Source organism: Peromyscus californicus, unplaced genomic scaffold (genome assembly GCF_007827085.1).
Source record: "Peromyscus californicus insignis strain IS unplaced genomic scaffold, ASM782708v3 Scaffold_6__1_contigs__length_162567912, whole genome shotgun sequence".
Lineage (NCBI taxonomy): Eukaryota > Metazoa > Chordata > Mammalia > Rodentia > Cricetidae > Peromyscus > Peromyscus californicus.
This window is the reverse complement of record NW_026294584.1, coordinates 62,225,392-62,297,480: the sequence shown is the minus strand read 5'-3', so window position 1 is coordinate 62,297,480 and position 72,089 is coordinate 62,225,392. Positions and strand designations below refer to the sequence as shown.

The 72,089-nt window shown below is 43.8% G+C and overlaps 1 protein-coding gene across 1 annotated transcript; it reads left to right on the top strand.

Moving 5' to 3' along the window:
* Nucleotides 1-17,995: 17,995 nt before the first annotated feature.
* On the top strand, nt 17,996-56,408 carry Xrcc2 (X-ray repair cross complementing 2). Its single transcript, XM_052721206.1, has 3 exons — nt 17,996-18,120; nt 39,415-39,496; nt 43,082-56,408. Exons 1-3 carry the CDS (start codon nt 18,082-18,084, stop codon nt 43,795-43,797), a joined length of 837 nt encoding a protein of 278 aa, XP_052577166.1. The 5' UTR covers nt 17,996-18,081; the 3' UTR covers nt 43,798-56,408.
* Nucleotides 56,409-72,089: the final 15,681 nt, after the last annotated feature.

Genomic DNA, 72,089 nt, shown 5'->3' with positions numbered 1-72,089 from the left:
TGTCTGTTGCTGTGATAAAGCCCTATGACCAAAAGCAACTTATACAATAAAGAACTTAGTTCGCCTTACAGTCCAGAGGGATAAGGGTCCATCACAGCGGGAAGCATGCCAGCAAGTTCCAGGCATGGGGGAAGGGGCGGGGAGCTGAGAGAGCACATCTCACACAGAGTGAGTGAACTGAAGTAGCTTACAAACTCTCGCCCACCTCCAGTGATGCACCTTCCTCCTGCAAGGCCAACCCTCCTAACCATCCCAACCCCCAAATGACAATGCCAGCTGGGGACCAAGTGTTCAAATACGTGAGCCGATGGGGGACATTTCTTACTCAAACCACCAGTGACTTAGCCATGGTCTCAGACCTTCAGAACACCAGATCCTAGATCGTTTATAAAGGAAAGAAGTCCATTTAGTCCTGGTTCTAGGTGCTGGACTACCAAGACAGGACAGCCACGTTGGCAAGGCTGTGCACTGCATCATGGGTAGTGGAAAAGCAGAAGGCCAGGCAGACGTTCTTTTTTTTTTTTTTTTTTTTTTTTTTGGTTTTTCGAGACAGGGTTTCTCTGTGTAGCTTTGCGCCTTTCCTGGGACTCACTTGGTAGTCCAGGCTGGCCTCGAACTCACAGAGATCCGCCTGGCTCTGCCTCCCGAGTGCTGGGATTAAAGGCGTGCGCCACCACCGCCCGGCTGGGCAGACGTTCTTAAACATGACAAAGCTCAGGGAATGACCTTACTTTACAACCCACCTTCTCAGCCCAGCAGGGAGGCACCGGTCCCGGTCCCTCTGAACAAGCCAGCCACCTCCCAACAACTCCATGGTGGCAATCAACTTTCAGCCTGAGTTCCAAGGGAACCAACCCTGTTCAGATCAGAGCAGATGAAAGCTGATCATGGTACATACACTTGTCATCCAGCGCTCTGGAGGCAGAGACAGAAGCACCCGTTTAAGACCGTATTTGACTACCTAGGGAGTCCCAAGTCAGCCTCAACTATGTAAAACCCGCATCAAACAGCCCCTAAGAGCCATAAGTTTATCCGCTTTTTTTGTCAGAAAAGCATAACTTTTCCTTTTCTTCTGTCTCTTTTCCAAGTATGTTTTCCTTAACACTCTGTGCTTTCCCCCCAACATCCCGGGCTCCCTTACTTTCTCTCAAAAGCTCCTCTCCCTGCCATGGAGCTGCTTGTCCACCATGTGTCTGACCTCCCTTGCCAATTTAAATGGCCTGGCTTTTTCCTTCCTCTCCTGCATCATCTTCTTCAGGGTAGCAGCTGAGGTTTTACTGTTTGCCTGCTTGGTGGTTTTCCTTTTAAATGCTAATAAAATTGCCCTTCTGCTTCTGACAACACCAATAAAAACACAGTGAGTACATTAGTTACTTTTTCTGTTGCTGTAGTGAAACAACATGACCAAAAGCAACTTAATTTATTTTGGCTTATGGTTCCGGAGTGGGAATCCATAATGGCGGAAGAGGCATGGCAGCAGATGGCTGGAGTGGGAAGCAGAGAGAGCACACCTTCAACTGCAAACACCAAGCAGGGGGGTGGTGGGGAGAGAAGTGAAGGGGAGGGAAAGCCACAAGCCCTCAAACCTGCCCCGCCCACAGTGACCCCCTTCCTCTAACAGGGACATCTCACCCAAACAGTACCACCAACCAGGGCCCAGGTATTCAAACCGTGAGTCCATGGGGGGACATTGCTCTTTCAAGCCACCACAGCAAGTATTTCCAAGCAGTGAGTGAGACCGCTGAGAGAAATTCCTAAGTACAGCATGGAACTTTCTAGTTAATATTCTTCGAGACTCGGGATGCCACAGGAGATGCTCTCAAATTGTGGAAGGCTTCCGGGCCTCAGACTGAAGGTTTAAATGCATACGAGGACAACGGTGCATCCCTGAGCCTGGCGTATTGAGTGACTGCTTAATAATAAATGCTGGCTATCTGATGACAAGGGCTAGCAGTCAAGTTTTTGTAAGTTAAGCACACCCGCCAAGAGGGACTTTTGTAAAGACCCTGGCCTGGACCGAGGGACTCTAATCATCTCTTCTAAGCAACAGAGAAGAATAAAAACAGCAAATGATGTTAGGCCTCCACAGATACGGTATGACCCATGTTTCTCTAAGGTCCTGGCTTCTGAAACTTTCCAAAGACTGCATCTTCTTTTCTAGGCACAAGGCCACTTTCCCCACTTCATCCCCGAATCTGTGGTTTATGGCCCATCCACACACAGTGACAGAGTAGTAACTTCACAGTGCTGAGAAGCAGCACTGTGTGGGTCCGTCAGCCCTTTGCAGTCTGATTCGGTGCAGAGGTGGAGATCAGAACAAATACAGTTGCTATGGCATCCCTACAAATTACAGAGCAGTTTCAGAGAAGGGGACATGACTCAAGGTGTGGTAGTCACTGTGAGGGAGGAGAGTGATGGAACAGACGTGGACCAGGATGCTGTGTGTGTACCTCAGAGGGCTTCCAGCCTTCCCTAAGCAGAATGCACCCACAGTGCCTGGCTCAGAATACATTGACGTGTCAATTGTTCTTTAGACCCGTGGCTCCCCACATATGCTCCAAGTTACTGAAAGAAAGAAGTTTGTAATCCTGTTCATATCTCCAGGTGGCCAACAAGGTCCTACATGTGATAGGCTAAATATTAGTTGTTACTTGTCTCCTTGGAGTGACAAGAGAAATTTGGTGTTTAAGTTAGATTTACTATTGCTGTGATGAAGCATCATGACCAAAAGCAACTTGGGGAGGAAAGGGTTTATTTGACTTATATATCCCAAGTCTCAGTCCATTGAGGGAAATCAGAGCAGGAACTCAAACCTGGTGGGAACCTGGAGGCAGGAGCTCATGCAGAGGCCCTGCTGCTTATTGGCTTGCTTCTCATGGCTTGCTCAGCCTGCTTTCTTATAGTAGCCGGGACCACCAGCCCAGGACCACCATGGGTTGGGTCCTCCCCCCATCAATTACTAATTAAGAAAATGCCCTTCAGCAAGATCTTAGGGAGGCATTTTCTCAATCCCCTCCTTTTAAGTGACTCTATCTGTGTTGAGTTGACATAAAACAAGCCAGTACACTTAGGAAGGGAGGTTTATTCTGGCTCCAGTTCCAGGGTACAGTCCATCATAGCAGAGAAGGCATGATGATGGCAGGAACTTGAGGCATCTGTTCACACTGCGTGGTCAGGAAACAGAAAGACGTGCAGGCTGGAGGTCAGTTTGCATTCTCCTCTCTGTTCAGTTCAGGCTCCCAGTCTATGGAGTGGTACTGCCCACAGTTAAAGTGGGTCTTCCCACTCTAGCTAAGCTAATGTAAATAAGCCCTCACAGGGGTGCCCAGAAGGTTGTCTTCTAGATGATTCTAGAGCCTGTCAAGTTGACGATTGATGGTAAGCACCCATGCACTTATTGAATTGGCACATGCAGACCACTGGCAAGAGCTAGTCTCCCTCCCCTTGGTATAACCAGAAAAATAAAACTTTGCTTTAGGTGTAACGTGGTCTCTTCCCTCCAAAGCTAGTGCCAGCATGATGGCAAAGGGAGCCTGCTATTTAGTTCAGTTTCTTGCAACCTCCTTGCTACTTAGTACATAGCACATCCTGAGTCCAACCTGGGGTTCACAGCATGAGGGAACTCATCTGGATACTCTCCATGACACCTTATCTGCACAAACTAGTATAACTAGAGGCTTGATCTGTAGGGCTTGTGAGATGCTGAGGGTGGGGCACTTGACTACCTATGAAGAATGGCCAAAAAGGTATCTCCAGCCACTATGGACTGAGAAGGGAGCCCCAAGATAAGAGATGTATGCTCTCATAGGCTTTATAAAACTCTGGCTAAGAAATGTGTAGCCCTAGAAGTTGGTTGACAGACCATTACACAGCGTGGCTGAGATGTTTACCCTGATATCTGTGTGTTGGTTTGAATAAGAATGGCCTGAATAGGCTCATATATTTGAATGCTCAGTCATGAGGGAGTGGCACTATTTGAAAGGATTAAAAGGATTAGAAGGTGTGACCTTGGAGGAAGTATGCCACTGGAGGTGGGCTTTGAGGTATCAGAAACCCATGCCAGGTCCAGAGTCCCTATTTCTTCCTGCTGCCTGCAATCTAGATGTAAAACTCTCAGCTACTTCTCCAGCACCATGTCTGCCTGTGTGCCAACATGTTCCCTGCCAGGATGAAAATGGACTAAACTCTGAAACTGTAAGCAGGCCCAAATTAAATGCTTTCTTTTATGAGAGTTGCTGTGGTCATGGTGTCTCTTCACAACAATAGAACAATGACTAATACAATCTGCACACTTGGCCACAGAGGGTTCAGTGTGGCCTCTTGTGAAGGATACCTAGGCCTAGTCAAACTTGCACCCTCAGCAGGGCACTAGTGGAGAGGCCAAGGTACAATTCCTCAGTAAGGAAGCCGGGCACAGATCTAGCATGGACTCACTGTTATTTATTATGCGACACAATGTTTTTCATTAAGCGGTGCTGTTTACTGTGAGAGAAAAGCCACAAGGCACAACAAAACCCACTATAAGAGTTTATAAGTGTTGGTTTTAATACTAAGTGACGCTGTTACCGTGCGAGAAAGGTCACGAGGCACAACAAAACCCAGTATCAGAGCTTTATTAGGAGGAGGAGGGGGGACAGAAAAGAGTGACCAGGACTGTGAAAGACAGGTGCAGGGAGAGAGAGAGAAGGGGGAGGAGGAGAAAGCAGAAGAGAGGGGAGGAGTCTGTGACCAGCTTTTTAAGGATTTCCCTGCACATGCGCATGTGGGCTTACAGAGCTACACCATACATGTGCAGATTGTGTAATCACGCAGCACACTGATGAGCTAAGACGTAAGACCCCTTGCTTAGCTACTGAACTGTGCATGTGCAGTCATACAGCTGGAGGAGCGGCAGAATCCTAACAAGGAGGACAGAAGGGATGTGCTTAGGCCTATTGAAAGATTGTGCAGGAAGAGAGAGGAGGGGATATGTGGGACCCGCTTTTATGGATTCCCCTGCACATGTGCATATGAGTTTATGTCACACATGTGCATAGATTATATGATCACGCTGCATGCAAATTATGTGATCACACAGCTCATGGTTTACCTCGTAGGACGTAAGGCCCTGAAATGACTAAGCATCTTGCCAGCACAAGTGAGGTCATGGGAGAGTGGCTAGGAATTCTATCATTCATACTGGAAAACCTGTGTGCTAAAACCCTGAGCATACCAGAGGTACCTGTGGAGTGTGCTATGCAAGAAGCTGTATTGCTCTTGGGGAGAGGAGCTGCCTGTAAAGGAGGCTGCATCATCTTGTGAGTAACTGGAAACAAAGACACCTCTGGCTTATGCTGTTCTTAGGTTTGCTCTGGTTCTGCCCTGAGTAGGGGCTGAATAAAACTAACCTTCTGAATGAAACGTTTCACTTATTCTTTCACAAATGCAGTCAGGCATGGACTAACGGAGGGCTATGCTCTGAGGTATCATCAGGTACTTTTGTTGTTACTGTAGCAGAGTACTCACACAGACCTTGACGTGTGGTTTTCCCCCATGTCTAGGCCACACAGTGTGTGCTGCGTGTGCAGTTCATCACTGAAGAATCATTATGCAGTGTGTGCCTTTATGTAGAAATCTGAATGTTACAAAGTAAAGTCTTCGGAAGACATGTGCTGTCAACTGAAAATCTCAATGCCAGGTTGTGGGATACCTCTCTATGAGTTATTGGTTGAGGAGGGACCAGATGCACCCAAAACAACATAGGCTATTGGTGTTGCTTGTGGTTGTCCACCAGAACTACATGCTATTGATGAACTACAGAGCCTATTGATGAAGATGTAACACACTTTGGTTGTAAGATACAAACAAACCAAGCTGGACCTGCCCTGAAAACTTCCTCCCAGCTGGCCAGCTTTCGTGATGTTGGAAGGGGCTATGGAGTGAATGCTAATCCCAACCAACTGCCAGGCAAGATGCACCTATGAGGGGACAGAGTGGCATGGAGGTTATGAGGACAACCAACTGACTTCTGATTGGATTTGAGGCCTGCTCTATTGGCCTCTAGGAATATCAGTGGGGATTATCTAGATTACGGTAAGTCAAGTGTGAAGACCCACCATGAATTTGGGTGGCACCATTCCACGGGCTGGGGTCCTGAACTGACTAAAAGGCACAGTGCACCAAGCACCAGTCTGGAACCATACGTCTAAATAAACACTCCCTTCCTTAAGTTTCTTTTGTGGGGTATTTTCTCACAGCAACAAGTAACTGATAAGATGAGGTATCTAAAACCCTCAAGGAATCAGAGCAGAATAGTGGCTATCAAGGGCTGGACGTAAGTGAAATAGGACATTATTAATTAATAGGTATGAAGTCTCAGTTGTGCAAGGTAAATTCCAAAGAGTGGTTGTGTAATGTTGTCTCAACAGCTAATGTTAAATAGTATATTAATTTTATATTTCATTATGTTTACATTATATATTATATTATCATGTTAAATAATTTTATCCCAATTTGATTTTGCTGTTTTAATTTAATTTTATTTATTTTGGGGGGAGGGGTATAGGGTCTCATGTAACCCAAGCTAGCTTTGAACTCATTGGATAGCCCTGACGTTGATGTTCTTGCTCCCACCTTCAAAATACTGGGATTACAGGCAGCACATCTCCACACCCAGATCACAGTAACATTTCTGTATGTATGATTTATCTTATGTCTGAGTGTAGGTGTGGCACATGCACACGTGCACAGGTTTGTGTGTGGGAGTTTGGTGCCTGTGCTCCTGTGCACGTGTGGAGGCGGTCAGTCAGTGAACAGCCTCTGGTGTCGGGCTTCACCATCCACACTGTTCTGAGACAGGCTCTCTCTTGTCATTCACTGCTGTGTGCACAGTGGCCACTGGGGGTTCTTCTGTCTCAGGCTCCCATCTCTCCATAGAATTACAGATGGGCACTACAGCTCCTGGCTTTATGTGGGTCCTGGGGATTTGAACTCGGGTGCCCCACAACAAAAATTTAAATATTTAAATTATATATATATTTTTTCTTCAACTTATGAATTTCTGAAGTTTCTGTTCCTAGTTGGACTCTGTTGAGATTGGGAAGAGTCTGCCCTCAAAGAGATTATGGTGAGAGACGCATTTACAGGATGTTCAGAAAACACAAGGCAGACCGACTCTTTAGCAGCGGTGAAGCTGACAGCTGTCATGGCTCTCATGGCGTTTCACGTCTCATAATCCTAATGCGGGCCTGTCACTCCTCACTGTCTCCGTGTGCAGCTGACAGCCTTTGGATGAACATTCTGAGCTGATGCCTGAGGACATTTAAAAATAGTAGAGTGCTGAGCAGAAGCTAAATATATTGCCAGGATCCCTGTGTTGATCAATTATTTATCCATCACAAATGCTAAGATCAAACAAGGGGAGAAGTTCTCTATTTCCACTTGACAAGAGGTCGGGGAAGACTAGCAGGAACTACAAACTTTCAAGTCTAAAGTGAGTCACATGGACAAAAACAAGCTTCCTGATTCCGTCATGAGGTGTCGAAACAAGGCGAAGAGTAGACCACGAGTGGCGAAAAATATATAATTATAAGGATTTTATAATTTATATGGAACGCTTGAGTCCTTTAACAGGAGCATCATCAGGATTCGTCAACACATGCATAAACGAGCTGCGGTCTCTGCCACATGTGTGCCCAACTTCTGTCTAATACAGAGGGTGAAAACCACACTAAGTTACCACTATAAATAGCATCCTTTTATCCTTAAGCTTCTTATATTCATATGCATATTTTTGGAGGGGTTGTTTTTGTCTCATTGGGTGTTTTTTTTTTTTTTTTTTTTTTTTTTTTTCCAGAGCTGAGGACCGAACCCAGGGTCTTGTGCTTGCTAGGCAAGCGCTCTACCACTGAGTTAAATCTCCAACCCCACATTGGGTGTTTTTAAAGCTTTTTTTTTTTTTTAAATAAATGAAGCTGGAGTTACAGGCGGTTGTGAGCTGCCCATGTGGGTGCTGGGAACTGAACTTAGTACTACAAAAGCGTATTCAGTGTTAAGCACTGAGTCAACTTTCATTTTTTTTCAGACAGTCTTTCACGTTGTTCAGGCTGGCCACAAAATCACTATGTATCCAGGGATGACCTTGAACTACTGATCCTTTTGTCAGGACCCCTCAAGGACTGGGATTACAGGTGAGTGTCACCACATCCAGATTCTTAGCTTTTATTTTTGGCATTTCAAGACAGGGTATCGTGCAGCGCAGGTTGGCCTACAACTTGCTATGTAGCTGTGGATAACCTAATTCCTCCTTCGTCTGCATCCCTAGCCCTGGAATTATAGTACTGCTTATGTGATTACATTCTAATAGACTTTATGTTTCATATGAGTATGATGTACGTGTGTGCATACATGTTAGCATACGTGTGAGCACACACAGGGGAGTGAGTGCACATGTAGGCCAATGGTTGATGTCGAGAATAATCCTCAAGTGTTCTTCTACCTTATTCCTTGAATTAGGATCTCAATCAAACTCAGAACCTTCTGATAGACTTTAAAAAACAGCCGGATGGCAGTGGCACATGCCTTTAATCCCACCACTCTGGAGGCAGAGCCAAGCGGATCTCTGTGAGTTCAAGGCCAGCCTGGTCTACAGAGTGAGATCCAAGACAGGCACCAAAGCTACTCGGAGAAACCCTGTCTCGAAAAATAAAAAAAAAACAAAACAAACAAAAAATTTTTATGGGTCTGAGGAGATGGTTCAGTGGTTAAGAGTATCTGCTGCTCCTCCAGAGAACCTGGTTTCTATTCCCAGCACTCACATGGCAGCTCACAACCATCTATAACTCCAGTCCTAGGAGATCCAATGCCCTCTTCTGGCCTCATAGTGCACATACATACATAAAGGCAAAACACTCATACATATAAAATAAAAAGAAAGGTTAAAAATTAAAAATAAAGCTGGGCAGTGATGGCATTCACCTTTAGTATCAGCACCTGGGAGGCAAAGGCAGGCAGATCTCTGTGAGTTCAAGGCCAGTCTGGTCTACAGAGTGAGTTTTAGGACAGCCAGAGCTACACAGAGAAACCCTGTCTTGAATCCCCCAAATTAAAAATAAATAAAAATTAAAACAAATTACATTCGCCTGGGTGGTGGTGGTGGCGGCGGCGGCGGCGGCGGCGGCGGCGGCGGCGGCGGCGGCGGCGGCGGGCGGCGGCGGCGGCGGCGGCGGCGGCGGCACACGCCTTTAATCCCAGCACTCCGGAGGCAAAGCCAAGTGGATCTCTGTGAGTTCGAGGCCAACCTGGGCTACAGAGTAAATTCCAGGAAAGGCACAAAGCTACACAGAGAAACCCTGTCTCGAAAAAAAAAAAATTCCGTTCAAAGTAAAACTTAGAAAACACACAAAGCATCCCCATATTATCAGGCACCCTGTTTCATATATTAACATCTTTGTATTGATGGCATTTAATGCACAAATATTAATACTTGTTCTCTGAGACAAAGTCTTACTATGCAGCCCAAGCAGACCAGGCTCCTGCCTCAGGCCCCCGTGTGCCCTGCCACACCTTCCTCACCAGTGTTATCCAAGTCTGTTCTTTCTTCTGATCCCCTTGCTTTTCTCCTCATGTCTGTTGCAGGTTCCTGTCCAGGAAATCATGTCGAGTTGACCTGCTGTCTCCTCAGTTTTCTCTTGCCTGTGATGCATGCAAAGACTTTCCTCATATTTTTGGTTTTGTTTGCTTGTTTTGAGATGGATTTTGTTCAGGCTGGACTGGTACTTGCAATGCAGCTTCAAGTGAAATCCTTGGTGACGCCCCTGTGTCAGCCTCCAGAATGCTGGGGTGATAGGAGTGCAATCCAGATTTCCCTTCACAGAGAGTTTTCATAACACTGTCAGGTGTTTTGTAGGATGGCCCCTCCCTGTAATTTGTCTGAAGTTTTTTCTCATGATTACATGGGGGTCCTAGGTTTGGGGCAGCAGCCCACAGAAGTTAGGCCAAATCCCCATGTCATCCTATCGAGGATCCACACATCAGCATGGCTTACTGCCGTGACACCTGGTCATGAGCACGTACTGCTTTTCAGGTGTGGTGGTTTAAGTGAAACGTGTCCCCCACAGGCTCACGTATTTAAACACTTCATTCCAAGTTGATGGCTCTGTCTGAGGACATTCCAGAGCCTTTGGGAGATGCAACATTTTGCTGGAGGAAGTATATCAATAAAACAGGCTTTGAGGGTTTATAGCCTTGTTCCACTTCCTGTGCCCTCTGCTTCCTGTGTGTGGATGAAAATGTGATCATCCAGCTTCCTGCTCCTGCCACCATGCAATGTCTTCCCCAACATGATGGACTATTACCATAAGCCAAAATAAATCCTATCTTCCATAAACTGCCTTTGGCCATTGTGTTTTTTCAGCAACAAAATGGTAACTAATACACCAGATTTCCTCTGTAATGTTTCTCTTTCTTCTTCATTCATTCTGTACTGAACTCTTTGGAAGGAAGTCATGATGTGTACCACACACAGAAGCAGAAGGGAGCTACTCTCCATGTTGAGAGCAGGGAATCTCCATGAACTGTCTGAAATCCTTCTGCATGAAGATCTATCACCCCAATTGTTCATTTATTCAGTCATTTACATGTATCTGTATGATATCCTATGTATTTATTTTACCCTTTGGGCCATAATATAGCACACTCTGCTGATAAATCATCCCAGCTCTGGCCCTTGGGACCATCAGTTGGCTCCTGTGTGCTGACCTCCATCAATGTGAAGCTTTGGTTGTTGTGGGTTTTGGGTTTTTTTTCTTAGCACTTAATTGCATTTTATCACCCTTCTGGTGATAAAATGATGCTCTGAGCTCCTTTTGCATACTTCCTGGTAAAGTCCATAAATCACACCAGACTGGCTTTTTTCTTTATTATATACATAGATCATAATGTCAAAAAAAAATCTCAAATCACAATTCTGAGTGCCTGCCAGTAAACTATTAAACAGGAAAGGAGACTGTAGCTCCAGAGGGAGCTGGGTCCTTCATCTATCTTCAGTCCCAGTTACAGCATGTGCAAGCAACCAGATAAGGACAGGGACAATGTGGCATGTATATGTGTGTATTGAGGTGGTGGTGGTGTTTGGTTGGTTGGTTGGTTTGATGTTTTGTTTTGTTTTGCAATAGGATCTCACTATGTAGCACTAGCTGGCCTGGAACTCACAAAGATCCACTTGCCTCTGCTTCATGAGTTCGGGGGTTAAAGGTGTACCCTACCCTGCCCAGCCTGAGATTTTTTTCACATTGTATACATTTATTGTCACGTTACCTTGTACCCTATAACATGTATAATGATTATATATAAATTAAGAATAAAACATATATGTGTCTATATGTATTTTGTTTTAAACTACCTTCATCTATTGGTTATGTATGTGTGTGGGGGGGTATATGAGTATGTGTGGACATGGGTGTTGCAGTGGTATTTTGCTTGTGCTCTAACAAATAAAGCTTGCCTGGAGATCAGAGGGCAGAACTAGCCACTACTTAACCATAGAGGGCAGGCAGTGGTGGCTGACACCTTTAATCCCAGCACTTGGGAGGAGGAAACAGGAAGTAATATGGCTGGGGGTAGAGAGGAAGTGATAGGAGCAGGCTAGTCCTGGAATGAGCCATAGGGTAGGATGCTCACTATCAGCTCAGCTCTCCCTCTGTGATCTTGGGCTAGGTGTCAAACTTCTGGGACCCCAAAGCCTTCGTGGTGGTTTGCATGAAAATGTCCCCCATAGGCTCTAGCATTTGAACACCTGGTTCCCAGTTCGGTGGCACTGTTTGGGGAGGTCTAGTGGGTGGAGCTTTGCTGGAAGAAGTACAGCACTGGAGGTGGGCTTTTACATTTAAAGGCATCACATCTCAAGATCACTTGTGGTTCCATCCCCCACATATGGCTCACAAACGTCTGTAACACCAGTTCCAGGGGATCTAACAGGCACACACACAGTGTACATACATGCACACAGGCAGAACATTTATACACATAAAGTAATAAGTAAATCTAAAAAATTTTTAAAAAAAGCCTCACCCTTCCCAGCTTGCTCTCTTGTTCATAGTCAAGACGTGAGCCCTCAGCTCCCTGTTCCTGCTGTCATGCCTTAGTTCCATCATCATGGACTGTAGACCTCTGGAATCGGGAGTCCAAGTGAACTCTTTCTTCTACACGTTTCCTTAGTCACAGTGTTTTATCCTAGCAATAGAAAAGTAACTAAGGTGGCCTTTATTTCTCCTCTGCGAAGTGAGGCATTTGGACTAGATGACAGTCACTATTTTTGAAAGTGAACCATGTGCCGGATGCTCTCCTTTTTGTCTCCAGATAACCCTTGCTGCAGGGTATTCATACTTTCTATTTTTTAATTTAAAAAGTATCCTGTGTGTGATGTGGACATTGCCATACCCTGTGGAGTTGGTTCTCTCCTTCTATCTTTCCGTGGTTTCCGGGGATTGAACTCAGGTCCTCAGGCTTGCACTGCAGGTGGTTTTGTTCCCTAAGCCACCTCAATGGCTTGTTTTTATGATTTATAAAACCCTCATTTTTGAGTGAGTACATACTATGTTTGTCCTTCTAAGTCTGGGTTTCCTCACTCAAGATGGTATTTTCTAGTTCCATCCATTTGCCTGCAAATTTCATGATATTGTTTTTTACATCTGAGTAGTACTCCATTGTGTATATGTGCCACATTTTCTTTTGCTGGTAGTGGTCCAGAGGGTGCCTGGACTGGTCTACTCTGGTGACTGGTCTAGCAAATAACCTAGCGTCATCATAGAGCCTTTGTCCAGTGACTGATGGAGGCAGATGCAGAGATCCACGGCCATGCACCAGGCTGAGCTCTGGGAATCGAATTGATGAGAGACAGGAGGGATTCTGCAGGTGAGGGACATCAAGATCATGATGGGAAGACAGGCAGAGATGACTGGCTACACTAGTGGAAGCCCATGAACAGTGGACTGGTGGCTGTGGAGCCCCCATAGGACTGGACTAGGCCCTCTGGATATGGAAGACGGTTGTTTGGCTCAAACTGATTGGGGGGCACCCAGGCAGGGGGATTGGGATCTGTCCCTGGTGCATGGGCAGATTTCTGGGAATCCGGTGCCTGTGGTGTGATGCCTTGCACAGCCTTGGCGCAGTGGGGAGGGGCTTGGACCTGCCTAGGCTCAGTGTGCCGGGCTCTGCTGACTCCCCATGAGAGACCTTGATTTGGGGGATGTGGGGATGCGGGGTGGTTTGGGAGAGAGGGCTGGGGGTGGGAAGAGGGAGGAGGGGGGATCTGTGGGTGATATGTGGAGTAAGTTGAAAATTTAATAAAGAAAAATGAAAAAAATAAAACCCACATTTTGTGGCAATACTACAGCTCAGAAAGGTTCAGCCCTTGCAGTTTCATCACTGAAGAGAACTCAGATCTCTTCAGTGCTCATAAAAGCCTCCAGTTTCTGCTCTCAGGAGGTGACAGCAGGATCCTAAGTCTGAGGCCATCCTGGCTACAATGTAAGACCCTGTCTCAAAACCAAACAACATAACTTCCATCTACCTCACCATCACCGCTGAGCCCTTGGCCTCCTAACATGTTGACTTGCTTCCAGATAGTTCAAAGGGTCAAAGGCCTTTTGTAAGTCTATATTCTGTGGTTATTTCCATCTTGCTTTGTTTTGTTTTCTGAGTCAAATCTTACTACACAGCCCTGTTTGTCTATCTGAGCTTCTCATTAACTAACTCTAAGTCCGCCTCATTTCTGGACTTCCCTCTAACATGACTCAGCAAGTCCCATTGTTTCAGATTTTTAAGAATGATTTATTTTCATGTGTGTGGGTGTTTTGCCTGCATGTATGTCTGTGCATAGTGCTCCCAGAGCCCAGAGGAGGCTGTTGAGTCCCCTAGAACTGGAGTTACAGTTGTGAGTCACCATGTGGGTACTGGGAAATGGAACTCAGTTTCTCTGAAAGAACAGCCAGTGTTCTTTTTTTTTTTTTTTTTTTTTTTGGTTTGGTTTTTTGAGACAGGGTTTCTCTGTGTAGCTTTGTGCCTTTCCTGGAACTCACTCTGTAGACCAGGCTGGCCTCGAACTCACAGAGATCCGCCTGTCTCTGCCCCCCCGAGTGCTGGGATTAAAGGCAGATGCCATCACAGCCCAGCTGCAGCCAGTGTTCTTAACTGTTGAACCATCTCCCATCCCATTTATTGCTCAAAATAAGTAGAAGCAGCATCTTCTGTAACTTGCAACCAAGCCCACTGTGATTTGTCTATGGAGCAGCTTTAGCACGGCCTATGAAAACTGTAAGCCCATGCTATGCCATAGGCTTCTAATGAAAGCTGAAGGACAGAGGGATGAAAAAATGGGAACTTGGGCTTTTCTAACCCACAAGTTGGTCTGTCATCTTGATGTTGATGGCCAGAGCTACTACAGTCACACATCACTTAGCTCTGGGGACACAGTCTAGGGATGTGTGATATTATTTTGTTGTGTAAACACCAGTGTACTTACACAAGCTTGAGAGAGGAGAAAAGCTGTGCAATGGGGTAGTATGATGAGTATGAACTATTACTGATGGCAGTGTAGTAGGGAGTCTAGTGAAATAACTTCTGCCATGCACTACATTAGCCTAATACTTCAGGTCGTTCTTAATTCCCTCCTCTATATTCTAGAATGGATCAAGAATGTTCTTTGGGGTCTGGAAAGATGGCTTGGTGATTAAGACTGCATGTTGCCTTCCAGAGGATTGGGATTCAATTCCCACCACCCACATGGTGGTTTAGAACCATCTCTAGCTCTAGCTCCAGGGGATCCAATGCCCTTCTCTGATCTCAACCAGCACCAAGCACACATGTGGTACAGAGACATATTTGCAGGCAAACACTCATATAAATAAGATTTAAGATATTTTTAAAAAGAGAATAGTTCTTTTCTTTCCCCCTCCTTCCCTTTTCCCAAATTATTTTTACATTTCTTGTATGCATATATGTATGTATGTAGGCATGCATGTGCTATCACATGCATGTGGAGGTCAGAGGACAACTTGTGAAATTGGTTCTCTCCTTTCACCATGTGAGTCCTGGGATTGCACTCAGGTTATCATCCTCAGCAGCAAGTGCCCTTACTCACTGAACAATCTCATGGGCCACTTGTGTTTTTATTTTTTAGCAAGTATCTGGTAGGATGTTTTTGTTTTTGTTTTGCCTCCAATGCTGGGATTACAGATATGTGCTAACATGTCCATACATGTTCGTGGCGCATGTGTATACACACACACACACACATACACACACACCTCCCCAGATCATTCATATATATGAATGAATCAAATATATATATACAATACATATGTATATGTATATATATATATATTATTTATTTATTTTTTGACACAGGGTTTCTCTGTGTAGCCCTGACTGTCCTGGAACTTGCTTTGTAGACCAGGCTGGCCGCAAACACACAGAGATCCACCTGCCTCTGCCTCCCGAGTGCTGAGATTAAAGATGTGAACCACTAGTGCCTGTCACATTGAGGCTTTTTAAAGGAGTTGTGACAGGATCAGCTCAGGACACCCCAAGACCAAGTTCTTAGCACAAAGAAGATTTATTTACCCCAGAGGGACAAGCAGGGACTAAGAGACAAAGATGGGACAGAGGATGAGGGAGAAGGGGAAAGGAACAAAGGAGAGGGGCAGGGATATTTGTTGGGGGTGGGGGTTCTGCCTCTGGATAGGAGGGAGACAGATAAGGCCCATAGGCAAATGGCAGTTTATAAAGGTAACCAAGGAAACTCCATGTTAGGATGTGTTTAGTTTTAATTGGGCATGTCAATTAGGTGAACCAAAGGGGGCTTTTGATTGCTGGGCTTCAATACTTTGATAGTTGGACCTTGGTGGTCAGCCTCAGGAGGAGGAAGTGGCCAAATAAGGGAATAGACCTTGGTGGCTAGCTTTAGGAACAGTTTTTAGCAAGGCAGAGGGAATGAGGGAGAAGGGCAAGGCCTGTCAGAGCCATGTTTGCCATACTGGGGCTGACTAGAGTTCCTTCAGTTTGTACATGTGGTATTTACTTCCCATTTGGCATTATTCTGTCAATCCATTCCAGTGCCATCATAAAGTAACACGAGCTAAACCTGTGACCATTCTCATCATCTATTGCTTGTGCATGGTAACAGCACCTACCCCCCAGGACTGAGGAGCAGGTTGACTAGTTAGTGTGTCTACAGCACTTACAATGGTGACTGGCATGTACAAAGCACTCTCATGTCTCAGTTAGGGTCGCTATTGCTGTAATGAAACACCGTGACCAAAAATAACCTGGGGAGGAAAGGGTTGATTTCACTCACAGTTCCATATACCAGTTCATCATCAGAAGCTGTGTGGGCAGGAACTCAAGCAGGGCAGGAACCTGGAGGTAGAAGCTGATACAGAGGCCATAGAGGGGTGCTGCTTACTGGCTTGTTTATCATAGCTTGCTTAGCCCGCTTTCTTATATAATCCAGAACCACCGGCCCAAGGATAGTACCACCCACAGTGGTCTGGGCCCTCCCCCTTCAATCACTAATTAAGAAATGCTCTACAGTCAGATCTTACAGAGGCATGTTTTCAGTTGAGGTTCCTTCCTTTCAGATAACTCTAGTTTGTGTCAAGGTGACATAATTAGCCAGCACAGAGCATTAGTTCATAATTATACAGCTTCAAGAGTATGACAAGAGACAGAACATTACACTGTTTTTTCACAAGGAGACAACCTACACACCTATTGGAAAGTGAATTTTCAGAAGAGTTCCAGTAACTGACCTAATAGGTTGTAAACTCCATTCAGGCGTGTCTCCAGTGATGTATTCCTAGTACAGATCTGATGTGTGGTAAATAGTCTGCCTTGTACAGACATTCATTACATTAGCGTGTGCTGTGTATATAAGATGTGTACTTGTAGATATACAAAGTATAAACATTCTATATGTATTTAATCAGTGGGTATTGGACAGCCAATAGGATAAAATTACTCTACTCTCCACTCTTTCCTTGGCCCAAGAACTTAACAAAATGGGCCAGAGAAAATTGCTCAATTGGAAGAATGCAATAAAGGTGTTAATACCCAGAACCACATACAGGAGTGGTGTTAGCCTGTATTTCTAGCACTTTAACAAAACAAAACAAAACAAAACAAAAAAACCTAACCAAACCAAGAGCTTGATAATTCACAGGCTCGGTATATTTCCAGTTTCAATTCAATATACATTTCTGTCCCCTCCCCCCGCCCCCAATTACCTATAAATAACACACCCAGTCAGAGGCTTTGGCTCAAGAACAGACAAAAGAGCCTGCTCGCTCAGTAAAGGTACTAATTTTCTTTCTAGTACGCGTCTGCTGTGCAGCTCAGGCAAGCGACTATCCTGCGTCGGCCTCACGAGCTGTTGGGACCACTGGCGCAAGAACAGACCAGATCACTAAACTTTCGTCCTAGTTTTTTGTTTTTTTTTGAGACACGATCTCACGATATAGCCCAAACTAACCTCGAACTCTCGATGATCCTCTTGCCACAGCCTCCTCAGTGCTGACATCACAGGCGTGCACCACCAGGGCTGGAAGATTTACTTTAATAGTTTAAAAAAACAAAACAACAATAACAACAAAACAAGTAGGTGCCGGGAATGATGGTGCTCAACTTTAATCCCAGCACTCGGGAGGCAGAGGCAGGCGGAGTTTGGGGCCAGCCTGTCTACAGAGCGAGTTCCTGGACAGCGGGGGCTTCATATGGAGACCGTATTGGAAAACACCCAAAATAAAACTTAAAAATCAAGTACATGTTGTTAATTTTGCCTAACAAAGATAAGTCGAGAATAATAACATAAAAGAAAACGTAAGGACTAACAGACTCCAGGTCTCCAAGGAGACCGAAGTGAAAAAGGAGACGCACAACACTGCCGTCACGGAGAGGGCGGCGCGGCTTTACTGCGCATGCTCTCCCCACCCCACCCACCCCCGGGCCCGCACAGCGCGCATGCGCGCCCGGGGCCCGCTGGTCTGACGGGCTGTTGCCAAATGGCATTGCTGGCGGGAAAGTTGAGCCTGAGGCGCTGACGGGGCAATGTGCAGCGATTTTCGCAAGGCCGAATCCGGGACGGAGGTGAGTGCTGCGGGGCGGTGGGGGAGCCGGGCATCACTAGGGGAGGTCGCCTGGCGCCCGGCGCCCAGGGCCACCGTGGGGATGGCGCCTCACCCTCCAGGGAGCCTGTCAGCGATGGCGAGCTGAGCTGCAGGAGCCGGGGAAACGGAGGGCCGCCAGTTGAGGCGTCTACAGACGTTTTCCGGAATAGGTGATTTTTAAGTAGCTTGCTTCACCCCTTTCATCTGCTTGTGGCATCCGGCCCTCGCTATTCCAGAATACATTTGTAGTCTGTCTCTCCAGAGCCACGCAGGCCATTTCATTCAGAAATGGAACCATTAACTATGTGTGTTAATGGCTCAAGGACTGTGTCAGCTAAGAGGAGTAAAAAAAAAACATCAAAAAGTGGACAGGTGTGGTGGTGGTGGTGCACACCTGTAATCCCAGCACTAAAGAAGCAGAGGCAAGCAGATTTCCATGAGTTCGAAGTTAGCCTGGTTTACATAGAAAATTCCAGGCCAGCCAGGGGGCTACATAGTGAGACCTCTTAAACAAACAAACAATAATAATGGAAACTGCCTTAAAACATACAGTAGATGGTAAAAGCATGCCATCCAAAACAGGGTCTGTAAAGCAAATTACAGGAGGAGATACTTAAATGTTTTCATTCTGACCTTGAACTTGCTCTGCAACTAAGGACAACCTTAAACTTCTTTTCTTTATTTATATAAATTATGTATATGCATGTATGTCTATGGGTTGGTATGTGCCCTTGAATGCAGATGCATTTGGAGGCCAGAGGCCGCCAGAAGAAGGTGTCAGATCCTCAGGAGCTGGAGCTACTAGCAATTGAGTCACCTGAAACTGAACTCCTGTTCTCTGTAAGATCAGTATCCATTCTTAACTGCTGAGCCATCTCTCCAGCCCCTAACCTTCAACTTCTGATCCTCCTGCCTCCCAAATGCTGGGATTGCAAGTATGTGCCACCGTGCCTGGTTACGCACTGCCAAGGATGGAACCCAGGATTCCCTGAATAGCAGGCAAAGGCTCTACCACCAGAGCTACAATTTCCAGCCCCTGAACTGGCATTTTAAGGACCATCTGATGTGGTTGTTGAGGATGAGGAGGATGGGGAGGTGACAGTCTAAGAGGGAGCAGCTCAGGCATGGTCTGAATTTAACAAGGGTAACATTTAAGGCAGGGGTTCTTAACCTGTGGGTCTTGACCCCATTAACAAATTTCTGTTTCCAAAAGTATTTACATTAGGATGCATAATAGTAGCAAATTTACAGTTATGAAGTAGCTAGGAAAATAACTTTATGGCTGGGGGTCACCACAGCATGAGGAGCTGTATTAAAGTCGCAGCATTAGGAAGGCTGAGAACCACTGATTTAGGGAACAGCCAGTGGTTCTATAGAGTTAGAACATAGAGAATTCTGGGAAGTGAGCTCTAAGAAATAGATAGAGCATGTGTTTCCCAGTGTAAGTGGAGGGGGGTAACCCACAGACACTGGACAGGACACCGACACTGTTTCCCATTTCCCTCCCAGCTCCCCCTCCAGGCATTTCTGTAAATACAATGAAGATGGCACCTGCATAGGAAATATTGCTATAATTTGTTGCTATAAATATTGATAGCAATCGTTGGTTTTCATAGGAAAAAAAAGCTACAGGGTGGCCCCTTTGCCAGAGACAAATACTAAGTACAAATATTATTTACTTAAAAATAATTAGCTTTGTGTAATCACAGACATAAACTTTTAACTTTTAAAATTGTATGTATTTGAATGTTTTGCCTCGTGCATATGTGTGTACCTCATATGTGCCTGAGCCCACAGAACCCAGAAGGATCATCGGATTCCCTGGAAATGAGTTAGAGGCAGTTCTGTGTTGCCATTTGGATAGTAAGACTTGAACCTGGGCCCTCTACAAAAGCAACAAATACTCTTTTTTTCTTTAATTACATTTATTTATTTATTTATTTATTTATTTTACATCCCTCATCTTCTCCCAGTCCTTACCCCTCCCTGCCCCCATCCATTCCTCCTCTGTTTCTGTTCAGAAAGGGGAAGGCCTCCCATGGGTATCAACAAAACATGGCATATCAAACTGTGGTAAGACTAATAAGCACTTCCTCATGTGTAAAGGCTGGGCAAGGCAATCCAGTTGAGGAACAGGGTACCAAAAGCCAGCCAAAGCATTAGGGACAACCTCTGCTCCCACTGTTAGGAGTCCCACAAGTAGACCAGGCCACACAGCTGTCACATATATGCAGAGGGTTTAGGTTGGTCCTATGCAGGCTCCTTGGTTATTGGTTGAGACTCTGTAAGCTCCTATGAGCCCATGTTAGTTGTTTCTGTAGGTTTTCTTGTGATGTCCTTGACTTCTCTGGCTCGTACAATCCTTCCTCCCTCTCTTTAGCAGGATTTTCTAAGCTCAGCCTAATATTTGGCAGTGGGTCTCTGCATCTGTTTCCATCAGTTACTGGATGAAGGCTCTCTGGTGACAATTAGGGTAGTCACCAATCTGGTCACAGGAGATGACCAGTTCAGGCTATGTAGCCACTGTTGCTAGGAGTCTTAGCTGGGGTCATAAAATGGCCAGTTCAGGCTATGTATTCACTAAAAGTCTTAGCTAGGGTCATTCTTGTAGATTCCCAGGAGTTTCCCTTACACCAGGTTTCTATTTCTCTCTCTCCAACCACCCCACAACCCAATCCCTCATGTTCCCATCCCCACCTGCTCCCAATCTACCATGAGATCTCCTATTTCCCCTTCCCAGGGAGATCCATTCATCTACCCTTGGGCCCTCCTTGTTACCTGGCCTCTCTGAATCTGTGGATTATAGCATGGTTATCCTTTGTTTTACAGCTAATATCCACTTATGAGTGAGTACATACCATATTTGTCTTTCTGGGTCTGAGTCAGCTCATTCAGGATGATTTTTTTTTTCTACTTCCATCCATTTGCTTTCAAATTTCCTGATGTCATCATTTTTTTTACAGCTGAGTAATAAATACTCTGTTGTGTAAGTGTATCACATTTTCTTTATCCATTCTTCAGTTGAGGGACATCTAGATTGTTTACAGGTTCTAGCTATTATGAATAAAGCTGCTATCAACATAGTTGAGCAAGTATCCTTATGGTATGATTGAGCATCCTTTGGGTATATGCTCGAGTGGTATAGCTGGGTCTTGAGGTAGATTGATTCCCAATTTTCTGAGAAACCGTGATATTGATTTTCAAAGTGGCTATACAGGTTTGCACTCCCACCAGCAATGGAAGAGTGTTCCCCTTACTCCACATTCTCTCCAAAATAAGCTGTCATCAGTGTTTTTGATCTTAGCCATTCTGACAGATGTAAGATGGAATCTCAGAGTCATTTTGATTTGCTTTTCCCTGGCAGCTAAGGATGTTGAACATTTCTTTTAAGAGGTTCTTGGCCATTTGAGATTCTTCTGTTGAAAATTCTGTTTAGATCTGTACCCCATTTTTAAATTTTATTGTTTGGTTTTTCGATGTCTAGATTCTTGAATTTTTTTATGTATTTTAGAAATCAGCCCTCTGTTGGATGTGGGGTTGGTGAAGATCTTTTCCCATTCTATATGCTGCCATTTTGTCCTATTGACAGTGTCTTTTGCCTTACAGAAGCTTTCAAGTTTCATGAGGTCCCATTTATTAATTATTGATCTTAGTGTCGGTGCTAACTGTTCTATCAAGGAATTCTTCTCCTATGCCATCAATCAAGGCTGTTTCCCACTTTCTCTTCTATCAGGTTCAGTGTAGCTGGATTTATGTTGAGTTCTTTGATCCACTTGGACTTAAGTTTTGTGCAGGGTGATAGATATGGATCTGTTTGCATTCTTCTACATGCTGACATTCAGTTATGCCAGCACCATTTGTTGAAGATGCTTTCTTTTTTCCATTGTATAATTTTGGCTTCTTTGTCAAAAATCAGCTATCCATAGGTGTGTGGATTTATGTCAGGGTCTTTGATTCAATTCCATTGATCCACCTGTCTGTTTTTATGTCAATACCATGCTGTTTTTATTACTAAAGCTCTGTAGAAGAGCTTGAAATCAGGGATGGTGATACTTCCAGAAGTTCTTTTATTGTACAAGATTGTTTTAACTATTCTGAGTTTTTTGTTTGCTTGTTTTTTTGTATGAAATTGAGGATTGGTCTTTCAGGGTCTGTAAAGAATTGTGTTGGAATTTTGATGAGGATTGCATTGAATCTGTAGATTGCTTTTGGTAGGATGGCCATTTTTACTATGTTAATCCTACTGATCCATGAGAGAGGTCTTCCCATCTTCTGATACCTTCTTCAATTTCTTTCTGAAAAGACTTGAAGTTCTTGACATACAGGCCTTTCACTTGCTTGGTTAGAGTTACCCCCAAGATATTTTATATCATTTTTGGCTATTGTGAAGGGTGTTGTTTCCATGATTTCTTTCTCAGCCCATATAACATTTGTATATAGGAGGGCTACTGATTTTTTTTTTTTGAGTTAATCTCATATCTCGCCACTTTACTGAAGGTGTTTATCAGCTGTAGGAGTTCCCTGGTATAATTTTTGGAGTTACCTATGTATACTATCATATCATCTGCAAATAGCAAAAGTTTGACTTCTTTCTTTCCAATTTATATCCCCTTGATCTCCTTTTGTTGTCTTATTGCTCTAGCTAGAACCTCAAGTGCTATATTGAATAGATATGGAGAAAGTGGACAGCCTTGTCTTATTCCTGATTTTAGTGGAATCGCTTTGAGTTTCTCTCAATTTAGTTTGATGTTGGCTGTCAGCTTGTTGTATATTGTTTTTATTATATTTAGTTACATTTCTTGTATCCCTCATCTCTCCAAGACTTTTATCATGAAGGGGTTTTGGATTTTGTCAAGGGCTTTTTCAGAATCTAGTAAGATGATCATGTGCTTTTTCTCATTGAGTTTGCAACAACTACACTTATCCACTAAACCATCGCTCCAGCCCCTGAAATATACTTTTTTCTTTGTTTTGTTTTTGTTTTGTTTTGTTACAAGACAGGGTTTCTTTGTGTAGCCTTGGCTGTCTTAGAACTCACTCTGTAGACCAGGCTGGCCTCTTATTCAGAGATCTGCCTGCCTCTGCTTCCCGAGTGCTAGGATCAAAGGCGTGCACCACCACCACCTGCTAAAATACACTTTTTTAAAATAAAGAGAAAAGAATTCCATCATGCTACTTCTGTGGCCATTTCCTTTTGCACTTCTTTTGTTGTTGTTGTTGTTGTTGTTTTATTGAGGCAGGGTCTCATATAGTCCAGGGAGGCCTTGAACTGTATAGATAAGATGTCTTTGAACTCATGATGCCTATGCCTCCTGAGTACTGGGATTACAGGCATGTACCACCATGGTTGGTTTCTGAATTTTTTTCTACTGGTCTTTTCTGCCAGAATCCTAACTTAAAACAAGATAAAAGCAAAACCAAGATGTTACCCTGTGATGCCCCCACCTCTAGTCCCATTTCTTTTTTTTGGTTTTTTTTCAAGACAGGGTTTCTCTGTGTAGCTTTGTGCCTGTCCTGGAACTTACTCTGTAGACCAGGCTGGCCTCGAACTCACAGATCCGCCTGCCTCTGCCTCCCGAGTGCTGGGGTTAAAGATGTGTGCCACCACCACCCAGCTCTAGTCCCATTTCTTTGCTTGTTACAGAGTGGTCTGTGCCCTCAGCCTCTGCTTCCTTAGCTCCCAGTCACTGAATTCTGCCTTCAGCATCATCCTCAACTTTATACTGCCGAATGCAGTAGAGTATTACCTGCTCTTAAAATGCCAGTTAGGAGACCTCTATCCAGGCCAGTGCTGCATGCCTGAAACCGCAGCATGGGAGGCCAGCCTATACTACATATGGAGCTCCAGGACACCTAGGGTGTATCGTGTAGAGTAGGGGGCATATGCAAATGAACTTTTCTTCCTTAGGAAAAGTTAGAAGATCAGGATAGTTTATCTCAGTTGTCAGCTTGATGGGCTTTAGGACCACCACGAAAGCAAATCCCTCGTCATGTCTAGAAGGGATTTTCAAGATTGGGTTAATTGAGGTGGGAAAACCCATCCTAAATATGGGCTCTACCCATTGCATAGGCTGGGGTCCCATACTGAGTAAAAGGAGAAAGTGAGCTGAGCACAAGTATTCATCACTGCTTCCTGACTGTAGATGCCATGTGATCAGCCACTCTGCCTCTGCCATGGTGGTCTTGTCTCCTGGAACTGCAAGACAAAATAAACCCTCCCTCCCTCCTTCCCTTATGCTGCCTTTTGTCAGGTGTCCTTGTCTCAGCAATGAGACAAGTAACTAATACAGAGAAGATGAGAGAATGTGTTAAAATTGCATCTCCAGTGAAAATTTCATCTGCCATCGAAAGTTCCACAAAGCTGCTGCTGTAACTCACTCATTTGGTAGATAGAGTGCTAGCCTAGCATGCTCAGGGCTCTGGGTTTGATCTCCAGCACCACATAAAACCAGGCAAGAGTTCTAGGCTATCCTGTTACAGAGTGAGTTTGAGTTCAGCGTGGGCTACATGAGACCCTGTCTCAAAAAAGGAAGGCAGAGGCTGGCAAGATCCTTATTAGGTAAAGGACTTGCCATGAAGCCTTACAACCCAACTTTGAGCCCCAGGACCCACATGGTAAAAGAGTAGATCTAATTTCTGCAGACTGTTCTCTGACCTCAACACATGTGCCAAGACATAACCTGCACGTGCATCCACGCACTTAGTCAATATAATTTTTTTTAAAAAAAGTTCTCATTCCTTTTGTTACTGGTTGCCCACCAGAGATGAACACTCAGACAGTATAACCAGTTGAAAGTCTTTATTCAAGCTGGCTGGGACCACACCCAAGTGTTTGTGGAGGTGATACCTAGGAGTGTTCAGAATATGTTTTTTTTTTTAAGGGCAGAGGCTTCATCAAGGTATCTCTTAGTAGCTGAAGGGGGCTTCAAAGGGGAAGTAGTTTGAAGTGAGAAGTTTTAACAGAGGCTAGGACAGGCAGTTAACTAGCTGGTGGGAGGTGGGGGGCATCCTAACCTTTGGTTCCTAGAATAGAGTTGGGTTGTTTTCTATGGGATTCTCCGTCAAGGAGATCAGATTCTAGTTAAACCTGGAATGGCTTCAGGAGGAATACAGGGTGGAGGAACCTCTACACTGTCTATCCCTGTCACACTGTAATTGGTCAGTGTGGGTCGGACAGCGCTGCCTGGTGTCTTGCTTTGCTGTGATAAACACCATGACAAAGTGACTGGGAAGGAAAGGGTAAGTTTGGCTTACACTTTGCAATTACTTCCCATGATTGAGGGAAACCAAGTCAGGAACCAAAGCAGAGGCCATGGAGGAATAGGTTAGCACCCACAGTGGCCTGGGCCCTCCCGCATTAATCATTAATCAAGAAAATGCCCCCACAGACTTGCCTACAGGTCAATCTGGTAGAGATATTTTCTCTAGTGTTTTCACAAATGACCCTAGATTGTGTCAAGTTGATAAAAAACTAACCAGCACATCTAGCATGCCCAAGGCCTGGGTCCATATCAGCAGTGGGGTTTTTAAAAGCTGATACCATACTTTCCCAATTCTTTTCAGATCATGTAGACATTTCTTCCTAATTGAAATTTTGAAACATAGTCTGGTGTAACATACTAATAAATCTATGTGTTTGTGTGTACATGTACATATTCCACGCTACATGCAGAGGCCAATTAGTTAGGCTGACAGGCCTGCAAGCTACAGGGATCCTCTTGTCTCTACCCGCCCGCCACCCCCAAGTGTTAACATATGTAGACTACTGTACTGTAGTCTGGAGATCTAAATTGAAGTCCTCATGTGTATACAGCAAGCACTTTACCCACTGAGCCATTTCTGAAGTACCCTTCCCAATTAAAACTTAATCAATCATATACCTAATGAAATACTAATTTATTAAGTTGAAATTTTAGTCTCTATAAATTGCTTTTGAAAGTAATTTTTAAAGGAATATCTTAGTATTACTTGACTTTTATGCATTTGTCTTTTCTTTTCCTCTTATAGAATGATTGCTTTTTAAAAAAAAGTAATTATAAAGCAGCAGTCCTTCTGGGAATAAATTTAGAACTCTGGGGTTTAACCATATCATATTGGAGTAACAGTTGTCTTTCTGTGTAATATAGAGAAATGCTTTGTTCAAGAGCCAAGCCTGGGTCTATGCCCTGAAGGGCAATTGAATTTTGGAAGTGGCTGAGGAGTCTAATTTCACATGTGGAAAGAATTGGTCTTCTGATTTTATTACATTAAATTTTAAATTTTTGAGATGGAATTTTGCTGTATTGTCCAGGCAAGACTAGAAACTTGAGATTCCCCCAGCCTAAACCTCCCAAGTATCAGAAATTGTAGACATAGGCCACCATGCCTAGCTCTGGTCTTCTGTCTTATTTCTGTTCCTGTGATAAAACACCATGACCAAAAGCAACTTGGGCAGGAAAGGGTTATTTCATCCTATAGCTTGTAACCCATCAGCTAGGGAAGTCAGCTGGAAAAGCACAGGCCCTGGAGGAGTACTGTTTACTGGCTTGCTCAATCTGCTTTCTTAGAATACCCAGGACCACCTTCCGGGGGTTGGTACAGTGGCCTGGACCCTCCCACATCAATCACTGATTAAGAAAATGCCCCCCTTGCTGGGCGGTGGTAGTCCACACCTTTAGTCCCAGCACTTGGGAGGCAGAGGCTGGTGGATCTCAGTGAGTTCAAGGCCTCCCAGGTCTACAAAGTGAGTTTCAGGACAGCCCGGATTGTTACTCAGAGAAACCCTGTCTTGAAAAACAAAACAAAACAAAAACAAAACAAACAAACAAAAACAGAAAAAGAAAATGCTCCCCACAGGCTTGTCTACAGGCTAGTCTAGTGGTAACATTTTCTTAATTGAGGTTCCTTTTCCCAGATGATTCTAGCCTGTGTCAAGATGACATAAAAACTAGCCAGCACATCCTCTGATTTTAGGGAATATCGGTGATAAAGCCAATCTTCCACACTGATCCTATATGCATCAGAGCAACTGCTTCCTACCCTTGCCCACTGTCCATTCCAGCTTCCTTCCTTCCCTCCTTCCCTTTCTTTCCATGTTTATGTGGATGCAAGAGGTTGGCTTCAGGTCTTGTTCGTCAGGAGCTGTTCACCTTGTTTTTTTGAGACAAGGTCTGTCACTAGGACCTGGAACTTCCCAATTAAGATATGCTGGCTATTCATCCAGTAACCTATGGAAGCAGATGCAGAGATCCACAGCCAAGCACTAGGCCGAGAGTCTAGCCAAAGAGAGGGAAGAGGGATTATATGAGCAAAGGGGTGGGGGTGGGGCGTCAAGATCACGATGGGGAAATCTCCAGACACAACTGAACCAAGCTCATAGGAACTCATGAACTTTAGACTGACAGCTATGGAACCTGCATGAACTTTAGACTGACAGGTGTGGAACCTGCATGGGACCAGACTAGGCCCTCTGCATACAGGAGACAGTTGTGTAGCTTGGTCTGTTTGAGGGGCCCCTGGCAGTGGGATTAGGATCTATCCCTGATACATGAGCTGGCTTTCTGGAGCCCGTTACCAGGGGGGAGAGGGCTTGGTCCTGCCTCAACTAAATATACCAGGCTTTGCTGACTCCCATGGGAGGCCTTACCCTTTTGGAGGAAGGGATGGGGGTTTGTCGGGGGTGGGGGAGGCTGGGGGAGAGCGGGAGGAGGTATGAGAGGAGGGATCTGTGGTTGGTATGTAAAATGAATTTAAAAAAAAAGTATGCTGACTGGCTTCCCCAACATTGAAGTTAACAAGCACGCCACCACTCCTGCCCAGCTTTTTACAGGAACTTGCTGAGGGTGGAAGAAATACAGCATGGGTAGTAGAGGAAGGTAATTATAAATGCCAGCTAAGGGCATGTGACTATTTGCAGAAACATAGGTTGTAATTGGCATGAGTGTTTCTGTTGTAGTTTGTTAAGAACATGCTTATGCATATATACACCTGCATTAAATAATATTTGTCTATGGTGATATTTTATTTGTATTAAAATGTTATTTGTATGTTAATAAATAAAGTTGCCCAGGGGTTAGAGCTGTTAGCAAGCCATAGGAAAGCAGGACAGTGGTGGTGTACGCTTGTAATCCCAGCACTTGGTAGGCAGAGCTAGGTAAGTCTCTGTGTGTTCAGGGATACAGCCAGTATTGGATACACATGCCTTTAATTTCAATACCAATCATAAAAAAACCTGGAGGCCTATACAGACAGGCCGTGACGAGGCGGTCATGTGGTTGGGTTTACAACCAATGAGAAGGCAGAACAGGAACTCTATAAAGACTTTAACACAGGGGTAGCTCTGGTTCGGAGAGGTAGGACCACCGCAGGAGGAAGGGTAAGGTTTTAGCTCTTAGCTCTGACCTCTTGGCTTTCTTCTTTGCATTGGTTCTGTGTTTCTTATTTAATAAGAAGGTTGGTTACATCTACATTTGTCTTTTCTTTCCTCTATTTCATTATCACGTAATGTAACATCAATTGAGACAATGACAGTGATTATCATGTTTATGTTATCAAGCACTAAAAGAGTAAAACATTCATCAGGGGACATTGTCACCTATTCTAAACTATATGTTTGCAGTTGTGCGTGGGATAGTTATGTCATGTTAGGCAGAATTATGACCTGGTTATTATTTTCATTTGGAAATTAAGCATGAGATAGGAGATGTGATTTTGTGTCAAGTTGACAAAGTATGGACTATGATGGCTAATCTTGGTTGTCATCTAGACTATATCTGGAATCAACTAAAACTCAAGCAGGAGGGCACACCTGTGGGAAATTTTTCTTAACTGAATCTTTTGAGGTGGGAAGACTCACCCTAAATCTGGGCCATACTTTCTACTGGCAGCCCACATGAAAGAAGGACACTTCTTGCATTTTGCCTGTTTGCCCTCATTCTCACTGGCAAGTTCATCTATCCTGCTGCTGAGGCATTCCTTCACTAGGATTAGAACCTACTTCTTTGGGATTCTGACATATACTGAAGACCAGCTGAGACATCCAACCTCACGGACTGAACAATCACCAGACTCGTAGCCTTTCTGTCAAGGACAGCCATTGTTGACTAGCCAGACCACAGCCTCTAAGCCAAATGAGCATCTGCACAGTGAGTGCTGTCCCTGTTACAGAGTGTGTTTGCTGCAGGAATGTTGCTGTTGCTAGAAAAGTTCAGTGTTTGTTTCAGCTGTGAAGATGACTGAAAAAAGGAGAAAGCAGTTGCCTTACACGGACTGATTTGACCTCTCATCTGATAGGTCCAAACACTCAGCCTAGTGTCTGTGCTTAGAGCTCATTAGACCTCAGTAGTGACTCCAAGGTTGTATGGCACTGGAGAAAATTCTAGGTTTTAGAAACCAAAGAGATTTTGATTAAATCTTAGTTCTGGAATTCATAAGTTTTCTCATATGAAAAAGAGAATAACAATAAATGAGATTGCTGTGGCAATTAAAGGATACATACACATGCATTTTGATAGCACAGTAAACACAAATAGTAGCTGTTATTATGATAATAAAGCCTGGCAGATACTGATCTTCAGCCTAGTGACAAGTGTCTTTACCCATGGAACCATCCTGCTAGTCCCGAAGGTTAGGTTTTTTTGTTTGTTTGTGTGTATGTATGTGTGTGCCACATGTGTACCAGTGCCCATGGTGGCCAGGATTGTCAAATATTTGCTGATTCCTAATAAGTCGAAAACTGGCTTTGATTCCATTTCCCTCATTGACATTTAATCTGCTTCCTGTTAGCCTATTAGTAACTGCTGTCATGGTGCAACACCATTCCAGAGGAGTATGACAGTCCAACCTTCTCTACCCTAGTAGCCACCAGGATGATCTGTTTGAAATGACCACAGTAAGCTCACACTTGAATTGCAATTACTCTGTCCCTGACAAAGGAAGTACTTTTTGATTTGCTCATTAATGGAGGAGAAATCTGAAGTTTGGGGAAGTGGCCTAGCATTCTGGTTCTGCAGTCTCAAGTGTCTGTCTTTAACTGCAGAAGACTGTTTCTTTTTGTTGTTGTTGTTGGAGCTGAGGACCGAACCCAGGGCCTTGCACTTGCTAGGCAAGCGCTCTACCACTGAGCTAAATCCCCAACCCCAGAAGACTGTTTCTTGCTGCATAGGTTCCAACCTTTTGTTTTTGTCTATCCAAACATGTGTATTAGTGACTTTTCTCGTTGTTGTAACCACTGATAAGCAACTTAAGAAAGAGTTTATTTCAGCTTACGGTTTGAGGGTACAGTCTATCATGGAGAGAAAGGCATGGCAGCAGGCAGTTCCACTGTGGCAGGAGTGTGCAGCTGGGAATCCTCACTTCATATCTTGGCTGAACAGGTAACAGGACAGGAAGATTTAAGGTCCAACCCCAAGGACCCACTTCTTCCAGCCAGGCCTCACTTCAATTGAGGCTCATCCCCAGCTGTGAATGAAGTGTCGAGACACATGAGCTCATGGGAGTGGGGAGCCTTTTACATTCAGGCTACAGCAATCACCTCCTGGTTCCTGTAGTTGAATGGGTTTTTTTGTTTGTTTATGTTTTGTTTTTAACGAAAAAAAAAATCAGCAACCAGCTCCCAAATAAATACACGGAGACTTATTCTTCCTTATGAATGCCCTGCCTTAGCTTGGCTTATTTCTAACCAGCTTTTCTAACTTAAATTATCCCATTTCTCTTTAGCTACGTTTTGCCTCTGAGCTTTTTACCTTTATTTTATACATCTTTTTTTCCTTCTTACTCAGTGGCTGACTGTGTGGCTGGCCCCCAGCATCCTCTCCTCCTTTTCTCACCCCTTCCTCTCTTGTTCTTCTCTAGGCTAGATTTCTCCTATTTATTCTCTCTGCTTACAAGCCCTGCCTATATCTCTCTCCTGCCTAGCTATTGGCTATTCATCTCTTTCAGGTGTTTTAGGCAAGCAAAGTAACACAGCTTTACAGAGTTAAACAAATACAACATAAAAGAATGTAACACATCTTTGCATCATTAAACAAATATTCCACAGCATAAGTGAATGTAACACATCTTAAACTAATATTCCACAACAGGTTCCCAATGACTTAGGGCCATCTCACAGTACAAATAAGCATTTATTCTAAAGTCAGAAGTCCCTATGGTCTTTAACAATTCCAACACTGTTCAAAGGCTAGGGTCTCTTCTGAGACTTAAGGCAATCTCTTAATTGTGACCCCTTGTAAAATCAAATACCAAGCAACGTATTTCTAATATACAGTGGCACAGAATGAACATTCCCATTCCAAAAGGGAGGAATGGGAATATAGGGGAAGATCAAACCAAAGCAAGACCGAAACCTAGCAGCACAAATGTAAATCCTGTAACTCCATATCTAGCACCTGGCACTCTTGGTGGAATTGGGGCTCAGTGGATGTTTGAATTCACTGTGAGAAACCAAAGACTTAGGAGCAGTTCAAATTTAGATTAAATAAATTTATTCATACTGCTAGCAGAAGGGTAGCTATTAAGAGATATCCACGGAGTCTGCTTAAAGGGTAAAGGAATTTATTAGGAAGGCTCACTATAGAACAGGAGATTTATCGTAGGGTCCTGGAAGGCCTAGGTACAGTACCACATTGTTCTTCAACCTGAGTCTGTTCCAGCATCCAAGCCCATGAGGGAGAGAAGAGAGCAATGTACTTGTGTTTCAGGTCTTAAGGGTAGCCCCGAGGCCACACCCCAGGGGCAGGTACTTCCAGGTCATAGGTAGGTAGGACAATTACTTGCTACATCTCTAGGGGTTGTGCTTCAAGGTCATAGATAGAACAGATATCCACTACATCTCCCCCTTTTGTCTGAATAAGAAAATTCTAACCTAATACAAAACCATATACAATAGGAATGATTATTAAGTATTGTCCAGGAGAGGGGAAAGGTAATAACATAAAGAAAAATAGAAATACAACCTGCAAGAACAACATCAAACAAGAGACACATACTAAAGTCCAGATCATAGGTAAATAGCATGTTACAGAGATTACTCCAATAGCTGTCCTATCCTAAAGAATCTAACTTTATTATCTGAAATGTTCTTAGCTAAGATATGAGAGGATTATAACTGTAACTATATAGTCTTCAATCCCATCAAAGACCTGAGAAGGAAAATAATATTACCCGAGAAAGCAGGAAGTGCAAACAAGCAATTTCCAAAAAACTGCGAGAATAAACAGAGACAGCAGGCAGCCTGGACAGTCACCGAAAGATTCTCAGCACCGTTGGGGCATCCATTTTGGCTACAGGCCTAGAATATCTGACAGACCATTTTCAGAAGCAGGGATTTTGAAAGGCCATCTTACCCTGTCTTAACAAGGTTCAGTAGTCACTTTTCCTGTGTCCTGCTCATCTGGAAAGGACAGTGTGCATACTGTCAGCAGTCAAGGCAAGGGCAGTTCTTTACCCAGTAGGCCATTTTGTGCCAAGAAGACAACTTCCAGAGTGTCTTAGAAGCCCAACATTCTCTCAGCTACAAACATTACAGCTAGTCCTCTTGAGACTTAACCATTTAGCTTTCTTACAAGATCCCACAGAGATACCATCACCCCCTAAACATCAGGAAGCAATTTTAAGAAAATGACACCCTCTCTCCCAAAAGTTTTTGTTTTCTCAGTGTTAATAGATAAATTGTTATAGGGTTGGAGGTGGAAAAATAAAATTTAGACTCAGGATTCTTTTTTGGGGGGAAAATAAGGGGGAATAGATAGGTATAGGATATTATTGTATCTACTAGTAAACTAATTTAGCAAACTATCAGCCTTAGATAAATTGCACTGATTTGGATTCTTTTTTTTTTTTTTTTTTTTTTTGGCTTTTCGAGACAGGGTTTCTCTGTGTAGCTTTGGAGCCTGTCCTGGAACTCACTCTGTAGCCCAGGCTGGCCTCGAACTCATGGAGATCCGCCTGCCTCTCCCTCCCGAGTGCTGGGATTAAAGGCGTGTGCCACCAATGCCCGGCATGGATTCTTATATATTGATACAAATGTAAACTATTTTTCTATTCCTATTTAAGATAATTTGTATAAACTCAAAACTATAATTGTCATATTGTACGCATGTTCCTACTCCTATTTGAAGTATTTTGTATATTGATGTAGGAGTCACCCATTAAAATCCTGAATAGATGTCAGTGGTATGGTGTACATATTTTAATCTTCCAAATTCTGCAAAATAAAACATATCCATCTACCAAATTTCATTTCTTTGTATATCTTTAGGATTACTTCCTGCAGGTAATGGAGTTTGGTTACAGAAAGAACAAGTAGGACATTGTTTTATGATTTCCTTGGCTTCTTGCCAAGTGATGGAAAAGTCCTTTTTCAAGTCTTTGTTATTTACATGGTGTTCCTTATGAAATTCTGAGACTTCTAGCATATTACCTATTAATAACTGATCAATCTCATCATTACCTTGTGCTAGAGGACCTGGCAGATCCGTGTGGGTTCTGATGATTTCTTGTAATTGTATAAATAGTGAAGTTAATTTTGTATTATCAGGAGTAAATTTAGCAGTTTCAATATGTAAAAAACTCTCTTTGCATATTAAGAGTCAGTAACTATATTGAGAGGTTCTATGAAGTCCATTAGTACCATAAGAATGGCATACAGTTCTGACTTTTGTACAGAATTGTAGGGGCTTTGAACCATTTTATTTAAATCTGTTTATATCCTGCCTTTCCTGATTTGTTTGCATCAGTATAGAATGTAAGGACTCCAGAGATTGGTTTTTGCCATACAATGTGAGGATGGACCCATTCACTTCTTTTTATGAGTTCTGTTCTCTTGCTTTTGGAATAACAATTGTTAATTTCTCCGCAAAAAATTACTGCAGGCTCTTTGCCAGTATTCATTATCTTTCCATAAATTTCCTCATTAATTAAAGGTACTACAGTTTCTGCTGGGTCCATTTCTGTCAATTGACGAAGTCTTAATTTTCCTTTAGAATCAAATCAGAGATCTTTTCCATATATGTCTTTAACTTCTTACTCGGTTTACATGGTAGAAATATCCATTCCAATATAATATCTTCCCTCTGCATCAAAATCCCTGTAGGGGAGTGTCTGGAAGGTAATATGACCAGAATTCAGTTAAGTTCTGGATGCACATGATCTACATATGTCTCTCATATTTTCTTTTCTACTAGAGCCAATTCCTTCTCAGCTTCAGCTGACAATTCTCTTGGACTGTTTAAGTCCCTGTCCCCTTTTAGGGTATTAGCCAAATTTACTAATCCATCTTTAGGTATTCCAATGATAGTCTGTAAGTTGGAAATGCTTCCTAGCAATTTTGAATATCATTAAGAGTCTGCAGTTGAGCTGTCCTGAGTTGGACCTTTTGGGGTCTAATTTTTTGTAGATCTATCTTATATACTAAGTAAGTAATAGAATCTCTTCTTTGTATCTTTTTGGGAGCAATTTGTAATCTCCAGGAGGCAAAACTTTCTTTATTCTTCAAACATGCTTTCTAAAGTATCTGACTTCGGATCAGCTGATAAGATATCACCCATACAATGGCAAATTATAGATTGTGAAAATGGTGCACGAATGATTTCCAATGGTTTTTGCACAAAATATTGGCACAGAGTGGGGTTATTTAACATTCCCTGTGGGAGTACCTTCCATTGATATCTCTTGACTGGCTGGGAATGATTATAAGTAGGTACTGTGAAGGCAAATTTTTCTCTATCCTTTTCTTGTAGAGGTATGGTTTAAAAAAAACACAATCTTTTAAGTCAATAACTATAGTAGGTCATTCTTTGGGTAACAGAGAAGGCAAGGGCATCCCATTCTGTAGAGAGCCTATAGACTGAATTACTTTATTAATGGCTCTCAGATCTATCAGCATTCTCCATTTACCAGGTTTCTTATTCTTTTTTTTCTTTTTTTTTTTTTTTTTTTTTTTTGGTTTTTCAAGACAGGGTTTCTCTGTGTAGCTTTGCGCCTCTCCTGGAACTCACTTGGTAGCCCAGGCTGGCCTCGAACTCACAGAGATCCGCCTGGCTCTGCCTCCCGAGTGCTGGGATTAAAGGCGTGCGCCACCACCGCCCGGCACCAGGTTTCTTTTTAATAACAAATATAGGAGAATTTCAAGGGCTGGTAGATTCTTCAATATGTTGAGCATTTAACTGCTCCTGAACCAGCTGTTCTAAGGCTTGTAGTTTCTCTTGTGTCATAGGCCATTGTCCAATCCAGACAGGTTTATCAGTTAGCCATTTTAAAGGTAGGGCCATTGGCATCTCTGAGAGTTCAGTGGCAGTTGTGCTCTGTTTATGTACAGCGTGAATGGTTGGTGGCTGTTTTTTTTATAGTGTCTTATGGTATTATTTCCAGAGACATGAATTGGTTTGTGTTCTGCTTCTGAGATTGGAGAAATTTTAATTTGAATATTACATTGCTGTAACAGATCTCAGCCCCAAAGATTGACTGCTACATTAGCCACATAGGGCTTCAGCCTTCCTCTCTGTCCTTCTGGCCCTATGCATTCAACCCATCTTATATTTTGTTTTACTTGAGATAGGATTCCAATTCCTAGAAATTGGACATCTACCTCTTGAAGAGGCCAATTTGGATGTCATAATTTTCAAGTATAGCCTTCTAGAATAATGTTATTTATTTGTACTCTAAGCTTTGGTATTTCTTCATTTATAGAAGTCTGCCAGAATATTTATGGTATTTTTTGGAATTTTTGATCCATCTATCAAAGCTATTCTATCATCCAGTGCAGTATTGTTCTTTACAATAGGCACTGGATTATTTAATTGTCCTTGGGAGGAATTTCTTCCACAGGGACTGGAAGTTCGATTTAGGAGCCTGTGAGAGGACCCCCCAACGCATTTCCCAATGGTAAAGAGTTGCCTTGTATGTCTCTTGTTGATCTGCATCCATTTTTCCAATGTTGGCCTTTGCAACATCTTCTGCATAATCTAGAAGATGTTTGGGTTATTTCTAGAAGAAGCATTGCTTCTAGAAGCACCCTGTGTACAATTTCTTCTTATATGGCCTGGTGTACCACAGTTAAAACATTTGGTACTTTGATGCCTCCTTCCACCTTTGGAAATTGCCTCTCCTATCCAAGCCTCATCACAATAGTTGAGAGACTCAATATTGTTTGTGTGTTGGATTCATTCTTCTATGCCGATCTGATCTCTAAAGGTGCAAGTATCCTTTCGCAGTCTATATTAGCATTTTCAAAAGCTAAATATTGAATTAATACATGTCTTAATTCTTGGTCTGATATTGCCTTGCTTATAGCCTTGGTCAGTCTTTGTAAAAAAAAAAAAATATCAGTAAACGGTTCTTTTGACCCCTGGAGGACCTTCGTATATAGCTCAGTTGGTTCCCCTGGTTCTGGAATCTTTTACCAAGCATTTAGGGCAGCTGTATGGCATATAGATAATGTATGATCATCAAAGGTAGATTGTGCATCTATATCTTCTTCTGCCTGAGTCTGTCCCAACATCCAACATGAGGGAAAGAAGAGAACAACATTTGTCTCAGGTCTTAAGGGTGCCCCGAGGCCACACCCCAGGGGCAGGTACTTCAAGGTCATAGTTAGGTAGAACAGTTACCTGCTGTATTGCTAGGGGCAGTGCTTCAAGGTCATAGATAACAGATATCCACTACAGAGGGCAGCCTTAGAGCCAAATAGCATGCTGTGTGGAAGTGGGGTTAAGGTGGAATTTTTAAAGCAAGCAAAGGCAGCTGTTAATACCTCACAGGCCATTGTCCTATTCTTATCTCACCTGAAGGCCACTAGGATCTCCCAGGCATTCCAGAGCTAAAGGTCAACGGCTCTTAAGGGGTGCCTGGCTCCATATTAGGCTTCTTTAGTCACCACAGGGGATCTGTGTAAATTATTACTCAGGTCTGAGCACTCTATTGACGGGAATAGAGCAGTTTGTTTCTGGGCAGATAAAACATAGTGTCATCAGGTTAGGGCCGACTGTGGCCGACTGTCACGTCCCCACAGCTCGAAAATACTTGGGAAGTCCCTTCATTTCAATTCTGGCCTGCAGCACACATAGCTTTTCTCTGGAGCCTCTCCATGCTACAGATTTTCCCAGGGGATGTTTCATGGTCCTGCATTTTCTGAGGTCTCTATTGAAACAAGCTTCATCATCACAGCTTCACATAATGACCTTCAAACCTGCCACATGTTGCTGGTCTCATCAACTTTCTGGAACTATGGCATAAGACTCCATGAGCCCCTAATTTTGCAGTCTGTATGCCTATAACTAGGGCATGGCCTAAATGTTGTCCTGTCTTGAGATTTCTGCCACCAAACAAATAAATTCATTACTTTTTAATTCAGCCTCACCCAAGTTCAAAATGCAGCCAGATTCTTTGCTAGAATATAGCTTGAATGACCTCTAGCCCATTTCCAATGGGAACCGGGCCTTCACTGTCTATATTTCTCTCTGCATGCTGGCCCTCCAAACTCCCACCATTAAGCTCCGCATACAGCTTTCTAGGGCTTACCTGCCCATAGCTTTAAACTCTTTCACATTCCTCCTGCAAACCAGTTCCAAAGGCCTGAGAACCACGTGGTCAGGCTTATCACAGCAAAGGCCGCACTCCTCTTTTTCTGTATCAGTTGCTTTTCTCATTGCTGCGACGCCATACCCAACAAAAGCAACTTAAGGGAGAAAGAGTTTGTTTTGCTTTGAGTCCATCATGGTGAGTAACTCATGACAGCAGGAGTTTGGTCACAACTCATCCTTTACATATGATTGGTCTCACTGCATCCTTGATTAGGAAATAAAGGAATATGCAAGATGTTTGCTTTTGTGAGCTTTAACTGTCAGTGTAACAGCCTAGAATCATCTGAGAGGAAAGCTTCAACTGAGGAAGCCTAGATCAGACCTATGGGCTGTCTGTGGAGGACTGTCTTGTTTATTAATGGATCCTGTAGGGCCCAGCCCACTATGATGGTACCATCCATAGGTGCTGGTCGTGGGCTGTTTAAGAAAGCTAGCTGAACACGAGGCAGAGAGCAACAAGCAGTGTTCCTCCATGGGTTCTGCTTTTCTAGCTCTGATTTCTCTCAATAATGAACTGTGACCTGGAAGTGTAAGCTAGTTTAGTCCTTTCCTTCTCTAAGCTACGTTTGTCAGAGTGTTTTATCACGGCAGCAGAAGGGAAACTAGGACCCTATAGCTCAGCTTACTTTCCTTCTTATTCAGTCTAGTACGCTAGCCCCTGTGATGGCACCTCCCACATTCACGGAGGTTCCTTCCTTTTCCGTTAAACCTCTCTGGAACACCCTCCTAGACACGCTCAGAGGTGTTTGCCCTTAGTGGTTCTACCCAGTCAGGAGCCTACCTGTTTCACGCAACAAGCTCTTGCAGTTCAAATCAGCTTTTCCTTTGCCTGCACACCCTACTCTTCATGCATTTCAGCCGTACCCTCTCCCATGCCTGGTGTACCTGCCTGTGGCCCATGCACTTGGCTTCTACCCACTTTTAAATGCAGCTGAGCCTAGAGCTCCTTAGGAAGCTTTCCTCTGCCTTTCCCCTTTGGCCCCTCCCATCTAGATAAAAGAGACAAATTAAATCAGACCACTGTATAATTGGTGTAAGTATAAAAAATGTTATTGTAAAATACACCAACGGTAAATAGTTTGCCATTAGAAGTTTGGTCTTTATACCCAACAGTTGCTATCCATTTTTTTGAGGGTTCAGACTTATTTTACATCAGTAGATTTGATATATAAATAAAAAATTAAATATTTTTGAAATAAATGAATAGGAATAGGCATGGTGGCATGTGCCTTTAACACCAGCACTTGGGAAGCAGAGGGCAAGTGGATCTCTGTGAGCTTTCTAGGCCAGCCTAATTTATATAGTAAGTCCCAAGCCAGCCAAGGCTACATAGGAAGACCCTGTCCTTTAAAACAAAAAAACAGGGACTGCAGAGATGGCTCAGCAGGTAAAAGTGTGTGCTGCTCCTGCAGAGGACCCATTAGGTTTCCAGCACCCACATTGGTGCTTACCACCACCATTAACCCCAAATCCAGGATATCCAACACCCTCCCCTGGCCCGGGGCACCTGTACACACATGGCATGTAAACACACATACACATAAGTAATAAAATCTTTTAAACAAAATATTTCTTCTAAATTATATTTCCCTTTTAATATTTTCCTCTAAATCTTCAAATTATGGTCTTAAAGATTTTTGAAATTTTCATAAATATGCACTTCTAGGATGTTGTATCCTTTTAAGTAATGAGTTTTCCTCTTTTTCTTTTGTAAGCTCCTTGCCCGACTTGAAGGCAGAAGCTCCTTGAAAGAACTAGAACCCAACCTGTTTGCTGATGAAGATTCACCCGTGCATGGTAAATAAAACACAGCCCTTAGTGGAAAAGCCTATGAGAGGAAGTTCTGTGAGACCAGTTTCCACACATGTTCACATGTATACCTGCATATTCACGTCACACATAGACCTAGAAGGAGGCAGTGTAGGCTAAAAATGAGGCACACCAGGACTGGGAGTTCCAGGCCCCCCTGTCTGTCAGGATACCATCTTCAGCACATACTGTGGTCTCCTTCCCAACACACAGCATTCATGGGAATTCTGCTTGGCCTAGTTTTCATTCTTTCTCTTTAGAAGTTTGCAGAGCTGCAAGGAGGTCTTAAGGTTCCCAGCTGTTCTGTTACTGTTTCTCCAGCAGGAAAAATAGTTGCTAGCTTGTTTGGTACTAGGAAAGCTTTCAGGGAAGGTTGAGTGCTTGAGCTTAGTTTCAGTGTAATACATAGGATTTGGGTGTGTAATTGAGTTGTCTTTAGCACAGCAACACAGTCGTGCAACTGTCACCCCAGAAAGAAACCCATCTGTACTAGTAGTCAGCCCTGGGTAACCACAGCCAGCTTTCTCTGTGGATTCGCCCTTTCTGGAGGTCTTGTGTAATTAAGGTAGACCTGCACATCTGTCTTTGTGGCATGTATCAGTAGCACACCCCATCCCTCTTTTAGAGTTATTTATTTTATGCATATGATTGTTTTGTCAATGTGTATGTCTGTGTACCACATGGGTGCCTGGTGCCTGCCAAAGTCAGAAGAGGGCATGGGATCCCCTAGAACTGGAGTGACAGATGGCTGTGAGCCATGGTGTGTGGGTGCTGGGAACGCAAGCCAGATCCTTTGCAAGAGCAGCAAGTACTCTTAACCACTGAGCCATCACTCCAGTCCAGTAGCCAATTCTCTAGTGCTGAATAAATAGACTCACTATGTCAGTGCACTATCACTTGGTAGCCATTTGAATTGCTTCTGAATTTTGGAAGCTACGAACAGTGCTGCCATGATCTCATGTACAGGTTTTTCTGTGGATAGATAGGCTTTGGGTTCCTTTGGGTAACACATAGGAGGGAGATTGTTATGTTATAAGGCAACTCTCTGTTGCTTCATCTTTGGAGAAACAGCCAAAGTGATTTCTAAAGTAGCTTCATGTTTTACCTGTGACCATCAGTGAAGTGTCTGTTCCAAATACCCCGCATCCTAGGGCTGTCAGTATGTCTTTGTGGCTACAGTTTAGAGTGACACCCTGTGGTGCTTCTGCTTTACCCTTTCCTGTGGCTGACGGTGGCGCTTGTCTCTACCTGAGCTCACTCCCAGTTTGCCCGTCCTTTTAGGAGAAATGTCAGATGTTTGCTAACTTTTTTTTTGTGTGTGAAAAGTATTATTTAATGTCAATGAGTTAAAAGCTTTTACCATGTAACAAGGAAAAAGCACAAATATAAAGGAAGACAAGAAAGATCCAGAGAGATGAGACAGAAGACAATGGTCTGCTCCTCTGGTTTGCATAACTTTCCAGTACGGTCGCAGATGGCTGCCATAGCTCCAGCTGTCAAAGCTTTACATGTCAGCATTTGTGTTAAGAATGACAGTTAAGTAAATCTCCTTAATATTTTGTTCTTATCTGAGCAAATTTGTTTCTCAGTAGTCCACCAAATATTCTAGAATCCCATGCCTTAGATTAAACCATGCTTCTGATATTACTGCTAAAGAGCAGGACTGCAAATACCTATACATTGTAATCATGGCAGTTGCAGATGAGCTCTGCCTCCAAACTAAGTGGAAAGTAGTTGTTTCATATGACAAATAGCAGGATCTGATGTTTGCTAATTTTAAAACCAAGTTCCCCCTTATTATTGCATTATAGTGGCCTTTACATACTTTAGATAAGAGATGCTTATCCAGTAGGTGAGCTGCAGTGTGCCTGCCCGCCCTCTCGTCTAGACTGTGTTGATTCCTTCAGAGCACGGGATTGCTAACTTTGGTGAGGTTTTGTCTCTTCTGTTGCTCATATTTCAGTGTCATGTACAAGACCCTTAGTCCCTATTCTAAGGTCTGGAAGACGTACAGCCAGTCCTACTGGTACATTCTGGTGGTCCCAGCATTCAGGAGACTGAAGCAGGAAGTTCAAAGTTTGAGGCCAGCGTGTTGTGTGTAACAAGATCCTGTCTCAAAAAATAAACAAAATGATCTCTAGTTTGTCATTGGTTTGTTTTCATTCTTTCCTGGTTGGAAATGCATGCTTCTTTGATTCTAGGCCCTTTAAATGTACTGAGACTTGTGCTGACCAGTGGCTTATTAATCTAGAGACTGCTGCTCCATGTGCACTGTAGACTGTGTAGTCTCCTGTGCCTGGGCCAGGCGCTCTCTAGATGACTCTTGGTTCTAGCCGGCTCTAGTGCTAACTTCGGCTTCCTTGCTGCACTTGTTTGCGGCTGTTCTGTTGTCCCATTTTCTAGAGTTAGCTGCTGACATCTCTGGCTGTTATCTGTCTCTCCCTTCAGTTCCATCTGTCTGCCGCCTTGTGTTTAGGACTTTGAGTATTATGCATACAAAAGTTTATTATTGTGATGTCTTACTGCTGACTGACCCATTCATCATTATAAAATGTCCTTTATATCTCATACTCATTAGGATGACATTATTTAAAACAAAAGCAAAAAACTAAGTGTTGGCAAGGCTGTGAGGAAACCAGAACTTCCATGTACCTCGGCTAAGACAGGAAAATGGTACAGTTGTTACCAAGAACAGTATAGAGTTTCCACACAAGTTAGTGGAACTCTGGCGCCGCTTCTTGAAACAGCCATGAGGTGGAAGCAGACAAATGTCCATCGATGGTTGGAAGGCTTCTGCCTTGTGCTTTTGTGTGGTCACCTGTGCCCTTCACTGTCTACCGTGAGGCAGGATCTCCTCAGCACTCTGTACAGCAGGCCTGTGGACTGTAAGCTTCTGGGGCTTCTGTCTCCACCCGAATTTTGCCACAGGAGTGCTACTGCATCAGCGTTATGTGGGCTCTGGGACCCGAACTCAGGTTCACCCACTAACAAGGGTGAGGTTGCAGTGACCCTGAGTCGTACAGGCCAGTCTCTAGGAGCTTCCCTGCACCGCTTCAACCCTCTCGCTCTTTTTATGTTTTCTTGGTGCTGATTAATCTTTCACTGCTGGATTGAGGGTGTGGACCAGTGGTAGAGCTGTTTCATACCACAGCTGAGGACCTGGATTTCATCCTCAGTGCCAAAAAAAAAAAAAAAACTTTTAAAAAATTGGGTCCTGCCGGGCGGAGGTGGCGCACGCCTTTAATCCCAGCACTCGGGAGGCAGAGCCAGGCGGATCTCTGTGAGTTCCAGGCCAGCCTGGGCTACCAAGTGAGTTCCAGGAAAGGCGCAAAGCTACACAGAGAAACCCTGTCTCGAAAAAAAAAAAAGAAAAAAAAAAATTGGGTCCTTTCTCAGAGATGCTGTCCGAATTTCCATATTTATCTGCCTCTGCTTATGCAGCTCCTCTTTAACAGTGGATGTAGATTTTTAGCTCATATTCCAGTACGTCTCTTTGGAACGCTCTCTGAGACTTGTTCTGTGGCCCACTGTTGCACTGCTGCATCTTGACTGACATATTTTCATTTTACACAGGTGATATTCTTGAATTTCATGGTCCAGAAGGAACGGGAAAAACAGAAATGCTTTATCACCTAACAGCCCGATGTATACTTCCAAAGTCAGAGGGTGGGCTGCAGATAGAGGTCTTATTTATTGATACAGACTACCACTTTGACATGCTTCGGCTGGTGACTGTTCTTGAGCATAGACTGTCGCGAAGCTCCGAGGAGACCATAAAGCTCTGCCTGGGCCGATTCTTCCTGGCCTACTGCAGCAGCAGCATGCAGCTGCTGCTCACGCTCCACTCCCTGGAGGCTCTGTTCTGTAGCCACCCCTCTCTCTGCCTTCTCATTGTGGACAGCCTGTCGGCTTTCTACTGGACAGACCGCGCCAGCGGAGGAGAGAGTGTGGCCCTGCAGGAATCTACTCTGAGGAAGTGTTCTCAGCTCCTAGAGAGGCTGGTCGCTGAGTACCGCTTGCTGCTGTTCGCGACGACGCAGAGTCTAATGCGGAAAGCCTCGGCCTCAGCAGAGGAGCCTTCCTCCTCCAAGCACGCGGGCGATGGAGACGTAGACTACAGAGCCTATCTCTGCAAGGCTTGGCAGAAGGTCGTGAAGCACAGAGTCATCTTCTCCAGAGAGGATGAGGCCAAGAGCAGCCGGTTCTCGTTAGTTTCACGTCACTTAAAAAGTAACAGTTTAAAAAAACACGTTTTTATGATCCGAGAAAGTGGGGTGGAGTTTTGTTGATCTCTATCATCAAAAAGGCTTTTGAGACCTCTAAGGCAAGTTATAAAGTCTTCTGTAGGCTAAAGTGGTTTGATTCTAAAGTTCTTGATTCCGCGGAAATTAATATAAACAGCACAGTAAAACTCGACTGTGGAAGGTCAGTCAGCACACTGCACTCCACTGAGCTTGTTTTGGAACTCAATAAATGATCCGCGTTTAGACTGAGTCATGTTTTGAGTACTGTAGGAAGGGTTCGTTGCTGATCCCTTGCCTCATTGAGGCGCTGTGGCTGGAGAGGGTGTGCAGAGCTTTTGGCTATTGCTTTAGGCAGAGGAATGGGCACAAGGGCCGCCTGCTCAGCTGCCTCCCTCAAGAAGCTGGAATGAGTTGGGTGTGGTGGTGCTTGCCTTCAATTTCCAGCACTGGGAAGACAGAGGCAGGTGGATCTCTGAGTTCAAGGCCCACCAGGTCTACATAGTGAATTCCAGGACAGCCACATTATGTACATGAATAGAAACTTACCACCCATGCAGCTTGAATCCTGGAACCCTGACTGGGAGTGGCAAAGAAGGACAGACAGACACAGGGAAGCTGGGGTCCAGTGGGCGTCTGCCTCTACTGCAAACTCAGCATTCTTACTAGGTACAGCACAAGAGTGTTGGTAGCCATCTTGGGAGGAGATCTTTGTAGGTGAGCTAGTTGTGGGGCGTTTACCCAACCACCCCCACAGTTCCCCAGAGTTTTCTTGAGTGCGAGCAGCAGGAAATATTAGATAGAAGGATTTATTGCGGAGAATATCACGGAGATAAACAGATAGAAAATAAAGGATAGCCTCGAGAGGGCCTGGAACCTATTCCAACGGGCCCCGACTGTCTCTGCCCCAGGGTTTTTATAGAGACGCCAAGGGGTGGAGCAAAAGACCTCCTCCCCCAGCACAGCCAAGTGCAGACCATCTCAGACACCTGTACTCAGGCCCGTGGTCTAATCATCCTCTATGCGGACCTACTGGGTAAAGCCACGAGGAACCCGAGAACGGGCTCCCACAGCTAGTCCTTGCACACACTGGACAATTGCCCACAATCATTCCTGAGGAAAGCTTTGCCGTTTCTGCTGAGTCTGGTCCATATGTGTAGTGGCTTTGCCAATTGTCCATGGGCCTAAGCCCTTGGACTCCTCAACACGGCCATGCCTGTGTCAACAGTGCACATTCACGAAGAACTTAATTAACTCGGCTTCCTCAGCTCCCTACAGGGAATGTCATTAATTGTGTACAATTGGACTGGAGAGATGGCTCCACGGTTAAGAGCACTGGCTACTCTTCCAAAGGACCTAGGTTCAATTCCCAACACCCACATGGCAGCTCACACCGGTCTATAACTCCAGTCCAGGGTATCTGACACCCTCACACAAATATACATGAAGGCAAAACACCAATGCACATAAATTATAATGATTTTTTAAGAGATTTATAAGCCAGGCATGGTGGCTCACACTTTTAATCCTAGCACTCAGGAGGCAGAGGCAGGTGGATCTCTGAATTCTGGAACTTGCAGTTTGGAAATAATGCTTCCAATATCCTACTGAATATAGAACAGATCCCAGAACAGAGTGAGTTCTGGGACATCTAGAGCTTGTAGCATGAATCTTAAAGAGTCTTATTAATAAAACAAACCTGAGCCAGGTATTGGGGTGAATGCTGGATGGTCAGAGAGACAGAACAAGCCACAGCTAACCTCACCTGGCCAACTTCTCAGCTGACCTTGTTTCCTCAGACTGGAAGCCTCTGTGTCCTCATATCCGAATGGCTCTCAGATGAACTGTGCTGCTCAAAACCTAAAAGCTTAACCAGCCAAATGCTGCTTGTTCCTGGTCTTCACGCCTTATATATCTTTCTGTTTTTGCCATCACTCCCTGGGATTAAAGGTGTGTGTCACCATGCCTGGCTGTTTTCAATGTGGCCTTGAACTCACAGAGATCCAGAGGGATTTCTACCTCTGGAATGCTAGGATTAAAGGTGTGAGTGCTACCATTTTCTAGCCTTTGTATCTAGTGGCTGTTCTGTCTCTGACCCCAGATAAGTTTATTAGGGTGCACAATATTTTGGGGAACACAATACCACCACAAGAGCTACACAGGGAAACTCCGTCTCGAAAAGCAAAACAACAAAAAAATTTTTTTTAATTATGTGTGATTAAGATATGCTAACAAAAGCTTCTAGAGAGGCATGAGGAAGGGACAAAATGGTCATTTTTGGGCTGAGAGGCTTAGCTCAGATGCAGAACAGTTGTCTAGTGTGTGTGAAGCGGTTCAACCTCGTCTCTGAAGAAAGAAGTTATTACTTAAAGATTGTATGGTTGTGTGCATGGAAACCCAAAGTCATCTGCACAGAGATGACTAGAACTTCAAGTTTAACAAATTTACCAGCTAAGAGACTGGCATTAAATGTTTCTGAATAGTGAGGCTGGAGAGATAGATCGGGGATCAAGAGCACGTGCTGCTCTCGCAGATGAACCCGCATGGAGGCTTACAATACAACCGTCTGTAACTCCAGTCCCAGGGGATCTCCTGGCCTCTGGGCACCGGGCATGCATGTGCACACACATACATGCAGGCAAATACTCGTACATAAATAAAAATAAACCTTTTCAAAATATGAACATAAGATTCAATGTCATCAGCCATTAAAAATACAAATTAAGAGCTCAGAAGACAGCTCAGCAGGCAAAAGCCCTTACCACCAACCTGAGTTCTCTCCCCAGGACTCACATGGTGGAAGGAAAGAACTGATCTCTGCAGGTTGTTCTCTGACCTCCGTACACTCACTGTGGCATGCTCACCCTCCTCCCACCCCCACTACACACACACAACAAATACATGACATTAAAATTTAACTATATATCAAGATATCAATAAGATGCCATCACGTGTGCACTGGTGACAGAAACAAGGGCCCCAGTTGATGGCTGGTGGGATGCAGAACCGTGAGAAACAAGCACATGGGAGATGGAAGTTAAACCCATGGACCTTTAACCATATATCCTTGAGAAATTCTGCTGCGCATAGAAAAGACATCAATACGCTGATTAGCACTGTTTATCACCTGAAGCAAAACCATTACAGTAGAATGATAGACATATTAGCATTCATAAAGTGGAGCCCGGTGGCAGGCTGTTCACACACTGGATAAATCTCAGAACATTTTTATTGCATATTGTAGAAGAATGCGTTCAGTATGATGTAGCCCTGGCTCTTCCTCGGGGAAGAGCACACTAATTGTTTATCCAATACCAAATGCTCATCTCTGAAAACATACATACAATAACATTGTACATACTAAGAGGGTTTTAGTTATATATTAGGAATATATATATATATAGTATACTTATATATATATATTATATATATATATAAAACAGCAATTAATGAAAAAACGCCATGAATTTGAAAGAGCAATGAGGAATATATGGGAGGGTTTGGAGGCAGGAAAGGGAAGGGGGAAATGATGTAATTATAATCACAAAAAAAAATAGGGTTTTTTTTGAAAAAATACTAAAGTACAACTTGAAGTTTGTTAACATAAATTGATATCTTAACAAAACTTGGCAAATTTTTCACTAAGTTTTACGTTCTAGAAAGGTATCATGAAAGCCATCTTGACACCCAAATCCAATGACAATAAACTATAAAAGAATAAATGGGGGGGCAGTTGCTGCCATGCCTAGCAAAATAATACTTTTTTTGAGTGTAAAAATATTTATTCTATTGAATTCAGATGATCTAGAGCGTGCATGGCCTGTGGAATAAATGGATTTGCCACTCATCTGTAACTGGTTCAGTGGTTGAGAATGGTTTTAGCATTTTTTTAAAAATTTATTCATTTTACAACCCAGCCACAGCCTCTCCCCATCCTCCCCTCCCAGCCTTTCCCCCTATTCCACTCCTACCCTCCCAACCTCCTCCCAAAATAATACTTTTTGATGGCCTTATAAAGACATATTTTATCTACTATAAAGTTCGTGCATTTGAAGTACACTAATCATGGTTTGTCTCAGTGGTAAGGCACACTTAACATGTGCATGGCCCTGGGTTCAATCCCTGGCACCAACAAAGCAAGTATACTCTTTGATGGCTTTAGTGTTCTAAGTTATACAGTCATATCATTTTAGAATAGTTTCTTTTAGAAATGTCTTAGTGGTTAATTTTATGTGTGTGGGTGTATATGTGTGGGTGCGCGCATCACATGAATGCAGTGTCCATGGAAGCTGCAAGAAGGCGTCAGGTGCTCTACAACTGGAGCTACAGCTGGTCTTGAACTACCATGTGGCTGCAGAGAAACAAACATAGATCCTCTGCAAGAGCAGCGGGTGCTCTGAACCCCTGAGTCAACCCTCCTGTAACAGCCCCATACCTGGTAGTTGTCACCCAGGCCTTTTCCCCCAGCGCTTGGTACCCAATCACTCACTACTCCTGTTTTCTGTCTGTACTCAACTAACGGAGCCATCTCCATAGTCCTGTTTTTCCTTTGTTTTGTTTTGTTTGAGATAGGACCTCTAGCCCAAGTTATTCTTGAGCTCACTAGGATGATCTGGAACTTCTGATCCCCCTGCCTCACTTCCTGTGTGCTGGGATCACAGTTGTGCACCACCACACCCCATTTTTTCAGTGTCAATCTAATCATTTGCAAAGCTCATTGTTTGCTCACCCCACTCCTACTAATGGACTCTTAATTTGTTTATATTTCCCCTAAGTCCCTATATATGGCTTAGTGATAATCCAATTATGTCTTTTAGATTTTAAAAAGGGGGCTCTTCCTTGGTTAAAGGGATGTTGGCAGCTTTGTGCTTTTAATACAGTAATCTCTACAGTAAATGTAAGAAAAAACAGGTTCATCATAAAGGTAGAGTTTGGGCAGCATCCATGAATCTGAAGGGTTCAATTTTTGGGGATTTAATTTGTATGAACTGAAAAATATATTTTTTGCCTAGTGTAGCAAAATTAGTTGTTTGTGATTTGAAATTCTCCCTGAAGTGTGAGTCACTTGCACATACCTCTGTTTGTGTTTCAGGATAAGAGACTTGGATTTTAGCTGTGGTGGAAATTGCAGACTACTGTGGTTGTCATGCATGCCAACAAATCACACAGAATTTGGGGAGTGTGCCTCTGTCCTGGATAGGCTTGTGTGAATTAAAAACACAGGCTAATGTTTTATGTATCTTCAGCCTGATGTTTTATATCATATTTCATCTGAAGTCTCAAATTGACACACATTAACCTATATATTTTTAAACCTTTTCAAAATTATACTTGATATGAGCTTGATACTAAACTACCTTATTACAGTTCTGAAGCTGGCAAGTGTGGTGAGTGTTTCCATGGAAACCTTAATGTAATATTCCCTTGCTTTCATTTAAATTTCATTTTTAATATTGCATTAGCGTTTTTGCATTTAATGGGTAGATATTTGAATTAATATTGAAGTGCCCACTCTAGTATAAATAAAATATAAGAAATGAAAATGTGATTTTTCTTCTGAGGAACAAATGAACGTGTAATCCAAGATGATGTAGAAATAACAGTACTTGAGTTTTAAATTATTGGGTTCCATTCATTTCAGAACTTCTTAAGGGATCCCAGGGAAAGATAAAAGAATGTTTGTGGATAGCTACACAGTCCATGTCTTTAACATCACCAATACAATTCCTAATTCCTGGAGCCTAGTTGGAAGGTAATTTACTGTGCCCTGACTAGTTTGTCTGACTAGATGACCACTAAAGGCTCCTTTCCTGTGTAAGTCCTCATTGGCGTCATTTGTAGGGTGATGCACTTTATCTTACTTAAAACAGCAGTTATATTACCAAGTAAGGCTTATCTATTTGAATCCATTATATAAAATCTAACATACTACAGATAAATTCCAGAATACTGTGCATTCTCTTTTTGTATACTATGCATTCTTGACTGCACACAGTATGCTTGCATAAGATTGTGAATACAGTATTGAAAACTTAAATAAATAGGGTCAGGAGAGAAGGCTCAGTGGGTAAAGCACATGCTGTGTGAGCAAAGGACCCGAGTTTGGTGCCCAGCACCCACTTAAGCTGAGTACAGTGGCATACCTCCGTATCCCCAGCCGTGGGAGTAAAGGGAGACACACAAATCCTGGGGCTTGCTGGCCGGCCAGTCTAGCCAAAATGGTGAGCTCGGGTTTAGTGAGTGAGAGACTTTGTCTCAAAAAATAAAGTGGAAGGACTGGAGCGATGGCTTAGCAGTTAAGAGCACAAGCTGCCCTTACAGAAGAACAGGGTTCGACTCCTAACATGCACATGGCAGCTCACAGCCATCTATAATTCCAGTTCCAGGGATCCAATGTCCTCTTCTGCCCTCCATGGGCACTGAACACACATTAATTAACTAATTAATTAATTAAAAATAAAGTGGAAAGTAATATAGGAAGATACCCAATGTTGACCTGTGGCTTACACAAACACACACACACACACACACACTTGCATAAACCCACATACATAATAAATACATCTAAAAATAAGTAAAAAATAAAATGTTAAGTGAAATTTCTTTGAAAAAGAAAAGAAGAAAGTCTAAATATATGTTGTAGTGATTTGAATAAGAATTGCCCCCATAGGCTCATATATTTGAATGCTTAGTCATCGGAGAGTGGCACTACTTGAGAAGGATTAGGAGGTGTGGCCTTGTTGGAAGAAGTGTATCTGTAGGCAGAGTTGTTTTTTTTTTTTTGGTCAGGACCACTGGCTCCCAGCTCCCAAATAACCACACACAGACTTATTATTAATTACAAATTCTCATCCAATAGCTTAGGCTTATGACTAACTAGTTCTTGCAACTTAAATTAACCCATATTTCTTTTTTCTTTTCTTTTTTCTTTTTTTTTGGTCGGGGGGGACATTCAAGACAGGGTTTCTCTGTGTAGTTTTGGTGCCTGTCCTGGATCTCGCTCTGTAGACGAGGCTGGCCTCAAACTCACAGAGATCCTTCTGGCTCTGCCTCCCAAGTGCTGGGATTAAAGGTGTGTGCCACCACCGCCCAGCCCCATATTTCTTATCTATGCTCTACCACATGGCGGTAACCTTTTTCAGCACAGCATGTTCATCTTGCTTCTCTCCATGTCTCCTGGCGACTCTGCCCTCCTTCTTTCCTGTGCTCTATTTTTGCCTGCAAGTCCCACCAAACTTTTGCTGCCTAGCTATTGACCAGTCAGCTCTTTATTAACCAATGAGAGCAATACATATTTACAATGTATAAAAAGATTGTTCCACAGCACTTCCCTCTTTTTGTCTAATTAAAAAGGAAGGTTTTAAACTTTAACATAGTAAAATTATATATAACAAAAACAGTTATCAAGTAAGAATTACAGTTACACCCGGCAGTAGTGGCACATGCCTTTAATCCCAGCACTTAGGAGGCAGAACCAGGAGGATCTCTGTGAGTTCAAGGCCAGCCTGGGCTACAGAGTGAGTTCCAGGAAGGCACCAAAGCTACACAGAGAAACCCTGTCTTAAAAAACCAAAAGAAAAAAAAAAAGAATGAAATCAAACTCCATATGGAGGTTCTTTGATGCCCATCATCTTCTTTTGAAGTAAATTGGTGCTGTCAGGAGCAGATGAGTCTCACTATCATGAAAAGCCTTAGTGTTGTTATCTGTTTTTTATTATCTACAGTGGCTGCCCCTTAAGCAATGGATTTTGTTCCCTCAGGCTCTTTCAAAGCTACTAAGGAAAGCTTTATCTAAATCTAAAAAACTCACATTTCAACGATTTATGTGGAGTTCTGCTCAATGGAGAGAGGCTGAATAGCAAGTAGCTAACCTTTTCCTTTTGCTGTTGTCTTCCAAAAAACCCAACATCCTTCTCTCAGCCCCCACTTAAAAGACCCTTGCTACACGTGGTTCCTCCTTACCACTTCCTGTCAGCTACTTGCTGACTCTGTCTCCTGCTTGCAGATTAATTTTATTTAACCAAACACATCTTTGAATTGTTAACAAAAGCAGTAGGAATAAATGCAACACACTTTAAAATAATATTCCCAAACCCTCTATGTTATTAAACACCTTAAATGACATATTCTATAGGCCTTTGAAGTGTTTGAAGACTATCTGTCTATCTAAATATATCTCTTTAACCTTGAAAACATACCTACTATTACAAGTTTCATTATTAGAGATGACTAATTATTAACCTGTATTTCTTAATTATACATTACATTTTTAAATGAACTACATAAGCACAATACCCCAAACAAGAGTAGAAACATCCCTACAGTATAACAAGAATAACTTTATTGTTTGTTTGTTTGTTTTTTTGTTTTTTTCAAGACAGGGTTTCTCTGTGTAGCTTTGCGCCTTTCCTGGAACTCGCTTTGGAGACCAGGCTGGCCTCAAACTCATAGAGATCCACCTGCCTCTGCCTCCCAAGTGCTGGGATTAAAGGCGTGAGCCACCACCGCCCGGCCAAGAATAACTTTAAATTTGTAGCAATAAACCAAAATTCATATCAATGTAAAATATTTTGAGATTAATAGTTGCTTTGGGGATTAAAGTAGATTGAATAATCTACTCTTTTTTTTCTAGCATTCCTATGACATATCCCCCTTTTTTTCCTTTAAAAAGAAATCTTTGAATTTAACTCTTTTATTTAGCTTTTTTTCTTGACTATGACCAATAACAACTTGTAACCAATTCCTGCTAAATGATAACAAACATCCATAACCCATCTTTTGGGAATGTGGGCATTGTTTTCTCTAGATACTTCCTATTCTCTGGAGCACTGTCATCTTTGGGGGAACCTTGAGAAAATTTAGAGTAATGGTTAAGTCTTGGCTGGAGTAGTCTCTGAGGCTTGACCATCTCAGCCAGCATCCTTGAAACTGTTCTGGATACAGAACTCTGAGGAAACTGCAACAGAGGCATTTTGAGATGTTGGATCACCTGGGCCATTTGTTTTCATTAGTGTCTGTTCCCCCTGTTCTGAAAATACATAAACTTTCAAAGGTAACATATCTGTATTAATACAAATATAAACTGTGTATTGTACACAAGTTAGTCAAAGATGATTTTTGTTTTATGTTTGAGCAGATAAAATATACATTAGGTGTCTTGTAGTTGGAGTTTTTTGTTGTTGGTGGTGGTGGTTTTTTTTTTTTTTTGGTTTGTTTATTTATGTTTGTAGTCAGAATTTTCAGGGGGTCTTCCCTAATCAAATGTAATCCATATCAACCTGGAATGAATCCTTAGCCTCTCATTTTCTGTGGAAATAAAAGTATAACCTCTCCCCAATATAATATATTTTTGACTTACATTTTGAAGTTAAGACATTTTAAATATATATGGGTTGGTTTAATTTAGCAGTTTTTATAATCCAGTGACTCTCAGCAGCTATTGTCTGTTCATCAACAATAAAAAAAATTTAAGGACAACACAATAATATACAGGATCCAGACTCCCTGTGTATTTTCCATCTTTACAGTGGCTTTTTTCTTTTATATTACTTTACTCCTTTTTTAAACTCCTTTATGTTATTATTTTTAAACTTTTTTATGGCTAGCTATACCCTTTCTTCTTTCTCTCCCAAGCCTTTGTACATTTTTAAACACATTGTAACCTGTTTAGAGGTTTTTATTTTCTGCTTGGATCTGTCCTTACTGTGTATCTGTAATCTTTTTTGTCTGCATGAACAAAACCTTAAACCTCCATGAAGCTTAGCTCATGGCATGCTGGTGGGGCTCACGCCGGTGGCTCAAGCCCACAGGCAGCGGCTGGGAGATGCAGCTCTATATGGCAGCTAGTATGAGACTATGAGACTAGGAAGCCACATTTGGCTCTGTTTTTGTGTGTTTGGAATCTTTTTTTAACCTTTCTTAGGTCCTTCGTGGATGCAGGTGTCAGACGCTAGGTGCCATTTATAGGTAGAGGTTTTTGTCAGGACCGCCAGCTCCCAAATAATTACACAGAGACTCATTGTTAATTATAAATGTTTGGCCAATAGCTTAGGCTTGTTACTAACTAGCCCTTGCCACTTAAATTAACCCATATTTCTTATCTATGCTCAACCACATGGCAGTACCTTTTTTCAGCATGGAATGTTCATCTTGCTTCTCTCCGCGTCTCCTAGCAACTCCACCCTCCTTCTTCCCCATGCTCTCTTTTTTTGGGGGGGCGGGGTTTTCAAGACAGGGTTTCTCTGTGTAGCTTTGCGCCTTTCCTGGAACTCACTTGGTAGCCCAGGCTGGCCTTGAACTCATAGAGATCTGCCTGGCTCTGCCTCCCAAGTGCTGGGATTAAAGGCGTGCGCCACCACCGCCCAGCTCCCATGCTCTCTTTTTGTGTGCAAGTCCCACCTAACCTTTTGCTGCCTAGCTATTGGCCAGTCAGCTCTATTAGCCAATGAGAGTAATACATATTTATAGTGTACAAAAAGATTGTTCCACAGCATGTATCACTGGGAGTAGGCTTTGAGGTTTCAAAAACCCAAGCTGAACCTAGTATTGCTCTCATCCTGTTAGCTACAGATCCAGATGTAGAACTCTCAGTTACTTCTTCAGCTCCATGTCTATCTGCCTGCCTGACACCATGATCCCTGCCATGACAATAATGGACTAAATCTCTGAAACTGTAAGCAAGCCTCAATTAAATGCTTTCTAAGAGTTGCCTTGGTCATGGTATCTTTTCACAGCAATAGAACACTGACTAAGACACATATATAAAATTTTATGGCCGGGCAGTGGTGGTGCATGCCTTTAATCCCAGCACTCCGGAGGCAGAGGCAGGCGGATCTCTGTAAGTTCAAGGCCAGCCTGGTCTACAAAGTGAGTTCCAGGAAAGGCGCAAAGCTACACAGAGAAACCCTGTCTCAAAAAACCAAAAAAAAAAAATTTTTATTGTGGTTGGTGGTTGTTTTTTACTGTTTTGCTCTTTGTGGGCCCATCACCCAGCTCCCATATAATCACGCAGAGTCTTATTCTTTCTTGTGAATGTCTGGTCTTAGCTTGACTTATTTTTAGGCAGCTTTTCTTAACTTAAATTATCCCATCTACCTTTTACCTCTAGGCTTTTACCTTATTCTGTTTCTGTATATCTTTTCTTTCCTTCTTATTCTGTGTCTAATTGAGTGGCTGGCCCCTGAAATCCTCCTCTTCTTTTCTTGCTCCCCAATCTTCTCTTCACAGATTTCTCCTATTTATTCTCTCTGCCTGACAACCCTACCTATCCTTTCTTCTGCCTAGCTATTGACCATTCAGCTTTTATTAGACCAATCAGGTGTTTTAGATAGGCAAAGTAACACAGCTTTACAGAGTTAAACAAATGCAACATAAAAGAATGCAACATATCCTTGCATCATTAAATAAATATTCCACAGCACAAACAATTGTAACACATCTTTAACTAACATTCCACAACAGTCTATGGTTGGAATGGACACTTGGGTGTCAATAGCCTGTAGTTCTTGAGCTGGACACTGTGACACGTGCCTGTGATCACAGCATGTAGAAGGCTAAGTTAGGAGGATTGCCTTGATTGAAGGCCAGCCCTGAACTACACTGTACCAGGCCAACCAGGACTTATACCAAATACCTGTCTTTAAAGAAACCAGATTTTGATTCTTGTTGATGCACTACAATGAGTATCATTCAGTCCCACGTGTAAGAAGCTCAGTTAGGATCACAGGGTTTTATTTTACTCCCATTCTCCCTAAAAGAAATTTGGAAAATTATAAATCCATTCAAACCTTTTGACTTTTTAAAAATTTTCATTATTAGTTTAATTAATGACAAATTATTTAATTTCTGATATATTAATGTTTTAAGTATATGTATTTATTTGTGTAAACATGTCTGTGTGTGCACCTGTGTCTCTGCACCTGGAGGCCAGAAGAAGGCATCAAGTGTCCTCCATCACTCTCTACCTATTCCCCTGAAGCAAAGTCTCTCCCTGAATCTGGCATCTGCATTTTCTCTGCTAGGCTGAAGCCAGTAAACCCTGGCAACCCTCCATCTTTGTCCCCCTTTAGAGCTGCAGTTACAGGTGTGGAGGATGCCAGGTGTGGCATGTGTGCCAGGACCCGAATTCCAGGTCTAATGATTGTGAAGTGAGCACTCTTAACCACGGAAGCATCCCTCTAGCCCCCATGCTAACAGTTAAGATAGAAATATCTATTAAATATACCTGGAAAGACCTACATTTCAGAACTGGAAAGGAAGGGTGATTGCCACAGCCTGGAGGAGAGGCAGATGAGGATGCTTGATGGCTGTATATTTCCAGCTTTACAAGATGAAAAGGTTGCTTCTTTTTTTCTTTTAGGTTTTTCAAGACAGGGTTTCTCTGTGTAGCAGCCCTGGCTGTCTTGGAACTCGTTCTGCAGACCAGGATGGTCTCGAACTCACAGAGATCCCCCTGCCTCTGCCTCCCAAGTGCTGGGATTAAAGGCGTGAGCCACCATACCTGCCTTGAAAAGGTTTCTTAAGTTGTCTGCACAGTGATGTGTGTGTACTTACCACAATTAAGATGGTTAACATGGTAAACACACACATTGGTATAATGCCACATTAAAAAAATTCAAAGTAAGCCGGGCGGTGGTGGCGCACGCCTTTAATCCCAGCACTCGGGAGGCAGAGCCAGGCGGATCTCTGTGAGTTCCAGGCCAGCCTGGGCTACCAAGTGAGTCCCAGGAAAAGGCGCAAAGCTACACAGAGAAACCCTGTCTCGAAAAACCAAAAAAAAAAAAAAAAAATTCAAAGTAAATTTAAAAAGTAAAGCTTGTATTTAACAGTTAGAATTTTATATTAGTTCTAGTTTTTATTTTTATCCTTCCCCCATGAAATTTTAATCTAATCTATTTACTTCTTTGATAATATATTATTGGCTTTTGCCAAATCACATGTCTCTACAACAAATATGTGCACAAAAGTTTAAATTTGAGACAGTTTTTCCCTCTGACCTCAAAACACCAAGTATTTAGTAACTGATTTAAAAAGCTCTGAGGGCCAGCAGGGGATATAGCTCAGTTGGTAGAGTGTCTACCTAGCATACAGGAGACCCTGGGTTCTAGTCTTTAGTGCAGATGGTGTTACACTCCTCTAATCTCAACACACTGGAGGTAGAGGCAGGGCATCAGCAGTTCAAAGTCATCCTACTTAACAAGTTCAGGTTCAGCTTAGGATATATGAGTCCATGTCTCAAATAAAGAAAAGTTATGAGTACATCACTATTGTTGAAAGCAACCTAAGTATTTCAATTGTTGATAAAAATAGATGTGATGGTTGGTTTCAACTGCCAACTTGGTAGGATTTGGAATCACCTCAGAGCTACACCTTGGATGTATCTGTAAAGATGTTTCCAGAAAGTTTTAACTGGGATTGGGGGAACTCCCCCCAAATGTGGGCAGCACCATCCCATGGGCTGATGTCCCAGACCAAGAGGACTGGCTGCAGGAGCATCCATTTCTTTCCGCCCCTGACTGTGGGTGAAGGGTGGTTCTTCACCTGATACTCCCACAACCTCACCTTCTTCCATGAAGGACCTTCAGACCGAAAGTCCAAATAAACCTTTCTTCCCTGGGTTGATTTTTGTAGAGTATTTGGTTACAGAGGTGAGAAAGTAACTCATTCAGAATGCTGGACCAAAAAGTGAGGCTACACTGTAAGACCCTGTCTTAAATGAACAAAGACCATTTTTCCAACTTGTAAATAATTGTATATTTTATATCCCGTTGATGTGTTAATTGCAGGCATTTTACAGAACAAAGAAAATCTTAAATGATATTAATGCTATTGTTACATCTCCTTTCAAGTTTCTTAACCATTATAATGGTTTAAAACAATCTGGGGAGGGCTGGAAGGAGAGCACACTGGTCTTGCAGAAACCCAAGTTCAGTCCTCAGCACCCATGTCAGGCAGCTTACAGCTGCCTGTTACTCCAGCTCTAGAGGTTTTGATGCTGCTAGCCTCCACAGGCACCCCACACATGTGCACCAGCCCACATACAACCACATAATTAAAAATAACTGTTTTAGAAATCTTTAAAAATAATTATTTCAGTGGTTGGTTCCAGAATTTCTCATAAGAGGACAAAACAATATGCCAAGTCTAGTTTGGAGTATTAACTGTAGAAACTCTCATTTTTCTGTAATAATTCTCTTTTTTCTGTTACAAGGAGCTTTGTGCTATCCTAGAATTATGTCAGTGTTAAGTGTGGAGACAGACTAAAGGCACTCACACACACACATCACAGATGATAATAAGTAATTTTCAAAACATTTTATCAAGCTTGTGGTGGTCTGAATGTAATTGACCCCCATAGACTCATAGAGAGTGGCACCATTAGGAACTGTGGCCTTGTTAGAGTGGGTGTAGCCTTCCTAGAGGAAATGTGTTACTAGGGGTGGGCTTTCAGGTTTCAAATGCTCAAGCTGGTCCTAGGGTCTGGTTCTCTCTTCCTGCTGCCTGCTGATTCAGATGTAGAACTCTCAGCTCCTTCACCAGCACCATGTCTGCCTGCATGCCACCATCCTTCCTGCCATGATGATAATGGACTAAACCTCTGAAACTGTAAGCCAGCCCCAATTAAATGTTTTCTTTTATAAGAGTTGCTCTGGTCATGGTGTCTCTTCACAGCAATAAAACCCCAAATAAGACAGAAGTTGGTACCAGGGACCAGGGTACTGCTATGATAAGCTGGACCATGTTTTTGTTTTGAGGAATATGGAACACTTCAGGACTTTGGACAAGAAAAGCAGTTGAATGCTTTAAGTGGGGCTTAATGGGCCATTCTATTAGAAGCATGGAAGACAGTGGTGCTGAGAGTGATTTGAACTGTGGGGTCCTGGCTCAGGAGGTTTCGGAGAAGAGGAATATTAGTATGCCACCTAGAGATCATTCTTGTGATATTTTGGTGAAGAATATGGTTCTTTTTAGCCCTTGTCCAAAAAAAAGTACCTGAGGCTAAAGTGAAGAGTTTTGGATTAACAACCTTGGCAGAGGAGATTTCCAGACAGCCTTGTATTGACTGTGTGGTGTGGTTATTACTGGCCACACTTGTGCAGATCTATAATGAAAAGAAGCAAGCCGAGCAAGGAAAAATACAAAATGTATAGTTTGAGGAGAAAAGGGGAACCAGGGAGTATAAAGGAACTAAATCCTGTGTTCAAGGAGATAAAAAGATTAAAGAAAAGCCTGATGCTAAATGGAATAAAGGGAGTGATGACCTCAGGGCAAGACCACACCCAGCTAAGTTTCCAATTTGTGAAAAGAAATTAAAGAAAATCTCACCTTTAAAACCTAGCACTTGTGAGGCAGAGGCAGGTGGATCTCTGAGTTGGAGACCAGTCTGGTCCACAGAGCAAGTTCCAGAGCAGCCAAGGTTAGGAAGTGAAGGAAACCATCAAAAACAGAAAGCTGGTGAAAATGTATTTGAACAAGGGGGCCATGTTCCAGTCCCAGCAAGTAGCAGAAATTGGTAGCTTCAGCTATATAGTTGTGACTTTAGAGTCAAGGACAGAAGAAAGGGGTTATGGAATCTCCCTCTGTGACTAAGAAAAGCCACTGAGATCAGGCATATGTCAGGGTATTCCTGCATGGAGACCTAGAGAGGTCATTGTGTGAAGTTGTGAAAGTAAAGTCTGGATTGCCTTGGAGATGTTTGAGATGCCAGGGCTATGGGATACCTGCTAAGGAGAGCTGCTCACAGGGAGTAGAACCAGCCCCAAGAGAAAAAAGTGTGTCCCAGTCAACAAAGCTGAAAGGGGTTGGAACTATAAAGAGCGCTTTGACATCAGACATGGAGATGCAGAATTTGCAGTTTGCCCAGCTAGTTTTTAGTCATGCTTTGGTCCAGTGTTTCCTCTCTATGATCCCTTTCCTCCATTTTGGAACAGTAATGTATATCCTGCGCCATTGTATGTTGGAAGTATGTGGATTTTTTTCCTGAGACAGAGTTTTTCTGTGTAACCCTGGCTGTCCCCCTCTGTAGACCAGGCTGGTCTCAAATTCACAGATGCCCCGGCCAGTGGGGTCTTCAATGGGGACCTGAAGGGAGGGCCAGTGAATGAGAGGGACAAGAGACACAAAGAATGAAAGCAAGACAGGATGTCTGATCAAACTTCAAAATTTTATTTTCCTCTTAAGGCATATATAGGCAGGGGCAAAAGGGGGGTACAAGCAGGGAGGGGACTTTAATCATGGGTTGTTCAGCCAGCAGAGAACATTGCTATGAGGATTATCTATTCTTGCCTAACTGCAGAACCTGAGAAGAGGTTCTGGTTATTTATGAGAAGAGGTTCTGGTGCTATGGAGACTTAAGCAAGGCCTAGATCTAGGAAAAGAGGAGAGAAGCCCAAATATGGCGGCAAGTGTGTCAAGGGTCACTTAGGCTTATGGCTCCCATCATACAAAGATCCACCTGCCTCTGCCTCACAAGTGCTGGGATTTAAGATGTGAGTTATCATACCCAGCTAAACTTTAGACTTGTAAACATTGTTGAGACTGTGATAGACTATGGGGACTTTTGAACTTGGACAGAATGTACTTTTACATTATGATATGGCTACAAGCCTTTGTGGGCCAGGGAGTGAAATGTGGTCTGAATGAAAATGGCCCTCATGAGCTCATAGGGAGTGGCACCATTAGGAGGTGTGGCCTTGTTGGAAAAAGTGTGTCACTGGGGTGGGCTTTGAGGTTTCAAATGCTCAAGCTGGTCCCAGTATCTGGTTCTGTCTCTTCCTGCTGCCTGCTGATCCAGATGTAGAACTCTCAGCTCCTTCTCCAGCACCATGTCTGCCTGCATGCCACCATGCTTCTTGCTGTGATGAAACTGTAAGCCAGCTCCCAATTAAATGTTTCCTTTATGAGAGCTGCTGTGGTCATGGTGTCTCTTCACAGCAATAGAAACCCTAACTAAGACAAGGCTGGTAGAATGGCTGAGTTGGTAGAACTCATATCTAGCATGCCCAAGGCCTTCAGGTCCATCTCCAGCAAGTATAAAGCAGGTACAGTAGCACACACCTGCAAACCCAACACCTGGGAGGTAGAAGCAAGAAGAGCAGACGTTCAGGCCAACCTGGGATACCGAGTCCCTGTCTTAAGAAAGAAAAAAAAAAAGTCAGGCAGTGTGGAGCACACTTTTAATCCCAGCACTCAGGAGGCAGAGGCAGGTGGATCTCTGAATTCAAGGTCAGCCTGGTTTACAGAGTTCCAGGACAGCCAGGACTACACAGAGAAACCCTGTCTCGGAAAAAAAAAAAATCTCCATCTGTCACAACTTATAGTTTAGCATACATTTTTCTACCTAAATGAAATCATTTTGAGAAAATCACATCAGTTCTTTGTTTATCTGTAGTCATTCTCTTTGTGGAGTTTTCCAGTCATACCAAAGTTCTATAAGACCCAACTGGCATGCCCCTTTCTCCAAGGAACCTTTCCTGGCTTCCCCTAACTCAAGCCTGACCAGCCATCTTTCCTCTGTCCCCATGTGTTCACTTGGCTTTGCATGCAGGTTTTCTTATATTAAATATCCCATATTGGGCTGGCAAGATGGTTTAGCAGCCAAGCCTGATTACCTAAGTCTGATCCCCGTGGCCCACAGTGGAAGGAGAGACCCAACTCCTTCAAGTTGTCCTCTGACCACTATACATGCACCATGGGTCACACACCTACACACACACACACACACACACTAAATGTAATATTAAGAAATCTTAAAATATGTTTACAGGTTGGGGAGTTGGCTCAGTGGTCAATAGCACTTGCTCTTACAGAAACTGGGTTCAATTCCTGGAAGCACAGATGGTCTCTAGCATCTGTAACTTCAGTTCTAGGGGATCCAATACTCTCTTCTGACCTCTAGGCACTGCGTTCATTTGATGACAGACATACATGCAGGCAAAACACCCATACAACATAAAATTGAAAATAAACAATTAACTGGGCGTGGTGGCACATGCCTTTAGTGCCAGCACTCAGGAGACTGAGGCAGACCTCTATGAGTTTGGGGCCAGCCTGGTCTATATAGTGAGCTCCAGGCAAACCAAGGCTTCCTACTGAGGCCCTGTCTCAAAAAAAACAAAAATAAATTAATAAGCAGAGGAGGAAAGAAACCCACAAAATTATTCTTTACCTTTCTTTTGACTTTTGCTTCCAAAGTCAGGTTGGTACTAATCAACAGCAAAACATGCTCCTGTGACAACTATAACTAAGCTAGCTGTTCCCAAACCTCCTCATTTTTCCTTCACTGTTGAGTACTTTTTCCGTTGGCAACCTAGAAAAAGACGGGCCAGATAGTTCTTTTAGATAATCCGTCTGCCAGCAGCGTTTATGAAGCCCGACGTGTGAAGAGCATGCTCCAGAGGGTACAGTGGACCCATAGTAACATGGGGAGTGCTCAGCAAAGCTCTGTGTCATTTTCAACCAACATTATTCTTGGCCAGAGCAGCAAGGGAAGAACCCAAAGGTGAGAAGGTGAAGTTAACACACCTACATCTTGCCAGGTGAGCAGACAAAACCCCCTCGGCCTTAGTCAACTCACCATCCAAACGAGATGGCTCTCTTTCCATGGTGGTTAATGGTTTAAGAGTAAGACACTGCCAGATCTAGACCTCAGACTTAATCCCAGGCATGCTGAACTCACGAGAAAACATTTCTCTAAGGGAAAACACCAGGAGAACTACACCGAGAAAGACCGTCTTTCTCAGGACTGACGTTAACTTCTATTGAGCTGTTCAAGGCTGAACTCATCTGGGAGGGCTATTGAATGCCCAGAATCCCAGCACTTGGGGGGCAGAGGCAGGAGGAGCTGATGCTCAAGGTGATCCTCAAGTACATAGCAAGTTCAAGGCCAGCCTGAGCTACATGAGACCCTATCTCAATAAACGAAAATAAATAAATTCATGGCCTGGCTCAAATCCTTCCTGTCCTGTGATGCTTCCCCGGTCCTCTAAGGCAAAAGACTTACATGCTCTCTTGGCTAAGCTCCCAGTTCCCAGAGAACTGTTTTTTTTTTTTTTGTTTGTTTGTTTTTTTTTTTTTTTTTTTTTTTTTGGTTTTTTTAAGACAGGGTTTCTCTGTGTAGCTTTGCGCCTTTTTTCTGGAACTCACTTGGTAGCCCAGGCTGGCCTCGAACTCACAGAGATCTGCCTGGCTCTGCCTCCCGAGTGCTGGGATTAAAGGCATGCGCCACCACCGCCCGGTGAGAACTGGTTTTGAATCCTATGCTCTTACAGCTTCCATGGAGTTTGTTGCTTCGTTGCATAGGAGGCGCTCAGTAATCAGTGGTGTCTGGTGGTGGTGGTGGTAGAAAGCAGATTGCTCCTGGCCAGTGTAGGCGGGAAAAACTACAGTGTGACTCAGGGCAGTTGAGTTTACTGGCAAGTGATACTGTTCACTTCTTCTGAGGTCATCAGTGGGTCCTCCAAACAGCAGTTTTCAGCCATCCACACCCATTATTGTTGTGTTCCTTATGCTCAGCATTGTGCTTAAAATTGTAGTTGCACGCATTTAACAGAGAGCTTCTGGAACTGTTCCTAAATGCTCGCTGTGGTATTTAAATTGGACTCATCTAACGAAGACCAGGGTGTACGAAGAGAAAGAACAAACCTGGTTTCGTAGAGGAACATGCATTTTACATTTGGGTGAGTGAGAGCCTTATTAAAGCAGCATGTTCTATTCTCCATGCTAAAATCTAATAAGGTCTATTAAATTAAAGTATTAGGGGCCAGGGCTATGACTCAATGGTCGAGCACTTGCCCAGTGCGTTTGAGGCCCTGGTTCAGTGCTCCGTATGAAGGGGAAGCAGGCATGGTGGTACCCCTGTAACTTCAACACTGAAGGGTGAGAGTCCCACAGGGTTTCTGGAAACACTTCCTCTCTCCAGGCTAGCCCACCTCCCGGTCATAGAAATTAAGGTTAAAATACATATCTTTATATATATGTTGTTAGAGTCAGCTGTGAACTAGCACAGAGCACAGAGATTGCTTTGTCCCATGTGACCATGAATCTTGCTCTAAGTACTTCCTAGGACAAATTACTTGAGACCACCTGGGCACCTTGGCATAAAACTCTTGATGCTTTTCAGCAGTGCTACTGGTCTCAGTGGCCAAGCAGATCACCAGGGGGTCCTGCTCAAATGCCCACTGCTTAGGTTCCTGTCCTGGACCCGGAATCTGCCTTTCTAACAGACTCCTGGATGGCGTTCTGAGATTAGTCTGATGGCGGCTAAGGAAGTGAAGTCACAGGGAATCTGGCTGGCGTCCTCAGACTCTGAGGCTGTCTAGTGGTGCCTCTTTATGTTCTAGCCCACAGAGGTGCTGTGCCTTGTCCTGCCCATTAACTCCTGTTATTTTACCACACACAATAGGACTCGGCCCCCTTCCTTTAGAATAATATGGTATTTATGATGGACAGGCATTAGAAAAGGGATTCTTAGGTTCTCTGCAGAAACAAACTCACACCATCTGAGTGAGTCAAACTAGAGGCTGAGACACTGCTGAGGCATCAAGAGCAATGCTGCTCTTGCAGAGGACCCATTTGGTTCGTAACACTCATGTTGGAAGGCTTTTGACCACCTATCCGTGACTCCAGTTCCTGGAGTTCCAATGCCCTCTTCTGGCCTCCACCAACACCTGCATTCATGCATACATACCTCCACACAGACACACATGCATATCCATAATTAAAAATAAAGAAGAGACTAGTCAAAGCAGGAAGCATTGATTTTAATCATACACTTCACAGTCAAGGACTGCCAACCTACAGAAGAGTTCCCTTGCATCTCGGGGGCAAGAAACACTCTCCTTTCTTAAATTTACCAAGTGAGGTAATCCAGATCCTACGTGTAAGAACTAAACCTGACTGTAAGATTCTTTTTTTTTTTGGTTTTTCGAGACAGGGTTTCTCTGTGTAACTTTGCGCCTTTCCTGGAACTCACTTGGTAGCCCAGGCTGGCCTCGAACTCACAGAGATCCGCCTGGCTCTGCCTCCCGAGTGCTGGGATTAAAGGTGTGCGCCACCATCGCCCGGCGTGACTGTAAGATTCTAAGGAGAACCCACGGCCACATATGGTAGGCAGTCTTCTCTCAGATATGATGCTGAAAACCCACATCATAAGGCTGGGTAAGATGGTATACACCTTTAATCCCAGCACTCCAGAGGTAGAGACAGGGGGATCTCTATGAGTTTGAGGCAAGCCTGGTCCACAGAGCTAGTTCTAGGACAGCTCAGGCTACACAGAGAAATCCTATCTGAAAAAAAAAAAAAAAAAAAGTTTAACAAAAGTTTTGGACTGGAAAGATGGCTCAACAGTTGAGTTCCCAGCACTCACATGGCAGCTCACAACTGTCTGTAACTCCAGTTCCAGGGGATCTGACACCCTCACACAGACATACGGGCAGGCAAACCACCAATACATGTAAAATAAAATTGTCATTAAAAAAAAAAAAAAGTGCTGGGCAGTGGTAGCGCACGCCTTTAATCCCAGCACTCGGGAGGCAGAGCCAGGCGGATCTCTGTGAGTTCCAGGCCAGCCTGGTCTCCAAAGTGAGTTTCAGGAAAGGTGCAAAGCTACACAGAAAAACCCTGTCTCGAAAAACCAAAAAAAAAAAAAAAAAGTATAGAGGCAAAGCACAAAGCCTAGATGCTGTGATCACACTTACATGAAGTGTCCCAAACCGACGAGTCAGGAAAGATGAAGCAGGTTAATGACTGACTGAAGATGAGCTTGGGAGGAAATGGGAAGTGACTGCCACTGCACATGGGTTTTCTTTTGGGGTGATGAAAATGGAAAATTAGTCATGGTTTCACAACTGAAAATGGCCCGCTCCTTGAGTTGTACGCTTTATTTATTTATCTGCATTATTTGGGGCACTAAGGATAGAATCCAAGTAGAGTGTCACCCCCTTGAGACGGGTGCGTCCTGTCTCCAGGAAGCTGCTGAAACCTGAGCATTTCACAAGAACAAGAGAAGATATTGCCTGACTTTCAGAGAGCCTTGGTGTTCAGTGACTGTCATCTGAGCCAAGCAACTGCCCACTGGGAGCATTCAGCTGTACCCCTTTACAACAGATCACCCCAGCCGGGCGTGTTGACTATTTACATCCTCTCCTAGAGAGGTAATAAGGATCACAACAAGACTCTTACCTGAGTATCCAGCCACTCTAGCAGGTCTGAGGTCTGTTGTGACCTTGGGGAAGGGCTCGATAGACTGGAAAGACTAACAGAGTGTCCTCTGCATGAGTGCCTGTGAGGAAGCCCTCATCCCTGCTTCCTGAAGACTCTGCAGGGTGACCTATTCAAGGAGAAGCATACCCAGGCACCTGTAAGTAACCCTTCACCTGGGCTTTATTAGGCTCCCCAGGGTGATTGGGGAGGGGGCGGGAACCTGGGAAAGAATTTTTGTAACACTTGGTTTCAGTCAAATGTAGAGGAATCCTGTGCCAGGATTTCACATTTTGAGTTTTGAAGTTACCTTCCAGGAAGAATGAAGTCCTCTCTATGGTCCTCTGAGACACCCAGGACTCACCAGCTTCTTTGCTTTGCTACATAAGCCAGTTTCTATTATGTGTAGGAGTGTGTGTGTGTGTGTGTGTGTGTGTGTGTGTGTGTGTGTGTGTGTGTGTGTGTTCCTGTGGTGAGGTACACCTGTGTGTATGGAGGCAAGAGCTCAGGTCATCCCTCCTCAGGAGCCATTCACCTTGTTTGTTTAGTTTCTTTCTGAGACAGTCTCTCACCGAGGCTCACTGATTAGACGAGGCTGCTTGGCCAGAGAGCCATCCTCCTGTCTCTGCCTCCAGTGCTGGAATTAGGATGACATACTAAAATGGGTGCTGGGGATCTGAATGCAGGTCCTCTACCTCCCCGGCCCCAGCCCTCTTTTTATACAGGGTATTACACTGTAGTCCAGATGGCCTGAAACTCACCATGTGGCCAAGTCTTGCCTCAGATTTATAGTGATCCTCCTGCCTCAGCATCTCAAGAATTTTGTGTGTGTGTGTGTGTGTGTGTGTGCGCGCGCGTGCGCGCGTGAGCACATTCCTGTGTGCATGCACACCGTAACACTTGTGTGGAGGTCCAGGGACAACCTCCCACTTGTTTGACACAGGTTGTTTTTAAAGCTGCCTATGCCGGGATGGCTGGTGCTGGATTTTCTGAGAAGTCTCCTTTTCCGACTCCCATCTCCCCATAGGAACCCTGGGATTACAGGTTCTCTCACTTAGAGCATCCAGCTTTTATGTGAGCTCTGGAGATTTGAACTCAGGTCCTCATACTTGCAGGCAAGTGCTTTTATTTCCTGACTTATCCCCCCCTGGTCCCTCTTTTAATATTCTTTCCTATCAATTCTTCAGTCTGTTGTCACTTTTCCTCACAGGGTGTGTTGAACATTTTGAAACCTGGAATCCTATTCACTAGAAAAGAAACCATGGCTTTTTGTTGTTGTTTTAATTTCCTTTGGTATGCATGTGAATGTTTTACCTGCATGTGCGTATGTGCATATATGTACCTTGCTTGTGCCCAGTGCCAGGAGCAGTCATCGGAGCCCCTGGAACTGGAGTGAAGGGTGGTTGTGAGCCTCCATCTGGGCGCCCCCAACTGAACTTTGATCCTCTGCCTGAGCAGCAAACGCTCTTAACCACCAAGCCATCACTCCAGCCTGAAACCGTGGCTTTTAGGAAGAGTCTGTGTTCATTAGATAAAATGACAAGAGTTCAAATAAGGACACTGAAGTCAGTGCGGAGGAAAACATAGTCAGGGGGCTCTGCTCCACCAATGAAGTAAGACAGTGGGAGAGGTTGGGGGCTCACCTGTCGCTTCAGAGTCCCCTGTGTTACCCTGGATCACTGCCAGAGCTCTGAACTGTAGGAGCTTCTTGTAAAGTGACAATAGGCGGCTTTTGAAAGTCTAAGCCCTCTGAGGACCTGGGTGTTTAGGATGGTCCTGTATTAACTGCATAAGAGCAGACGTTAACTCTAAGTGACTTCAGTCATGCCGCTGGACAGGACTCCTTCCCCCTGCGCCGCTTAGTTTCTGTCAACTTGACACAAACCTAGACACACCTGGGAAGGAGGAGCCTGAACCCAGGAATTGCCTCCATCAGAAGGCCTGTGAGCATGTCCGTGGGGCCTTGCCTGCAGATCCCTGCCTTGGCTTCTGTCCTGGGCAGTCGGTTCTCTGTCGACTTGACACACTGGAGGTCATCTGGGAAGAGGGAATCTCAACTGAGAAAGTGTCTCTATCAGATTGGCCTGTAGGCAAGTGTGTGGGGCTTTTTTCTGATTGGTGAGTGATGTGCAGGGCCCAGCCAGTGTGTGTGTGGGGGCCACCCTGGGCTGGTGGTCTTGGTCTGTATATGGAAGCAGGCTGAGCAAACCATGAGGAGCAAGTCAGTGTTCCTCTATATCCTCTGGGTCATTCCCACCTCGACTTCCCTCCATGATAAACTATACTAATAGACCCTTTCCTCCCAAGTTGCTCTGAGTCACTGTATCTCACAGCAGCATAGAGGAAGCAGTGAGCTGGCACCAATGTCACTGTTCCCTCACACCTAGAGTTCCAGCTGGGACAAATGAACTGAGTTATACCTGGTTTGCAGAAAATCTACCAAGTTGGAAACAGGCGAGAAGAGAAACAGAGCGCTCAGAGAGAACACGTGAGGGGAAGTGGCAAGGTTTAAAGAAACGCTAGTTTTTAGACTTGGCTGGTGGCTTGGAGAAGCAACCGACAAGGAGAAGGTTTACGTTTGCTCGTGGATAATGGGGAACCAATCCGCAGCGGCGGGGAAGGCACCCAGCTTGGCCCACAGCAGCTTGCCGACCCCTCTGAGGACCAGGGCTGGCAGGGAAGCCTGTAAACCTCAGGGTCAACACTCCAGTGAGGCTCCACCTTCTGAAGGTTCTAAAACCGCCCCCCAAAACAGCACCACTAGCCGGAAGCAGGCGTTTAAACACACTGGCCAATGGGGGGTGGAGGGCTTTTCACATTCAATCCGCAGCCAGCAGGAAGGAAGAGAACCGGATCTGAGACCACCGAGTCACTGGCAGGTTCTTCTCTTGAAGGCACAGTCATTAATTCCTGGAATGCCTGAGCCCTGCTTCCAGGAAGGGTTCAGGTCCCAAAGGGGATGTGTGGATGAAGTGGGGGGGTGGGTGGGGGTGGGAACGAACTGAGGGCGAATCGGATGGCTGCCCGCAGCGTTTAATTGAAGAAAAAAAAAAAAAAACCTACACCTTTTACACTCTACAGTTGCACATAGGATTAAAGGGAGACAAGGGGCGTGTGAGCTGGGGTGTGGGGTAATCAGAGGGTTGAGGAATCCAGCATTGACCTTGACAACAGGCAGCAGTCATATGTTAATGAAGGGCCACAAGTTCCTCTTGCTAGAGATAAGAAGAATGACTGCTTTAGCAAGCAAGAACTTTCCTCAAGCCCCCCAGGGAATGGAGACCCTTTCCAAATGTTTGACCTTGAGAAAAGAACTTCTTCTGGGGAGCAGACACTATACTACAGTTTCTTAGTCTCACTATATGGGCCTGTTCCCCTCATAAGGATCCCAAAAGGGAAGGTCCTGATATTTTACTCTTTTCCCATTATACTGTACCATTCTGATTTCTCTGTATTTATTACCTGAACTCTTGCCCTTAATGGCCTCAGGCTCTGGAACTGAATTGTAGGCATTTCATCCTTGGGATCAGGTGTGTCTAGTAAATAACTTTCCTGTTGTTGATGTAATTAGGAGAGCATAATGGAATTCCCGGTTCCACAGTGGCAGGGATTTTTTTTCCAAAGAATTATTTTGTTTAGAGAAGCTACCACTGTACACATTTTCATCCTTTACCAAAGCCCATACAAAATGTCCCAAAGGGAAAGGCATTAATACTGAGAATCATTAAACATAAAAGTAAAAAGGTGCTGGAGAAGTGTGGTCTGCCATGTCAAAATGCTGGCGCTCTGTCAAGCAGCAAGGGTCGCCAGCAGTCCACACCACTGGAACTTGTCACTTCCACCTTTCTGGCACCCTCAGTCCAGTTCAGCCAGAAGGAAGCATGGTGAGAAGTTGATCCCAAGCGCCTTCCAGACACGGCAGTTCAGCAGCACACGCCAGAGTGCTCCTGCAGCCTGAGTGCCAGGGAAAAGCCCCCCAGGGAGTCTAAGGACTTCCCTGCAGTGCTTTCAAGTCCTCACAAGTCCGAATTGAAGTTGGGGAAAATGTAAATTAGAACATTTTAACAAAAATTCAGTTTAATGACGGTGGGTGTGGTGGTTCACACCTGTAATCCTAGCATTTAGGCTGAGATAAGAAGATCAAGAGTTCAAGGTCAGCCTGGGCTACACAAGCTCCTGCCTGGGGTGGAGTGAGGGGAGTGGTGCCAGCTTTCCAGCTGTGGTGAATCTTGTTCCCTTCCACATTCTAGCACTCAGGAGGCCAAGACAAGAAGATTACTGCACTTTGAGGCCAAGCTGAGCTTTATAGCAAGACTGTTAAAGGAGATGGAGAGATGGCTCAGCAGTTAAGAGCTCTTCCACAGGACCTGGGTCCAGTTCCCAGCACCCTCATGATGGCTCACAACCATCTGTAACTTCATTCCCAGGGGATCCAATGCCCTCTTTTGGTCTCTGCACAGACATATATGCAAAAAAAAAAGACCTATACATGTAAAATGTTAAATAAAGGGGCTAAGGGAAGGAAGGTCATTGTGTCATTTGGGGGCAGAAGTAGGCTTTAATCGAATCATAATCGGGGTCGAATATTTCAATGAAGGGGGAACCTTGAGGGTGTTTCACAGTTCAGTTTCCAGCGGAACTGGCAAGGGTGGGTGCAGTTGGAATTGCGCCACGCGCAGGAGCCTAGTTAACTGGTGCATGCATCCTCCACACTCTCAGGAGGCAGCCTCCCCGCTGTCTGCCCAGGCCTTCCCTGGTGGATTTCCATTTCTATCAACTGGGGACTTAGATGCTGGCTAGCAATTAGTCCTAATCAGGCAGCAGGATTTTCCTAGGGGGCTGCCAGCTAGCCTAATTGCTGGCAGCTGTGGGGAAGCTCGGCTACCAGGGACAAGATGTTAACCCCCAGGTTCCCAGACTCCACCTAGCCTTGACCTAACAGAATTCCTCCATGTGTGTGACACTTTATGATTAAGGGGGAAATGCATAACCCTGCCCTGAGGCAAGGAAACACGTCACAGATAACCAAAGCAAGGTTAGAGAAAGTTACATTACGGAGATTCTCAAAAGTTCACACAAATAGAGTAGTTACAATGAGCTATCATCTCATTCTGTATATCATCTCATTCTCTATGTTCTACTGTTCTTCCCATCTCCTTTTTTCCCTTTGTGTGTGTGTGAGAGCATGTGTGTGTGTGTGTGTGTGTGTGTGTGTGTGTGTGTGTGTGTGTGTGTGTGAAGCTGGCTGGCCAATGAGCCAGTCCCCCGATACACCTGTTTCTGCCCTGAGTGCTGGATTACAGGCACTTACATTGGGATTTGGGTTTGTTTGTTTGAGGCAGGGTCTCACTGTGGCCCTGGCTGGCCTGGAACTCTCTGTGTAGAACCAGGGTGGCCTTGACCTCAGAGCTCATCTGCTTCTGCCCCCAGAGCACTGGGATTAAAACTGTGTGCTACCACACCCAGGCCGTGCCTGGATTTTATATGTGGTGGGGATCTGAACTCAGGTCCTCCTTCTTACACACTAAGTCATTTCTCCAACCTCATCTTCATCGTCCTCCTCCTCCTCCTCCTTCCGCCTCCTTCTCTTCTTCTTTTCCAGTGCCAGGGAATGAACCCAGGGCCTTGTAAATGCTAGACGACCATTCTACCACTGACACCTCCAACCCATCTGTTGTGGGGTTTGTTTTGTTTTATTTTAACTGTTTTTTTTTTTTTTTTTTTCTGTGTCTGGGAGGGTTGTTTGTATGTATATGGGAATACTTGTGAGGTCTCAGGCTAGCATCTAAATTCTTCTTCAATTACTCTTTTGTCCACCTCATTGAGGCAGGGTCTCTCACTTGAACCCTGAGCTCAACGATGTACCTACTCTAGCCAGCCAGCTTGCTCCTGGGACCCCCTGTTTCTGTCTTCTGAGTGTTGGCGTCACAGGCAGGCCGCCATGCCTATCCGGCACTTATGTGGGTTCTGGGGATCTGAACTCCAGTGGTCACACAGACATAGCAAGCACTCTGCCACTGAGCCATAGAGCTCTCCAGCATTTATATTCTTCTTTAGTTTATTTATGTGGGGCTGCAGGTTTACATGCCACAGCACATGTGTGGTGTGTGTGTGTTAAGGGGGTGTACACATGGGGAGGTCAG

Bases quoted from the DNA above. Each gene is read 5' to 3' on its own strand.
- Xrcc2 (XM_052721206.1), top strand. From the start codon at position 18,082: ATGTGCAGCGATTTTCGCAAGGCCGAATCCGGGACGGAG. The intron at 18,121-39,414 runs GTGAGTGCTGCG...TTCTTTTGTAAG, and splicing joins AGGCCGAATCCGGGACGGAG to CTCCTTGCCCGACTTGAAGG. The intron at 39,497-43,081 runs GTAAATAAAACA...CATTTTACACAG, and splicing joins TGAAGATTCACCCGTGCATG to GTGATATTCTTGAATTTCAT.